The sequence below is a fragment of the Melospiza melodia genome, chromosome W (assembly GCF_035770615.1).
Source record: "Melospiza melodia melodia isolate bMelMel2 chromosome W, bMelMel2.pri, whole genome shotgun sequence".
Lineage (NCBI taxonomy): Eukaryota > Metazoa > Chordata > Aves > Passeriformes > Passerellidae > Melospiza > Melospiza melodia.
The window spans coordinates 1,934,476-2,006,564 of NC_086225.1; the positions used below are offsets into that span (position 1 = coordinate 1,934,476).

A 72,089-nucleotide genomic window follows, 5' to 3' on the forward strand; every position below is an offset into this window, starting at 1 on the left:
GGAATTTGAAATACAGAAGTTGAGTGCTTCAGTGTAGTGTGTTTGTATGTTGTTAGATTGTATGAAGTGTTTCCCACAGGAATAATATGTTGTAATCGTGTTTGGAGCTGTGGTGGTTTTTTGAGGCAACACTACCATCTCATGTCGAATTGTAGCACACGTTGAGTGTGAAGCAGTAAAAGTGGTTTGTTTGCAGGCTTTGCTAAGGGCTCACTTGTGGTTTTAGGTATGGGGATTGTGTTTGTAATTATAATAGGGGTAGTTTTGGTCTCAGAATCCAATCTGACCAGACAGATAGGAGGAACTCCTTTGCTACAGTGGTTTGGGCTCAACTCATGGGAGTTTGTGAACTCAGTAAACTGGTGGACAGACAGGGGAAATGAGAGAATATATTTAGAATGTTTATATCAAACGTCTGCTGGGAGACTAGTGGCTTTGGATTGGGAGCAACCAGCTGTGGAAAATTTAGAGAGTCAAGAAGGGGCGAATGGAATAGCTTGCATTTGTGGGAATTTTCTTGCAGCTTTTGGTGCATCTCGAGGTTAGCATTGTCCATGGGTGCTACTGCAGTATAAGTTTTGTGCAGGACGTTATTATTGGTTTTTTGCTAACTGGTACAGAGAGTGTGCCCAGTGTCAACAGCTCCCTGATCGAGCTGATTTAGAATCAAGGATTTTAAAACTGGTGTGCAGAAAGTCACATTTAGTACCCGAGCTGTGGGCTCTGCGAGAAGAAGACTGGGAAAGGACTGTGTGAATCTGTGGAGCCAGGTTTGGGTGGAAGCAAGACAAGAAGCAAAGGAGGAGGTAACAAGGATTGGAGTAGAGTGCTGGTTTTGTTAAGGAGAAGGGGAGCAATGGGAAGCAACCAGAGTAAAGAGATCCCCAAAAGTAGTCCTTTAGGGTGTATTTTAGCACACTGGAAGGAACTAGTAGGGTATGGAGGGATAGAAAATAAAAGGATCCTCTTGAAATTTTCCACAAAGTGCTGGCCACTCTATAGGCTTGAAGAGGGGGTCAGGTGGCCTCCAACTGGAACCCTACATGATGAGACTTTGTTACAGCTTATGTTGTTTTTGAGATGGGAAGGAAAATGGGGAAAAGTTACATGTTTTTCTCCCTCCAGATTCACCCTGAGTGGCAGAAGGATTAAGGACTCAGGGCTTCCTCTGACCCCTTTGTGTTGGCCCTGGAAAAAGATAATGAGGCTAGTGGGGGAAGGCTGAAATGGTGTTGCAGTGCATGCTCCATAAATTAACCCTGCACACACCCAGACAAGTATACCCAGCTGACTCACTGGAGCAAGAGTTGGAGGATTTGTTTGAACCACCCTCTAGAAGGCAAGGGGGGCAGAGAGGGGCAGCAAATTTGGGGACAACCTCAACTCCAACTCTTATTCTTGTAGGGGCCTGAGTTAACTTATGTATTGTAAATATATGTATGGCAGTGAAAGATCTTTGTATTGTATTAGTGACCCTGCCCTGATTCTAGTTATTGTAAATGGGCTGCAGCTGTGATGTCCTTGATTGGGCAGCAGCTGTAGCCCATGGAGGTAACTGAGATAAAAGGGGGCGGGGTGGTCAGGGAGAGCCTGGGAGAGGAGCCCTGACTGAGAAGCAACAACACCACTGCTATGAAGATCTGCCATGAGAAAACCACAAAGAAGGTATGAGACTCAGGAAATATAATTATACAACAATATGAATACAACATATTCTATCTCCTAAGACTTCACCCTCAGTTCCAACTCCAGCTCTTGCTCCACCCTCTAACACCTCTGTCCAAACTTCAGCTCATATTCCATCCCCCACTCCAATTAAAGCCACTATTATTTCAACTCCAGCTTTAAACAAAGCTATTTCTATTTCAACTCCAGCTCCGGTTTTAAGCTCAGCTGAATCCACTCCAGTTTCTATCTCAAGTTCAACTCCAGCTTCTATCCCCCACCTTGACTACTCCTAAATCTTTTCAACTACCCAGCAGTGACAGTGAACAAGAGGAGCCCCCTCCAGAGGGTCCTATAGCATCCTGGACTCAGAAACAAACTAAGAAAATTATACAACCACCTTTGAGGGAGGCAGTAGGTCCTGAAGGGAAGACAATGTTAGTTAAAATTCCTTTTTCTACAATGGATTTAGAGGTTTGGGAAAAGATTGCTAAACATTATCTGAGTGACCCGATAGGCATTGTAAAGAAATTAAAGTTTATGATTAAACAGCATCAACCTGATTGGCCAGATCTCCAGTTGTTATTGGGTGCCTTAACTGAAACAGAAAAACAATTGGTTTTAAAGGTAGCAGAGGGCTTAGCAGAAGATGCTTGTAGAATAACACAGAGTGATATAAGAGATGTCTTTCCTCTTCAGGATCCACATTGGAATGCTAACAATGGTAGTGATATGGAAAGACTAGAGGATTATCAAGACTTCTTAGTAAGGGGGTTAGAAAGGGCAATTCCTAAAACAGTAAACTGGTCAGCCTGAAATACAATTAAGCAAAGTCCCTCCGAAACACCTTCTGAATTTCTAGAACATTTGTGGGATGGAATGATTCATTATACAACTTTTGATCCCGAATCCGAGGAAGGGATACAACATGTAGTGGGTTTATTCTTAGGACAATCTACAGGAGACATTAGACACAAACTTCAGAAAATACAGGGTCTGACAGTGCGGTATGTAGAGACTTTGCTAGAAGAGGCATGAAGAGTATTTAGTAAGTGGAAATAAAAGTGCAAAGAAGGGATAAATAATTATTAGCAGTAGTAAGGGAAGAAGAAAAAGGGAAATGTGGACAAGGGCCACTAAGGCAGGGACCGCCTTGGCTAAGGAGAGATCAATGTGCATTCTGTAAGAGAGTTTGACACTGGAAAAACCAGTGCCCAGAAGGAAGAAAAGGTGATGAACAAAGAAGAGATCAAAAAGGGGGGGTGGTGGTTGCTCATGCTAAGGAAAATTGATGTGGACTGGAGGATCTTACCCTAGAAGACCCTCTGGTTATAATGAAACTAGGTGTCCTGTGTTGACTATATGATGCTTTTATCCCCAATCGTCTCATTCTATGTTGAATAATAAGTTTTGTACCTTTAAGAGTGTTCCAGAGAGTGAAGGGGGGGGGAGAGAAGAACCACGAAGTTTGTTTTCAGACACTGCACTCCTCCTCCACATTCCTGCTCCTGGGCTGTGTTGTCTGCGGATGCACAGACAGCGGGACAGAGCTCTTCTTTTGCTTTTTAGTTAGTTTTAGCTAGCTGAGGCAAAGAAGTTCCCTGGACTGTTTTATGTCCTTTTTCTTTGGACCTCTTGAAACTGCTCTGGACTGAACACCCAGGAGAGCACCGGCAGCTGCAGCTGTGGCCCACCGGGCCAGGCCTGGCCTGCGACAATTCCGGCACCGGAGGGACTGATCAGAGACTGAGTGAGCTGAGCTTCAACCCGGGGTTTTCTCAGTTTGTCATCTCTTTTAGAGTGGCAAGGGGTCTCGTTGTTTGATATTGTTTTGGTTTTATTGTTTAATAAACAGTTTTTTCCACTTTCTCCAAGGAGGTTTTTTTTTCCTCCTGGACCAGTTGGGGGGAGGGGCCGATTGGATCTGCTTTTCCCACTGGAGCTCCTTTGGGGGATTCTTCCTCAAATTTGCTCTAAACCTGGACACTAGGGAACAAAGAAAAGGAAATGGAATTTCTGATAGACACAGGGGCAACGTATTTGGTGTTAAATAAAGCTTTAATAACAATAACAGATGATTATGTAATGGTAAAAGGGGCAACTGGCCACTCTGAAAGAGCTTCTTTTTGTAGGCCATTGAAATATAAACTTGGGAAAAAATGGGGAATTCATAAATTCTTATATATGCCCAATGCTCCATCAGTACTTTTGGGTAGTGTCGCAGACATTTTTTCACAGAAATCCTTTCTTTCAGATTTCTGTGTCTTCTGGAGGGCAGAGGCCTCAGAAGATAATGTAAACAATTATTATCAGCTGCTGTGGAATGCAACAGGGGCACCTATTTTGATTGGTGATTGGTTCATGCTCCCATGTTTATAATTAAGGGCCAATCACAAGGAACAAGCTAGGGACAGAGTCCTTGGACACAACTTTGTTATAAGATTCTTTCTTTCTATTCTTGGCCTAGCAGCAGCTCTGCAAACCTCTCTTTTTATTCTATTTAGTATAGTAATAATGTATTATATAGCATATATCAATAAATCCAGCCTTCTGATCTAGAAACAAGATTCACCGTCTCTCTCTCACCAGCAGCGACCCACTCAGGGCGCTGTAATAGGGTAGAGATTTATTGGAACAATTAGAAGCAAAAATAATATTCAAAAATGGAGAGATTACTTTAGAGGTTAAGGACCAGCAATATGTGTAATTGTTAAGCCTGATGCTAATAACCAATGAGGCTACCGTTGGAAGTGAGGATGAGATTCACAGGAAAATACTGGAACAGGTATTTCCTGGGGTGTGGGCTTCTAACATACCAGGGAGAGCAAAGAATGCACCCCCAGTGCAAATTAGGCTTAAAGAAGGAAAACAACCAGTTAGGATCAAGCAGTACCCTTTGAGAAAGGAAGACAAAGAAGGGATTAGCCCAGTAATCGAACACTTTTTACAGATAGGGCTATTAAAAGAGTGTCAGTCTGAGTTCAATACTCCTATTTTACCTGTTAAAATGTCTGATGGATCATACTGAATAGTACAAGATTTAAGAGCTGTTAATAAGATAACTGAGGATTTATACCCAGTGGTTGCCAACCCCTATACTCTGTTAACTCGTTTACCATCTGAACTAACATGCTTTACTGTTTTAGATCTGAAAGATGCTTTCTTTTGCCTTCCTCTCCGTGAGGCCAGCCAGAAAATTTTTACATTTGAATGGGAAAACCCCAAAACTGGACACAAAACCCAGCTCACATGGTGAGTTCTGCCACAAGAGATCAAGAAGTCCCCTACAATATTTCGAGAACAACTAGCAAAAGATCTGGAATCCTGGGAAGCTCCATCAGAAGGACAGCTGTTACAGTATGTGGACAATTTCCTGGTAGCTACCAAAACTCAAGAGGCATGTATGGAGTGGACGGTAAGCCTCTTAAATTTTTTGGGCTGACAGGAGTATAGAGTATCCCAGAACAAAGCCCAAACGGTGAAACAAACAGTTGTTTATTTGAGCTACGAGGTTGGTGCTGGACAAAGAACTTTAAGATGAGATTGCAAGGAAGCAATATGCCAGACCCCAAAGCCTCAGACAGTAAAAGAACTAAAAACCTTTTAAAGCATGACTGGGTAGTGCAGGCTTTGGGTTTATAATTACGGACTGTTAGTCAAATCCCTATATGCCTTGATTACGGAAGGAAACAGAGACCTCCAATGGACAAAAAGAAACATGAGCCTTCGGCCAACTGAAGAAGGCCCTCGTGTCAGCTCCAGCCCTGGGACTTCCATGTGTGAGTAAACCATTCTTTTGGTTTTCTCACGAAAAGTAGGGAATTGCTTTGGGATGTTAGCACAAGATTTGGGCCCGTACCGCAGGTCAGTCACCTACCTCTCTAAGCAGCTGGATGCAGTGGCTAAGGGATGGCCAGGATCCCTCAGAGTGGTTGTGGCAGTGAACATCCAGGAAGCATGCAAGTTCACCCTGGGCCAGAGGATGACTGTGCTAGTGTCCCACACAGTGTCTGCAGTGCTGGAAGTAAAGGGGGGACATTGGCTCTCCCCACAGAGATTCTTGAAATACCAAGCCATAATGGTAGAACAAGATGATGCAGAAATTGTGGTAAATAACATTGTGAACCCAGCTTCTTTCCTCAGTGGCAGTATGGGAGAACTGGTGATCCATGATTGCCTGGAGACTATCGAAGTTACCTACTCCAGTCACCCAGATCTGAAGGACACCCCTCTCAAGGACACTGAGACCTGGTTTACTGATGGAAGCAGCTATGTCATCAGTGGAAAAAGGCATGCTGGATATGCAGTTACCACAAGCAGAGAGGTAATAGTCTGGATCATTACCAACCAACACCTTGGCACAGGAGGCTGAAATAATTGCCTTAACCTGGGCTTTAGAGCTGGCAAAAGGAAAGAAAATAAATATTTACACAGACTCAAGGTACGCATTTGGGGTAGTCCATGCACATGGAGCCATCTGGAAGGAAAGAGGACTGTTGAACTCACAAGGAAAAAGCATTAAACATGCACAAGAGGTAATAAAACTGTTGGAGGCAGTCCAGCTACCTGAAAAGGTAGCCATCATGCACATCAAGGTGCACCAAAAAGTGAGCTCTGAATTGGAGGAAGGGAATGAGCTGGTGGACAGAAAGGCTAAAGGTGAGGTTGTTGAGACAGTTGAGGTGGCCTTAATCCCAGATGGACAAATTTCTATTGAAGGTAAGCCAAGGTACAGTAAAAAAAGAAAAAAAGCTTATTGAGAAAGAAAATGTAAGTTATAATCAAGAGGGGTGGGCTGTTACAAATGAAGGGAAAGGAAGACTTGTCATCCCCTCTTATATGCTATGGTCATTAGTGAAAGATGAACATGAGAAAAAACATTGGGGAATAGATGCCTTGTATAATTACTGGAAAGACAGAATCCTAGCCAGAAATTTGACAGGTACAGTGATTCAGGTGACTCGTCAATGTAGCCTTTGACTCCAAACTAATCCCAAAAGTATTCCTAAACCAAAACTTGGGCAAATTGGAAAAGGATATGGACCTGGACAGCAATGGCAAATTGATTTTTCAGAACTACCCTGGAAAGGGGGTTACCGATACCTTTTGGTGTTAACAGATACCTCTTCAGAGTGGCCAGAAGCTTTCCCTACGAGAACTGCCAAAGCGTGGGAGGTAACCAAAGCATTGTTACAAGAAATAATACCACACTTTGGAGTCCCAGTATTACAGTGCTTGAGTGGGTCGCAGCTGGTGAGAGAGAGATGGTGAATCTTGTTTTTTGAATTAGAAGGTTTATTTATTATATATCATATAGAATACATTACTACTATACTAAATAGAATATAGAGAGAGGTTTGTAGAGTAGCTAGGCTAGCTAAGAATAGATAGAAAGAATCTAAAACAAAGTTGTGTCTAAGGACTGAGTCCTTGGCTTACACTTTGTGATTGGCCCTTAATTATAAACAAAGAAAATGAGCTAATTAAGGTGCATCTCATTACATTCCACAGCAGCTGATAACAATTGTTTACCTTGTCTTCCGAGGCCTCTGGCTTCCAGAAGACACAGAAATCCGAAAGAAAGGATTTCTGTGAAGAAATGTCTGCGACATCCCAGCCACAATGTCTTCAGAGAGAGGGCCACATTTTATTTCAAAAATTGTGCATCAAATTAACCACCATTTAGGCATAGACTGGGAACTTCATACTATCATCCTCAGTCAAGCAGTCAAGTGGAGAAAATGAATCACTTGATTAAGTGGCAAATAATAAGACTGGGACAAGAGGCAAAGTTACCTTGGCCTCAGGCTCTTCCATTAGCATTATTACAAATCCGGACCAAACCAAGAGTAAAAAAAAAATTGAGTCCCTTTGAAATACTGTATGGAAGGCCCTATGGAATTCAAGAAGGGACAACACCCACTCAAGTAGGGGAAGAAACCCTACACAAATATGTAGTGGCCCTAAACAAACAACTTCGAGAAATTGAGAAACATGTGACTGGGGCTCAAAGCCGAGAATTAGATGGACCAGTACATGATGTACAGCCTGGGAATTATGTATATGTTAAGTCTTTTGCAGAGAAGACTCTGGAACCGCAGTGGGGGGGACCATTCCAAGTGCTCCTCACCACCTTCACTGCAATCAAGATTAAGGAACAAAGCACCTGGATCCATCATTCCCAAGTGAAGAAGGCTCCCGAAGGACTCTGGAAAGCTATACCAGGTGACAATGAACTGAAATTAAAACTTTCTCAGGAAAATAAATAGGGCGTGGGTAAAATGATAAGCATAGTTTAAGAATAAAAGTTTGTAGTTATAATGGATAATCAAGTGGATGTAGCCTGGAGAGTTGTAGCATTTGTGATTATCACTATAGCCACAGCTAATGCAGTACCGCTTGCATACAATGTGACTGGTGCCAAGGGAAAGCTCATGACTCCGACTCCCATAAGTCTCTGTATCAGATGCTAAGAGTTACAAATGCAGCTGTGTGGGAAAGGAAAGCTATTTGGGGATGTGAATATGCGTTTGTCCAGGATGGGTTCCATGAATCTCATAAAAAACCCATGAAACTTATTCAAATTGACCCTGAATGCTGTGACAAATGCTTAATTAATTGCCCGGAGTTTAGACTCAAAATAGAAGGTTGTGCAATCAAAGATTTTAAGATTGATTATAACTCAATTTTGTACTGCTCCCTGAATGGATAGGGTTAAAATAACTCAACCAGTACCAACACTGAGAGAAACCATGACTACTCAAATCACTCTAGAACCCATGGTTCCCATAATTACCACAATTGGACCATATGCTGTTAAGAAGGCTGGAATTCAAAAATTGCTGATTAATCCAAAGTGGTCATTAAAACAGGTAGAGATGGCAATGCAAGTGAATGCCTCTGCCCTTCGGCCCGAGTGTGCTCCATTTTTAAGGACCTCTTTTATAGACTGGACTACCTCGCTGCAGAAGCATATGCCTTATATGACCAGACAGAATAAAGACCTTACTGGATTATTGGGAACGGGACTAGGGGTTCTAAAAACAATGGATTCAGAAGTATTAATGAACAAATTGATAGCACTTGGTAGTGATATGGTTAAATTGCAACAACCTTTACCATCTTCCTTGTTGGCATTAGGTACCAGCCAGTGGAAATTGTCCAAAATATTACCAGAATGAGAAAACATGGAAGAATGAGATCATCAGTTGACAATTGATGCTTTAGGCACAGCTAGTGTGAACATTTCTTTAGCTTTTGGGTGTACATAGGCACAGTTATGGATGCAATCAGTGGCAGCTTCAATTATTAGAGACAGAGAAGGCATATTCTCTGCTGAAATTCATAAAGTTATTTGTGATAATGCCTTGGATGTTGTAGTGTGTTCTGTTAGTTTATTTAATTACTCCCCTATTTTCTGTATCACTCCCCCATTTTCTGTAATGGTTCTGCCCTCACCAGTTCTTCCCGCCATGATATTGTCTGTCGTTTGGTTACCTTGGTTACTCCCGCCTCAGTTTATGTCAATCCTCTCTGTTACATAATTTCCCCTCCCCTGTGTTTCCTTATATGTGAATTTGTTCTCCTCCCTGGGCCCAGTCAATCACTCCCCACTCCTCCTAGTTTGCCAGAATCTTCTGTGCTTAGGGAGACTTGATTGGCTGTGGCTCCGGGGCCCCTCCTTTACAGTGTTTCTATTGGGTTTTCTCTCATGCCCGGTATCCTAAGTCCACTCCCTTGCCTTCCCCTATTGGTTCCTTGTAAACCCCTCCCATGAATTCCTCCCCCCTTTATAATCCTGTTGCACCCTTTGTTTGGGGTCACTCACTGGCAGACACGTTAGATTCAACATCTGGATGTCTGTCACTCCCTGGTTGACAATAAATCTGACAAGTCCCCAGTGAGTGTCCGGACTCTCTACCCTCGTCGGCCAGCAGCGATTCCGTCCGCTGTGAGCACAGCCCAAAGCCTTCTGACACCGAGGGGTGTTCACACATTTGCAGTTGGGTGTTGGCCGCCCTTCTGCCAGCCAGACACCTGACCTTAAGGCCACGCTCTCGCTGCACTTGGATTTAGAAAAAGGACTTCAGTTCTGGTGAGTTTTACTTAATTTTACTTATGATCCCACGACAAGTATAGTAACAGCTTTTGTTTTAACCATATATGATGCATCAGTAAGCTTAATGTAATGGGTTAAAACTTTAAAGTTTGTTCATCAAAGCTGACAAAGTAATTCCAGTAAGACTGTTGCAACACCTCTAGTTTGTTTAAGTAAATTTCCAGACTTTAAAGGATAAGGAAGATGAAACCAAAAGACAATAGGTTTCACAAACATTTGTTTATCTGTTTAGTAAACTGTTTATATGGGTGGGGGGTTTGCTATGATTGATAGCACAGTATCAGCTTATCCGCTCAGTAAACCTAGGATTCCAGGAACTCAGCAGATTGAGCCTAAGAATTCCAGAAATCAGACAAAGGAAAATTACCAACCTTCCTCTTCAGACCCCAGGAGGTGGACTATGACCACCTAAACACAAAAGAAGAATACACAGAGTACTACACATCAGCCCGGAAGCAGGACTGTATAAGAACTCCACGGAAAATCAGAAGAGTGCGGCAGTGTTAGAGCAGAGACTCTCCTGTCGGCCAGCGTGCCCGGGGCACTGACTTTGCCTATTATCTCTTGCTCTATCAATTAATAAATTTCATTTTATTTGGACTTATTAGTCAGTGATTCATTCCCCACCGCAACTAACCTATAACACTTAACACATCCAATTGTTCCTTTAGGACTAAATCACAAGGAGACCATACTACATCCTTTTGAACACAGAATGTGGGCACGAAAGGTCGAAGGAATGTGGCGAACTATTAACTTTGAACCCTGATCAATGAGGGAACAATTGGGGTTTATATGTGAAGGCAATGTAAGTAATGATAAAGATATTTGTTTAGATACAGAGCAAAGCATGTCACTTTGAAATGCATCCCATTAACCAGACAACCTTGCTTATGTACACAAGACAAGGTTGTGTCTGCCTCAGAACAGCATGTCCCACTATAATGGTGGATGATATCACTGTGAATGAAATTCAGTTTAACTTGTGCATTTGTAACTTTGTCAAAATTGAGGGATGTAATTTTTCCTATCAGTCACGTGTCGTATCATACCAACATGTAAAGGCAAATTTAATAATTTAATTACTGTCCAAGAAATATCACCTATGCCTATAGGGATGAACTTATCTTTGGTTACTATCGCCAAAGGGGTATCGGGGACAGACAAAGGTGATACAGAGACTCCTTCGGTGATAATTGGTGACCCTGATGTTGGGTGCAGCCTAGGCTGAAGAACCAGGACCCTAATGGATTCGACTGTGTTTGCAGCCGAGGCTGAACTCTCGCAGAAATCACGTCCGGCAACCCTTTGTGGAGTCGCAGGATGGGAGACGCCTCAGGACCTTGCTGGGACCCCATCGAGACTCCGTCTGACCCCGCTAGGACCTGCGATGCCCCGCGCAGCCTGCTGGTAACCGGACACCTTCTGCTTTTCCGGAAAGGTAACAGTAATCTTTCCCTCTGTCTTCCTAGAGAAGATTGGTCCCTTCGGACCATGTTTTGGCCCCGTAGCCTTAAATCTCCCAACAGTAGCACTGCTCGCAACCCGGGGTGCAGTTGAGAAAAGGTGCCTGCAAAATGGGTGGCCAAATTTCTATGCCAGAGCATGTAACCCTTACAGTGTGGGAACATATGATTCGTCATAAGAGACTTCCTGTGTTGGAAGATGCTCTCTACAGGCTTTTCAGTTGGGCAAAAGTTCATGGCTTCCCCGTGGATGTGGAAGCCTCCCTGGATCTGTGGTGTTAAGAACAAAAAAACCTGCCGATTTTTTGTTGAAGAAAAAGATTACAAAGATTAGGCAGACCACTGTTGGTGCTGAAGTGCTACCTGTTTGTTAGGATAATTACAAGTCGTTGTTGTTAAATGCACACAGAGCGTTTTCCAGCACAGGAGGGACTGATAAGAGACTGAGCGAGCTGAGCTACACCCCACGAAAAGGACTCTCTCTGAATTTGCCATCTCTTCAGACCAATGAGAGGTTCCATTGTTAAATATTATTCCTTTTTTTTTCCATGTTTGTGAGTACTTTGCTTATTAAATAAACAGTTTTTTTTCACTTTTCTGCAAGGAGATTTATGTCTCCCAAACTGGTGGGGGGAGAGGCCACTTGAATTTACTTTCTAGAGGGACCTCTTCAGAGGTTTCCTCCCAGATTTGCCCTAAACCAGGACAGGGTGTTTGATTGCTGTGAAAAACGCCAATCACTTGTTTTCAGAATTTTAAAAGTTTAATCACAATAAAATGGTTATAAAAATAGTAATATAATTAGAGTAATAAAAATTTGGACAATTAGGATTTAGGACAATACATGACAATAAAAACAAAGATCTACGGACAGTCCAGGTACCTCTTTCTGGGCAAAATAAGCTTGAAAAAGGACACCTGTTAGCAGAGGATTAACCCTTAAAAACAATAGCCTGTTGCATATTCATACACCTCATACACGATGCATAAATTCCATTCGAACAAAGGATTCTGTCTGGTCAGTGTCAGCTTCTTCCTCTTAATCCTAATGGTGTCTTCAGAGCTGAGCGAGGCGGGACGAAGTTAGTTTCTTGTGCTAAGAGAGCAATAAATTCTTTTTCTCTGAAAGATTTAGGTGTCCTGTGGCTGCTATTTCAGTGCGAGTCCTTTCTTAAGAAAAAAGTATCTTACATAGCATAGTTTCTATTTTAATATTATGTTATAACCTAAAACTATATTTAACATACTACTTAAAAAAATTAATACAGCATAACTTTCTAACACAACACATATAATATTCATTTTAAAGTTTGCGAAAAGCCAATCATAAAATACCCATTTTTCACAATTACCAAGGACAGTAAACAGTATTTTGCCTTTGAGTGGGAACAGGAAGAAGGAAGGAAGATGGTAAAACAACAATTGACATGGACAGTCCTCCTGCAGTGTGGTAGATAGGGACAGGCGATCGGAAGATCACACGATGTGACGGAAAGCAGCAGGACTCCTTTTTCCCCTAATCCCTTAAGATCAGAGATCTCTCTAGGAATGTAACTAGGAATGTAGCCCCCCTAACAGTAGTGCCAGTAACTTTCCACCCCACTCCTGGTAACTTTCCACTCCTTACTAACCATAGATGGTAAAGCAGACCCCCTCTGACGTAGAAAGACCACTTAGACTATAAAACCCCACGAGAAGAGATAATAAACGCCTTTGACTGTCCACCACATTGGTGTCTGCGTGCTTCTCTGGCCCGAGCGACCCTGGAGAGTTGGGTCGCCGTGCTGTTCCTCGAAACCAGGTCGCCTTGCCTTATATCAGAAGGCAACACTGCAGGGATATACAGTTACCAGTTTTGTTTGGGCAAGCCTTGCAGAAAATATTAAGAGAGTTTATGCCATCCTCAGGAGTTAGGTTGTTGCAGTATGTGAATGATTTGCTTTTATCAGGGGAACAGGAAAAGGTGGTTGAAGAGGCTACTGTGAAGCTGCTTAATCTTCTTGCTAAAAAGGAACTTAGAGGGTTTGAAAAGAAAGCGCAGTTGGTTAAAAGAAAAATCTATTTGGGATACATTTTGACTGGAGGGTTACGGTGTATTGATCTAGAAAGATTTCAAGGAATTTTACAAGTACCATTACCCCAGACTTTAAAAAAAAAAAATAAAATTAGTTATGTCAGTTTTTCAGGGTTGGTGGGGTACTGCAGAGCATGAATTGAAATTTTTTCTGGTTTAGCCAGACCTTTATATGACTTTTTAACCCAAAACAGTCCTAATGTTGTGGCATGGACACCAGAAGGAGAGCAAAACTTTAAAAGATAAATTGGTTAATGCCCCAGTCTTAGGTCTTCCAAACTCAGAAAAGGAATTTGAGTTATATGTGGATACTAAACAGGGCCATGCTAAAGGAATTTTGGTACAAGAGCACAGGGGAACACGGTGGCCTGTTGCTTATTTTTCTAAGCTGTTAGACCCAGTGGCCAGAGGCTGGCCTCACTGTCTGCAGAATTCTGCAGCCATAGCCTTGATGGTAACCAAGGCTAGGAGGCCCAAAAACTGACAATTAGAAGGTATCTGATTGCTAAAGTTTCACGTCAAGTTAAAGCTTTGTTAACTGAAAGAGCCTCTAAGTGAATGACCAGCACTCCGTTATTACAGTATGAATGTTGTTTAATGGAAGAGGAGGACTTAGAAATGAGAAATGGGGAAGGGTTTAACCCAGCCTCCTGTCTGAACAGCTCTGAAGAGGGGGGCCAGGAACAAAACCCATGACTGCATTCAAGCAATAGATCTCCAGACCCAGGCAAGGGAATATTTATGAAACATTCCCTGGCCTGAGGGAGAAAATGTGTTTATTTATGGGTCTTCAAGGGTGATAGAAAGGAAGCAAGTTACAGGGTCAGCTCAGACAGCAGAGCTGTATGTGCTTGTAAGATGCTGGGAATTATATCGGGACAAGATAGTGAATATTTTTACTGATTATAAATATGCATATGGGGTGATACATGCATTTGGGAAATTAAGGGAAGAAAAAAGATTTTTAACCTGCAGGGGAAAAATGTTAACTCATGAGAGTTTAATTTCTCACCTATTGGAGGTGGTGAATTACGTTAGGGGACACCAGGCAGGGTACTCAGATGAAGCAATAGGTAACCAATTGGCTGATGAAGAGGCTCAGAAAGCTGCACTGTTGCCAGAAATCTTTAAGATCCTTCCCTCACTCCCAGTAGCCCCACTGCTGCCAGAGAAACTCTTTTCCACCAGAGGAGCTTGAGATAATTAAAGAGTGGAGCAGAGGAAAGAGGGGATAATTAGTTTACAAGGGATGGTAAACAGCGGATACAAAAAGTTCTGGCCTTACAGATATTAAAACAACTCTATGAAGGGAGTCATTGGGGCTCTCAAAGATTAGCAGAAGCTTTCCTCAAAATGTATGTTACTGTGAGTCTTTTTATTCTGGCAAAGCGAGCTGTTGAGGGTTGTTTGATTTGTGCTAAACTAATAACAGAGTTACAAAGAAAATTGCCGGGGAGGGAGGCCTTGGGCTGTATGTCCTTTCCAGAGATGCCAGGTGGATTTCACTGAAATGCCCCGAGTGGCAAGATATAAATATCTTCTGGTAATAGTATGTCAGCTAACAGGGTGGCCAGAAGCATTTCCAACTGTTTCAGCAACTACAAGATCAGTTGTTAAAGTATTTTTGGAACAAATAATTCCAAGATATGGGATTGTGGAAGCAATAGACTCAGATAGGGGAATTAATTTTACAGGAAAAATTCTTCAAGGGGTTATGACTGCTTTAGGGATACAATGGAACCTCCATACCTATTGGCAACCCCAGAGTTTGGGCCAGGTTGAAAGAATGAATGGCGAAATAAAGAAACACCTTCTGGAGCTGGTGATAGAAACTAAGATGCCTTGGGTACAGCTCTTGCCACTAGGTTTAGTAAGAATAAGGGCCAGACCCAGGGAAGATATTCAATTATCTCCTTTTGAATTGATGTTTGGAATTCCTTACCCTTTTAATTCTCAACCTAGGGGGGATGTGGAAATAATTGATGTATATTTAAAACAATATGTGGCCAGGATACTGTGTCTTGTGAAATCTCTTCAACAGGAAGCTCAACTGGCACAGACCCTTCCTTTGGACTTTGTTGTTCATAACATTGAACCAAGACATGGGGTCCTACTTAAGGAGTGGAAAGAAGCACCACTGGCAGCAAAGTGGCATGGATCCTTTCCAAGTGTTACTGACCACAGAAACAGATGTCAAGACAGCTGAACACGGGTGGACTCATCACACTCAGGTCAAGGTCTCTGAGGCCCCAGAGATTTGGACATCTCAGCTGGAAGAAAAGGATGGGAGGCCATGACTGACAGTCTGTAGGAGTGGACCGAGCTGCAGCCAGTGCGTCAATATTGGGGGAGGCCTTGTATACCTACCCACAGACTTTCTGCTGAAATAGTCTATATGGGCATCCCTCCTTTAGAATCTCCAGTCACTGGGGGGCTAATCCTTGCTGTCATTGTTTTCTGTCACAGACAGCTTTTCATTAAAAATCCTTTCTTAGGATTTTTTCCTGCTGAGAAGCTGAGAGGCTTCAGGAACAAAATGTAAGCAATGGTTATCTGCTGCTGTGGATTGCAACAGGTGCATCTGTGATTGGCCCCTCTTGGATGTTTCTAATTAATGGCCAATCACAGCCCAGTTAGCTTGGACACTCTGTCTGAGACACAAACCTTTATTATTCATTCCTTTCTATTCTATTCTTAGCTAGCCTTCTGAGATGAAACTTTTCCTTCTATTCTTTGTAGTATAGTTTTAATGTAATGTATATCATAAAATAATAAATCAAGCCTTCTGAACATGGAGTCAACATTCTCATCTCTTCCCTCACCTGAAAACCCCTGTGAACACCATCACAGTTTTCTTTATGTTAAGATTTTTCTGTGCCTTCACTTGCCACAGGTGGTGCAGAAGACAGCGTGAGAATTAGATTAGGTGAATAGATTACACCATTAGAATGCTTTTCTTAATAATCCTATCTTTATATTGTCAGTTAGGTTTGGGCCAGAGGTGGGAGAATCATCTTCTAGTCCTAGGAGAAGAAGTAGCAAAAACATTTGACTTTAGCAATTGTTGGGTCTGTGGAGGGCCAGGAGGATCTGAAGACTGGCCATGGGTGGCCAGCTGAATCGAACCTAAATGGTGGGTGTCCTGGGTTAGGGCAAATTTGGGAGAAAACCTCCAGAAGGGGCCCCTCCAGAAAACAAACCCACACGGCCCCTCCTCCCAACTGGTTCGGGAAGGATTCCTTGGAGAGAAGTGGAAAGAACTTGTTTATTTAACAGGCAAAGCTCTCCCCAGCACACAAAATGAACAATACCAGATGACAAAATTCATTTGCTGCTCTGAAGAGATGACAAATTCAGAAACTCTCTCTGGTGGGTGGTTTCTCTGTTATCAGTCCCTCCGGCGCTGGGAAAGACTGCAAAGTAGGCTGCGGCAGGCTGCAAAGTACAATGTTTCCTCAGTGTTTCCCAGGGTCCTGGTCTGGAGCAGGTTTGAATGGTTCCAAGAAAAGGGAAAGAAAAACAGTCCAGGGAAAGCTCAGAATGCCTCAGCTAGCTAAACTAACTAACTAAAAAGCAAAAGGAGGGCAGTGTTCTCCCCGTCCGTGCCCAGACAACAACAGTGGAGTTCTGTGTTCCAGCAGACTGTGGGGGAGAAGGCAGCTGATAACGAAACTCCGTGCTTTTTCTTCTCCCCGTCTTCGCTCTCAGCCAGTCTTGTAGGCACATAAAATAATATCCAGCATAAACAGAACACACGATTGGGGATACAAGCATCATAACATCAACTCAGGACAGTGAGTCAGCACCCTGAGTGAGGTCCATAATAGAATGGGATTTTGGGATGAGGAAGCAAGTCCATGGTGACTTTATTCTTCTGAAAGAGGCATTTGTTGTCTAAATAGAACAAGAGGCACATACATGGGAAAAAGTGTTTGTAACTGCACTTTATCTTTGGGTTTACATTGCTGGACCCCCAGCTGCCCTCCTTATGATTGTTCCAAATATTGAGGCAGATGGAATCAAACACATGTTAAGCTCACTAATGGTAGCTGGGTAAGGTGTTCCTACCATAATTACCAAAGGGATTCTGAAGGCTGTAAAGCAGTGGGGAAGGACAGTTTTTTGGATCACTTATTTTTAAGTTGCCCCCAAGCTAATTCCACAAGTAGGACACATTGTCTGTGACTATCAGTGGAAGTGGCAACACCAGAATGGAACTTGAACCCTTTTTAATAAGTTCTGGTCCAGATCTAACAAAATAGATCTGGGATGTAACTGCAAGTGGAAACCTCATGTGGGAGCTTGGAAATGCAAATATTGTGATTCTTATGGTGAGACAACTATTGTTGGAGGACTGTTAGGCCCAGGAAGCAAACTGTATTTTGACCCACCAACTGATGATGAAAATTGAGAAGGCCCCTTTGCCAACAGGACCTGGGCTTTGAAAGAGCATTATTGGATTTGTGGCCAACATGCCTACTGCAGGTTACCTCCAAACTGGTCAGGGATACGTTATGTAGGGTATATTAGACTGTTGTTCTTTTTGCTACCACAAGTTCAGGGAAATCAGTTAGGAATCATGGTATATGATGATCTAATTAGAGAAAACCAGTCAATTGATGCAGTCCTGGCTGGAGGAAGCACCCAAAAGTGGGGAAAAGATGAATGGCCACCTGAGCAAATCATACAACACCATGGACCAGCCACTTGGAATCCAAATTAATTAATATCAGGTGCCAGAGAACCCATTTATAATTTAAATCAGATAATTAGGTTACAAGGTGTCTTTGAAATAATAATCAACCAGACAGCTACAGCTCTTGACCTTCTTGCTGACCAATCCACTCAGATGAGAAATGCAATATTTCAACATCGGATGGTATGAGAATATTAGCAGAAGAAAGGGAAGTGTGTGGAAAATTAAAAGACTCAAACTGCTGTTTGCAAATAGATGACAATGGAAAAGTGGTGAAAAAAACAACAAAGGGAATAAGAAAGTTAGCTAATGTACCAGTCCAAACATGGAAAGGATGGGAATGGGACGTTTTGCTGGTTATCTGATGGACTGTGGGTTAAATGAATGCTTTTTTTTCCTCTTATGTGCTATAGCAACTCTCATATTTTTACCATGCATGATCCCTTGCTTAGTACAACTTATTCAACATGTGATCAAGGGGATGCAGGTAGTAGCTGTGCCTACTGATCCAGAAATGGCTACTAAAGGACAGAAAATGATGTCGCTGCAAATAATTGCAAAACCAGAAAAGACCCAAAACCAGAAAATTAAGTCACTGATAAGTGAAATTTTTAAAGATAATTATTGAGAAAATAAGAAGAGGAGAGATTGAAAGAAATTAGAAGGAGGTGTCTTTACAAACAAACTGTGGGTCTGCTGGTAGATAAAGCCAGATATTGATAGGTGAAAGAAGCAATGGGGGGAACAATAAATTCCAGAGGAATCCCACTAATTGACACAGACTGTTACTTACCCAAGGCTGTGCTAAATCCCTGGATTTAGAGACAAAGAACAGACATGAAAAAAATGAAAAGGGGGGGGGGGGAGGGATGCACATTAGAAAAGGGGGTTCAAATTAGGAGATTAGGGAAGTCTGTACCTCTCAAGTACCTCAGCCAATGGGGAAAGAGAGGGAAATGTGACTGGGAAGTTAAGATAAAAAGGAGGCTGTGTCCTCTAACAATTTGAGAGACCGTATGGGAATTGCCCCATGACCTCACCTTTTATTAGAATAAGGTTACAGGACTCCTCTGTCTCCTTTTTGGACATAAACTTCTGGTCTTTGTGGATTTATTTTCCTGACAATTACAACTCTGAGTGCTGTAGTTTTTTTCAGAATTCTTGATACAACTTATACAACAGCCCTGTAACACACCTAATGACCTTCTGTGGTAGAGCTATGAGTTCACATTAATTTGTCAAAGTGGTCTGAATTATAAACAAGAACTTTCCTTTGATCTAAATCTGATAGAAATTTTAAAGTGTCAAATTACCAGCAAAAGATTTCTCTGTAAAATTGCACAGAACTAAAAGACTTAATCACATTAAATAGTTGAAAGACTGTGAAGTAAACTACTCCATAAGTTAGGAAATAGCTAATTGCATCCAAATCAGGGAGAATTCCTATTGAGAAAATGCATATAGTAGCAAATAGGTACTTCTCTGAATTGGAGATTCTTCCTGCTTGACCTTATGTGCTATTATGTCAATTACATGAACAGGTCTGTGTCTGTTACACATTCTGTGTTCATAGAAAGCTATTTTGCCTTGCCAGAGCTAAGGCTTCAAGGGAACAGGGATAGGAACTGGGTTTCCTCTGTCTGGAGGGAACAAAACTGAAAAGTGCTGAGGAACATTAGTGGGTTGTAATGGTATTCCAGATCAAAGGTGGAAAGTATTAAATCTTCCTTATTTTTCGAGCACGTGCAGTGCGCTCTGACATAGCCTGTCTGCTGCTGATAATTTTTACCTGATAACTCTCATCTGTGTATACAACTTGGGAAAAAGGCAGACAGATCAGAGATCAGAGAACAAGGTACTTCTGGAGCTGCTTGTGATTGCGAGAACTTTCCTAAAAAAATATGTTTCTGCAAAGTCTTGGGATTTTTATGTTGCAAACATCTTACCGCTAGGTATATCAAGAGCAGGTATGTCTACATCATAGGCTGCTGTGTTGTTTGGACAGTTGGAAGTAGACTAGACTCAGCAGTGCAGCCCGTGACACTAGTCAATTTCCTCTGTTTCTCAGAGCAACAAGAGAATAAATTAAATAGTATGGAGCTTCATTAATTAAGTACCTAAACTAGCTTGGAATTTCTGCACTGTCTGCAAACCCAGTTTACAAACTGGTCACTTCAGGATACAGCCTTTAGCCTCCCAAATTCTCAGGATGGGACACAGTCTGGGGCATTATTGCAACTGAGTGTCACTGTGATGTACACCATTCCTCCAGTAGATCAATATTCTATATAGCAAGTATGGCAGATGGCATTTTGGCCAAAGGCAGAAACATGTGATTCTAAAGTTAAAAGCATGAATCTTTATAGCCTGGGATCAAGTTGAAAACGGCCAAATTCCCACTTCTGTGTACTGGGACAAAAAATAAACACCAAAAATGGAATAGATATTCCATTGTACATAAAACATTTCAACTTTTAGATACAATATCCACTGCAAAGTAAATTTCACTTTCTCTGTTTAACCCACAGCAGGCAATCAACAACAGCAAGGTTTGTAGGCTTTGACATTTTGTTTTCTGCTTCAGACACTTAGGATGCAAGGTGTTAGCATAACTACTCCACACCAGCACTTAGGAAGAGGCTCAATACGGAGTGAAGAGTAGGTCACAAACCCAGGTATTAATTGGCCGCAAAGTAATGTTTCCGCACAGTATTCCCGGCCCCGGAACAGGACTGCAAGTCGCAGCAGTCACAGACAAGCTGATTCAGACAGGCGCGGCATGGCGCCCAAACCAGGGGACGTCCGAGGTACCTTGGCTCCAGCCGGCCTCAGGGCCCTAGGGACTCCCGCTCACCTCCCCCAGTGACGAGCAGCTTCTGCTGGCCGAGGCTTCCCCGGGCGGGCGGCGAGGCGAGGCAAGGACAGCAGCAGGGTCCGTGCCCCTCAAGCCTAAGCTCTGCGGCGGGCGTCCAGCGCCCTCTCCAGGCCGGGCAGGCAGAGCGCCTTCGCTAGCCGGGGCGGGAGGCCGCGGCGCCGCTGGAGGCGGGGTCCCGACACGACCTCCTCCGCCCCAGTTAAGTCCTGCTGATCTCTCCGTTTCTTCGTTCCCTGTCTATCTTCGGCTAGAACTCGGCTGCTGCCATTGGCTTAGCGGCCTCATCCGGGCACTCGGCGCAACGCTATTGCTCAGCTCGATCGTCCCAATATGGCGGAGGTGAGTGGGGAAAGCGGGTTGGGGGTGTCGGAATTCGGCTGGTTCCCTGTGGGGTCCCGCTGCTGGCGGGCCTTCTTCACCCGCCTCACCATCCCCTTAAGGCGCTTCTGGGACGGCTCGGTGACGCGGAGTGGCCAGCGAGGCGACCTGCAACGCCTGGGCACTGGGAGCCTGCGCGACTAGGCCGCACGGCGGGTGCCGCGCAGCGCGGGTCCCGAGTTCGCCGCCCGCGGGCGGCCGACAAGCCGTGGCCAGGCGCGCGGTCGCCGCACCGAGCCACGGAGGGCGCAGAACGGGCCAGTGGCGCTGCCGCCGCAGCGCGGACAGTGGAGAAACCCTTGGCGGGAGGAAGGAGAAGCGAGCCCTGGCCTGGCAGCGGGGAGGAGGCTGCTAGTCCGGCTCTCTCTGCCTGCCACTGTCATGTTCCGCCGGGGTCGGAAGGAGTGGGAGTGTCGGGTCAGGCGAGGCTCCTTGGGGGACTTTTGCCAGGGGAGGAGGAAAAAAAGAGAGAGACAGGCAGGGAACGAGCGAGAGAAGGAGGGATAGGAGAGGGTGAACACGATGGAGGGGCGAGTAGGGCGGGGGCTGGCGGGGGAAGGGAACAGGTCCGGGGGGGAAGGGATGGGAGGGGGCATGAAATGGAGACTCCCTACCTGCTGCTGGGTTGGATGGAGCCCGTGTCTCACCTCACTCTTTTCTCTCCCTGCAGGCTTCCTTTGGGAGTTCGAGCCCAGGTTCGTCTTTACCCACCTTCTGCCCCAGTATCTAGCCTGCTGCCTATATGCTGTTCTCTCCTTCCTCCTCCTTCCCTTACTTACCTTCTGTTGCCTCGTAGCTGTCCTAATACTTCATGTAACTAACTGCCTGCCTGATTTTTAAGAGAAGGTGTGCTCTGGGGAGTTCTTCCCTTGCCTCTGGTCACAGTTAGTAATTGGCTGCTCAGAACCCAAGATGAAAATAAAATTTTGTAGTATTTTTAAGACAGCATCTCAGTAAAGCCATGTAGCCTGGAGAGAGATCACTTCTGCTGCTGCTAATTGCAGGGTTGTATAAATTTTTGATTTCTTTATAATATCAGAAAACATTTTAAATTATAATGATATGTCATTGTTAAGGTTTTAACTACTGTTAAGGTTCTTTGGAATATTTACACAAGGAAGCCTATTTAACATCAGCAGGGCTACTCCTGAACAATATTTGGGAAATGCATTTGCTTCTGTGTACCTGCTCTTGGCACTGGCTGAGCTCTAGTATGTAAGAACTAGAAGGGGAAACCAGGGGTGAAAGAGAAATATCCTAGTCTGTTTTTTCCTCCATCATGACAGTCTTAAGAAAGTGAACACTGAAAAACAAAACAACCCTGCATTTCAGTAATTTTCATTGTAGAACACTGACATTGCTGTACAGAATATTTGCATCTTAAAAACTTGTTGAATATAGTGCTTTCTAACAAATGCATTCAAAATAGCAACAGTACTTTTTTATGACTTATGAGTATCCTCTTGGGTAATGAAAAAGTGTCTGTTGGACCACAGAGCTGTCATAATGACTTGTTACTGTGATCTATTAGAAATGTTTTGTTATTTCTGGTATATTTCCCTCTATATTTCTTGAAACTGCTATGTTTGTTCTCTTTTAGATCAATTACTAAGAATTAAATTAGTTTTAATAAAAGATCTCATCTGTGAGACTAATCTGAAGTGAGTCTTGCTGCTTATTTTGCTGTTGTTAGGAAACTGGTTTGCAACCTAAGTTAGCTGTTAATCAGTAAAAAGCTACGCTAGTTACCATAAAAATAATATAAATGGAATCTGAGTCTATAAATCAGTGTCTTGCAGCATCTGAAATCTTGTGACATGTGGATATTATACTTTAATGATGATTTCCAGGATCTTTAAAACAAACTTTTATTCAGTAAAATATTAATTTGTTATTGTACTTTCTGAAACTCTGTTTCAGTAGTTTAGATACTTTTCCCAAGTACTCTATACTGCAAGAGAGAAAACTGCACCTATTACAATACAAAAAGGGAAGGCCAGCTAAAATAGTTGAATTTGTCAGGTAGTTAACAATTTTTTCCATTTATTCCATTGAGAGTTCTAACTATGTATGTAAAGACTCATGCAACCTTATTTTTTTCTGTGTTGTAATTTCATATGTTGGTATAGAAAAAAAATTACTCAAATTAGGGTTTTTTGATAGTTGGCTCTTTATCCTCTGAGGATCATGACTTTGACCCTTCTGCTGAAATGCTGGTACATGATTATGATGATGAACAAACTCTTGATGAAGAGGAGGAAATGATGGAAGAAAACAAAAATTTCAGCTCTGAAATTGAAGATTTAGAAAAGGTAAGAGTGACTTGCTCTCTCCTAAATGTCCATATATGTTGTAGCTTTTTAGTGAAGACAACACTCCACCTGTTCTTTAGTATGTATAGCATAATACAATTTTCTGCAAAGTACCTTTGGAGTTGTTTTTTACTTTTAAAGAAAAAAAATATCAGGTTTGGTTAGGACGTAGCAGTGCTTCTTCACAAAAAGGCTGACATTAGCTTCTCAAAGTTATTAGTGTTAAGTTCAGATTGGTCTTTTTCATTTAATAACTTTTTCACTTCGGAAAAGAAATTACTGAAGCAGATTTTAAAGTCTTATTATCTAATATCACTTGTCACTTCTAAGTTTTATAAGTTGGAAATAAATTTCAATTGTACATTAAGTGACAGCTAGCTGTGTTTCATTCTGTTGGTCAGATTTTGGTTTTCCAATCTGGAAGCGCAGTCCCGTTTTACACATTTTTCACATTCATTTGCTACATAAATTGTAGTTCTGTATCTCAGTTTCATCAGTTTGGTATTTGCTGGGTGTACAAAATAACCAGTGTGCTCCTTGGCTTTTCCTATTCCTTTTTACATTCTTTAATTACATGTTTTTTCTGTTTCTACCTTTTGTTCATCTGTGTCAGTGCATCACCCATTTTAAATGCCTGCTGAATGCTAAATAGCCAGAAACTGATGCTGCTTGCATTACCATTCAGTGACCCACTTAGACCACTCAGCATAACTGCAGATTTTGATCAACAGACTTCCAGTGTAATTTTTAGCATTAAATAGGAGGCTGTGCTTTTGTAGTCCATTTAAAAACAAATTTTCTTAACTTCTGGGGGTTTTGTTTGTTTTGGTTTTGCCTTGCTACCTTTTACAGTTATATTTTTGCTGATTATGAACTTGCAATTATAATAGCAAAGCAGCTTGCAAGTCCGGTGGTTGAAATGGAGTTGGTACTCCACAAAATTATCTTATTGCTTCTATAAAATAAGGAAAAAGAACTGAGAGCCACTCATCTTAAATACTTTAGTACTTTATGTCCCAATCCTGGAAAGACTTGTACATGAATTTGCATTTACCCATTGTGAAAAATCTTTGCAGGACTAAGACCTTAGTTGATTAAAGAAAACAAGTAGCTTAATCATGTATAAGTTCAACAAGAAAATTTTTAAGGTAATATAACTTTTGAAGGTATAAATTATTGGAAAATATTCCTAATTATTTGTTAACTTGAATCAGGTAACTAAAGAAAATTTCCACAGTTTGTTTTATTAAATGTGTTAGGATGCAAGTATGATGATATTTAGTCAAATAGTTTGATCAAAAGCTGTTGGAAAAAAGAAGTTATAAACTAAGCCTTTCTCTTGATTTTTGCTTCTGTATCATTAGCTGGTTTTCTCCTATTACTTTCTGTACTGGTCTTGTCTGGGAGAGTTAATTTTCTTGCTAGTAATTAGTATGGGGCTATGCTTTGGATTTGTGCTTAAACAGTGTTGATAACACACTGATGTAGTTATTGCGGAACAAAGCTTACACAGAGCCAAGGCCTTTTCTGTTTCTCACACTGCCCTGCTGCTCAGGGACTGGCTGGGCATTGGTCAGTTCATGGTGAGCAATTGTTTTCATTTGGATAACTTGTGTTTCTTGGGTTTTATTTCCCCCCTCTTTTTATTTTTTCTTTTCCTTGCAATTAAAAAAAATATTATGTCTTATTAAACATTAAACTGTCTTTATTTTAACACACAAGTTTCTTTTTCACTTATCCAATTCTCTTCCCCCCCATCCCATGGGGGAGGGAGGGAGCGGCTCTGTAGTGTTTGGTTGCCATCCAGGGTTAAGACATAACAGGGCACAAATGGTTTGAGTTAACAGATTTGACCATAACATTAGGAAGAATTGACATCTGTTAACATTTGCTGGTCATTATATTGATTTTTCTGTTCTTGACATTAGCTTGTCTGGTCTATGCCATCCTCTCTTTTTTTGCTGTACGTGTTCAAGATTGGTGTTGGATTTTGCAGTTTGCTACTGCTCTGTAGTGCTTAGTGATGTTTTGCCTGCAAGATTTATTATTAAAATACTGGCCTTGAGCTTAATCTGGTATTTGGGCTCTGTACTAAAGATTAATGTACTTCAGGTACCATCTCATGGAGACAACAATTATACTTCTTCCTCTGAGAGATTTTTTTTTGTGTAGGTAATACAGAATGGCACCTTCACCACCACCTTTTGTCATGTTTTCTCCCTTGTTACAATAACTCTTTAGTATCTTGAACATCCTTGAGTAGTCTAAATGCTTCTATTTGTATTTCTTAGGAATATTACTTCAGCTTTTCATGAGGTTAACAAGCTATTTAGGAATATGACCCAGGACCTTTAGCAGTGTGGTTATGAGTGGCAAGGCATGTATATGGGAGAATATGAACAGGTGTCTAGAAAGGTTTACACCTCCAATGGTCTGAAACTTCACTCCTGAAGAAGTGCGGAATCCTGATGAAGTGATAGAATATATGGGGGGAAAGAAAAAGATGCCCTGGCTATTCCAAAGAGGCAGAAACAATGGAAGCAGAAGTCAACTTGTTTAGTAAGAGATGAAGCTTCTCCTAACAGGGAGCAGGAGAGCAAATCAGAAGAGGCAGCCTCAAAAAGAAATATTAGCAGTATATGAAGGAGTTCAAGCAGCTTCAGAAGTAGTTGGTACTGATGCACAGCTCCTTTTGGCACCTCAATTTCCTGTGTTGGGCTGGATGTTCAAAGGCAGGGTCCCCTTTACACATCATGCAACTGATGCTACGTGGAGTAAGTGGGTTGCACTGATCATACAGTGGGTTTGAATGAGAAACCCCAACTGCCCAGGAATTCTAAAAGTGATTGTGAACTGGTCAGAACTTCAGTGTTGCCAAAGGAGGTGACTCGGGCTCAAGAGTCTCCACTATATAATAAACTACCAGAAAATAAAAAGCAATATGCCCTGTTTACAGATGGATCCTGTCATGTTGTAGGAAAACATCAAAGTTGGAAAGCTGCCATGTGGAGTCCTACATGACAAGTTGTGGAAACTGCCGAAGGAGAAGGTGAATTGAGTCAGTTTGCAGAGGTGAAAGCCATCCAGCTGGCTACAAATATTGCTGAACAAGAAAAATGGCCAATACTTTTATCTCTGCACTGACTCAGGGATGGTGGTAAATGTCCTGTGGGGGTGGTTGCAACGATGGAAGCAGGATAACTGGCAGTGCAGAGGTAAACCCATCTGGGCTGCTGCATTGTGGCAAGATATTGCTGCTTGGGCAGAGAACCTGGTTGTGAAGGTATGTCACGTAGATGCTCATGTACTCAAGAGTCAGGCCACTGAAGAACATTGAAACAATAAGCAGGTGGATCAGGCTGCTGGGATTGAAGTGACTCAGGTGGATCTGGACTGGGAACAGAAGGGTGACCTATTTATAGCTTGATGGGCCCATGGCACATCAGGATATATAGGAAGGGATGTAGCATACAAATGGGCTCATGATTGAGAGGTCGACTTGACTTAATGCCACTGCAGAGGTTATCCATGAATGTTAAATGTATGCCATGATCAAACAAACCAAGTGGCTGAATGGTGGTGGGAAGCTACTGCTCGGGGATTAGCTGGGCATCGGTTGGTGGTAAGCAATTGTTTTCATTTGGATTATTTATCTTTCTTGGGTTTTATATACCTCTTTCTTTGTCTTGTTGTGGTTCTTTTTTCTTCTATTTTCCTTGCATTAAAAAAAAAAGTTTATTTTTAAAGATTAGACTGTCTATCTCAACTCATGAGTTTCTTTCTCACTTTTACCATTTCATTTCTCATCTCCACACTGGGGAGGAGTGAGTGAGTAGCTGTGTGGTACTTAGTTACTGCTTGGGGTTAAACTACACCACCTTCTCTACAGTAATTATAAAATGTATTGTGCAGAAGATGGAAAGGAGGGATAAAAGATTGCTACATTGGTTTATTTCTGTGGTGTTTTGGACACTTTGCAGCTGTAACTATGTAGGACTAAAGTTTTCAGGTTTTTCTGCATTTCTTGTAAGGACATTGTTAATGTTCCTAGTCTATCTTCTGTCTTGAAGAAATATAGGCAAATCATGTTCTACAGTGTGAATCAGATAAGGAGCAAATTTTTAATAATTGCTCTTTAGTTTCATCCACTAAATGGTTTTCTTCAATAGTTTAATGTGACTTCATTATATGCCAAGAGACACAGTTATGAATTATTTCAGTCTCATGCCTGAAAATATTTTAGATTTTTAATCAAGATTCCTGCTTTCAATTAAATTTTTCTTGTTTGTTTTTTACTTTTGTTTTTCAAAATATGTCTTATCCTTTTAGGCCTGAACTGTTTACAAGTATTTGGCAATATGTTGAAATGTTTGTAAATCTTGTATTAGGAAGGAAACATGCCGTTGGAAGATTTGCTGGCATTTTATGGCTATGAACCCACAATTCCAGTTATGGCTGGTTCCAGTGTGGATAGCTCTCCAAGTGAACTTGCAGATGAGCTTCCAGATATGACTCTAGATAAAGTAAGTAAGAACTGTTTTCCCCTGTATTACAGTTTAAAAGTAGAAATCCGTGTGACCTTAACTTATATTTCACTGTCTCTTGATGTTATGAAATACATATCTTTGTCAATTTCAACATGTAATTAAGAGTTACTGTACTAGTGGTGGACTTGACAGTGTTAGGTTTATGGTTGGACTCAATGACCTTAAAGGTCTTTTCCAACCTAAATGATTTTGTGATTGTACTTTTAATTCTTTTTCAAAGATATTTAGGATCTGGATTTAATTATAATTATCACACAAATGCATAGCAACTTTAGTGGCATTATATTATTACAATTGAGAAATGAATAAGGTAGTGGTTCTTCTAAAACACATTCAAATAACTTTAAATAGATTTTTTTTTATTTTATAGAAGTGGGATTTTTTTCTGACAATTTCTGTATTTTATTTTAATGTATGCAATGTCCAGAAATAATAATTGTGGCTTCAAACATACATGTCATGTATCAAACATTTGTGGATTACTTGAAAAGTGCACTACTGGGTGCTTTGGAATGTTTCAAATGCATATAATTTATAAAAAATCTCATATTTGGGGGGTGAGAGAGATTGTTTTCTGTGCAATTACTATATGTATCGCATTGTTGAATATAGAAACACAAAACTACAGTTTTTATGATTCACAGGCTAACTTTGAATTCTGAGATGAATCTGATTGTTGGCTATAAGGCATGCAACTAGTAGTTTGTATTATAAAATCTGTAGGTAGTAAGTACATGTCTTTTTTTTTTAATTTCCATATGTATGATGAAATTATGAACTCCACAGAAAGTATAGTATAATGATGGCTTTGCACATCTGATTCTCATTAGGAGTCACCATTGTGTTGAGGCTACAGAAATGTACTTGGCTTCTTGTCTAATACAGTTCTTTGCCTCCCTAATCACTATAGAGGGGCTCAAGCATGTCTGGTAGTGGAGGAGGCATGTTCTTGCCCCCCGCCCCCCCACTTTATTATCTTTTGTCAGTTATCTGTAATTCTTCTCAGAAAAAATCTATGAAAGTGCCTGGCTTTTGGTTTTTGTTTGTTCACCCATTAGACCCCCCCCCCCCCCCTCCCCCCGAATTTAAGGGTATCTGATGTAAAGAATGACAGAATTTAAAATGTTTCCACTCACTTTTTTATTTTAAAGCAGTTGGATGAGCATCTGAGATTTGATGCATGCAGGGGTTACTACTTGTGCATTTATTTTAATAGAAGACTAGGGGGAAATAAACCTCCGTGTTCAACTCTGAAATGAATGGTTATATTTGTTTTGAGAATTAGGAGTGGATTAGCTTTTTAATAGTTAACAGTCTACTAAAATTGCTTATGGTAAAATAATTCATTTTAATGAATGAGACTTACAATTTGCTGAATCTAAATGCTCACCAGTTTATATTTAATAGTCTGTCTGAAGTTTTGTTTTTTTTTTATTTTAATGATACAGGAGGAAATAGCTAAAGACCTCTTGTCAGGTGATGATGAAGAAACGCAGTCCTCTGCTGATGACTTGACGCCATCAGTTACTTCACATGAGGCTACTGACTTCTTTCCTCGGCCATTAAGATGTAGGAAACCTAATTTTATAATAGAACTCAAAAAGTCTTACCATATATTATAAACTATATAGCTTTCTAGTTTAAAATATCAGAATTGCAGAGTGAGATTGAGAAACAGTGCTTTGCAGGATGTTGTACATGAATATTGTCTTTGGTTGGTATTATTGATTACCTAAAAGACCTATATTTAATATGGTGCTCAAAGCACAAGCACAATTTTTCTAAAACTTCAGTAGCTTTTCATAAGTAATAGCTAATGTGTGTCAAGGAACACTCTTGGTAATTTTCTGTGCATTGGTGAATGGCAATAATATGTAACCTGTTCTTTTAAATTAGTGTTTCTCTACTAAAATTTTTGCTGCTACTTTTAAGCCAGTGACTCCTCTATTCAGCCTATGGATGTGAACTGGAATTTGGTTTCTTTGTGATTATTTCCCTTCACATATTCAATGATTTTCCATAGGAGTTCATGAGCCCGTGTTTTTATATGGGATGGGGCCTATGAACCCATGACCACCAAAATTTCCCTACCCATGGAACTATCATGGGAAAGATCCAAGAACCATTGCTTCAATTATCCAACCTTGACAAGATATTCCTCATTGCTCCAACTCGAGTACACCAGTGAACAAATGAACTGCAATAGACAGTGTGGAGGATTTTTATCACAATTTTAATTTGGCAAGTATTTTGACATTTTCCCAGGGAACTTCATCCCTCTAGAGAAAGGGGATGATAAAGGGCACGTGCTGTCTCAATCATCAGCAATTGTAGCCCTTTGCATGCTGCTGATTGTGTAATGTAAGGCATTTTTGAGAGAGATATAAAAAACTTTAAAAAAGGGCATTATAATTTTTTAAGCAAACCCCAATCTTGCTGGCACTTAAGCATTGCTTGTGAACTGTTAATGATTATGACACTGAAAGTGTGGCAACTTTATGGAAAGAATTATTAGCCTCTTCATTTTACTCAGGATTAAGAAACAGTCATCTTTGCTTTCAACTATTGTGGTTTTTCTATCAGAATGTTGCTGTTTCTCTATTAGAACTTTTGATTGGGCATTTTAGCATCAAATATCCACCATGTCAGCGAGGGGAATGTCAGTTTTCTGTGCTGTTGACAGTTCCCTCTTTTTTTTTTTCTCATCCCTGTCCATTTATCTTAAAATAACATTCAATTTTAAGATAAACATGTTTAACACAGGCCATTTTCTTAAATTTGGATTCATTGGAAAAAGTAATTGCATATTATTATCCAGGCATATTGCTGTTTCATGCATTCATGTTAGCTTCTTGCCTCTTTCTAACAGCAAAAAGAGAGAGACTGGTGATTCTAGTAACGACTACAGAAGAGGAGCCTCAGTCTATCATCTTGGATATTGTCTTTGATGTTGATGATTCTATTTAGTTGTGATGAAGCTAAAATTAAAACCCTATTTATGAATATGTTATTACTGAAAGTTGAGAATATGTAATAGCTCTTATCAGAACTATAGATTCCATTCTGCTGGGGATAAAATAAAAAAAAATATATAATTACTTCAGAACCCAGAACCACAGAGTTCCAAATTCTAAAATATGAGTTATTCTGTGGAGTACTGTATTTGAATTACTTGGAGTGCTCTGCTGTATTTCCTCCTAAGGAAAAAAATATTTCAGAGGAGTAAGCAGTCTTTTGTTCTCTTTTGCTTAATCTGCTTCCAGTATATGTACTATATCTTTAGTCCTTGCTGAGGTAGCCTTGTTTAAATGGAATGTTTTGAATGTCAATTAAAACTTCAGATGAAAGGCTTCAGTAGGTAATAGACTTACCTTCAACTTTCTTTGTGATTAACCCATGGTTAAGTTATAGCCCTGGAAGTTTACTGTTTTTCTCATACCTTTTCTATAAGGTGTAAGCATTTATTGAAGAAAATCAATGAAGAAAAATGATCTAATTTCCTTTTGACTGTTAGAAATATTGTCTTGGTTGCAATAATGGTAAAGGTTTCAGTTCTGCAATATGCAAGCACCAATGCTTTCTGACTTCATTCTAGTTTGATAGAAATGTAGAGCAACAGACTGGTGATGAGTGTCTTCCAGAATAAAAGCAGGGCTCCTTTAAAAAGTAAAGAATATCTGTGTTTGAACTGAAAATTCTTCCTAGCTAAAGCCAATTTATCTGTGTCTGAAGCAAACACTACATGTGATGGAGATAAGGAATCAGATGGTGAAGACATAGAGGCAGACAATGGTAATTCATCTGAAGATTTGAGAAAGGTAATAACTATATCTTAAGAAAAAGAAATAGTTAAGAAAACTTTAAAAAATGCATTAAAATTTATAGTACATATCTAACATAGTACCTTAATTCTGAAATTATCTGCAAAATCCCATGTTAATGGACTTTGTAATGCTTCCATGCACAGAATATTAATACCCTTATGATTTTTGTTGCATCTTCAGGAAATAAAGGTTGGTTTACAGTATCAGGCTGAAATTCCACCTTACCTCGGCAGATACAGTAATAATGAAAAGGGTAAGTTATTCTGTTTTAGTACTTATATTTATACATAGCAGCTGATGGGAAAATGTTATTGAAATTTATAAGATAAATTCAATGACTTAGTTAAAAAAACCAAACCAACCAACCAGAAAACCCCTAGTCAACTGAAGTAATACAACCACATAATTATATCTTAAAAGTGTGACTCTACAACTTTGAGAAGACATAGGAGGGTGGGTTACAGTGTTAATTCTGAAGTATCTAGCAATATTAGGAGGCAACAAACTGGGTCAAGAAGTAAATATTTTCATCAGGATATCATAACTGGGCTATGAACATGTAAGTTTCCATTGAAGATCTTCAATATTTTTCTTTGCTTCTTTTTTAGCAAGTACAGCACTGTGGGTTACAAAATGGTTATGAAAAACAAAACAATGAACTATTTGAATTTTCCATAGCATGAGTAGAAGATGTAGATCTCAATATACCTTGTCTTTAAAAAAAAATATGTTTTAAGTATGATGTTATTGCTGTGTAAATTTAGGTTAAAAACTGAAATTGTGCCAAAGTAGAAGAAATAACTTTATTTAGTAGAGTTTTATATGGTACCTTTAGAAACCTTCACTGGCTGGAAGCATTAGCAAATTAACATCTCTTGTGTTGCTTAAGAAATCTATGGAAGTTTTCTATTTTCTATGATTTGGGCATGATGCTTACTGGTTGTAAGAAACAGAAGAGTGAAAACCAGTTTTATCTGAGTAATCCTTTTACTATTTACACATCTTGACTTCTCCTTGGTCAAGAACTAGAGAAGGGCCAATACCAGAGAATGATCAGGAATGCATTAATCTGACAACTTTCTCTGGAACAAGCTGGTGCAAGAGAGAACCAGAGAGAGTATTGTTCAGTGGCATAGCCAGGAGCAAAGAGGTCTCCCAGATGGGAGAGCCTGAGGAGTTCCTCTTGAGAATATCAGGTATGGATTCCAGAGAAAAGTGTTGGGTTGTCTTGGTTGATAATAGAGATTGAAGCTGAGCTCAGCAATGCTTGGAGAGGGTGGAAGATTCTGTAGAAGCCTCTTTTGTACTTCCTGAAGAGCTTGTGATGGCAAACAGGGGCTTATATTTCTGCTGTGAAGTCCCAGGTACTGAAATTGTGCTAGAAAGCAATTCTGCTCTTCTATAAACCTTACACTTGTAATATGTCTGTTTGAAAACTTTCAGTGTTCTTAAGTCATAACAGAACTTTAGGAAGAGATGCAATTTTATTCTTCATCTTAGCTTAATATTCTTTCCTGCAGTTATATGAGACATTTGAGAATCTTCTTCATCTCTTCTAGTGGAACTGCCATTATACTTGGGTGTGTTAGAATTTAATAACTCTAATTTATATTGCCAAGAGAGTACATAAAGCATTATGTGTAAACACATCTATTGATCAGAGTAAAGGATTTAGTTTAATCTAGAGTTTAAATGTGTGTGTGCATAGACAAGGGTTCAGGCCAACTCTTGAATATTTCCAATATATTTCAAATAAGCTACTTAAGAGGTGCACATATGATTTCAGTATACTATGAAGGAGGACTATACATCCTGATTGCTTGTAAAATAGTTGATAACAACATTCAGTTGTTAGTGAATGCTAAAAGAAATTACCACATTTAGACCTAGATTTCCATTCTGCTAAGTAAGTTTTAGCAAATTTTAGTTGAAAATGACCAGTTAGCTGCCACCTCTTTTTTTATTTTATATGCAGTATTTGAAATTTTAAAGTACACCTTTTATTGTAAACTATAGCTTATTTGTTGTAAACATCTGAATAAAACAGAGTGGTTTTGCTAGGTTTTTTTTATATTAAGATTAATATATATGCATATTTTGACTTGAATCATCTACCTGTCAACAACGTGGTCCTCTGTAGAGATTCTTTCTCAAGAGCCAGTCCCTTATCTCATCCTCATGGAATCTGAATCTCTTCACCATACCACACTGCAGTCTCTCTCTAAACTAAGGCTTTTTGGGGAAAAAATGAGCTGCAATTTGAAAGTGGCATGACAGTGCTTGATTTTATTACTTCTGTATTCCTGTTCTTTGTGAAATAGCCTTTTATGTTCTAGCCTTAAAAGTGTCACACTTGCCATAAATTAATTCTGTTTTAACAGCCTATGAAAATGAAGACCATTTACTTTGGAAACCTGATGTGATCTCAGAAAATAAAGTTAAAGAATACCTTTTTGAAACCTCCTTAAGAGCAGGAAATGAAAATATGATTGGCAGAATTCCTGAAGGACTACATACACGTGACAATGAACAAGTATATTTTATATCCTGTTCCATTTGTGGCACATTGCTTTGTAAATAATGTGTTCTCTTTCTCTGCCTTGTATTATAAAGGCAGCAATATTTTTTTTAATTGGATGCTACTGGGGTCAGGATGTTATTTGTAGTTTTAAACATGTGCTTAAAATTGAGTATTTGAATGTTGACAGTGTGATCTATTATGTTTCAAATTGGCATGATGTTGACAAATCCTGCTTTTTTCTAATTATTGCATATAATAGTTTACATTTCCTTAATTAAACCTTGCCTTAATATTTGGATGGTGTTGCTTTTGATTATTTGAACATTTTCATCCTGTATAAAGATATAACCTCTTTTTACATTAGATATTTTCACTGAAAGGCTTGTTTCAGAAATTTATATAGGATATTTGGAAACTTTAACTCTTTCTAAAGACTACTTCTATTTTATAGGCACTATATGAACTACTCAAAAGTAGCCATAATGTTAAAGAGGCAACTGAGAGATACTGCTCAAATGGAAAGGCATCTCAGGGTAAGAGAGAGTATCTGCTTTTTAAGAAATATGTCTTTTGAGGGAGTAGAAAACACATGAGTAAGATTCAGATTAATAAGCACATCCCTTTCCATGATGTCTTTAGCACAGATTACTTATAGAATCATAAAATATGCTGAATTGGAAGAGACCCACACGGATCATCAAAGTCCAACTCCTGGCCCTACACAGGACACCCCAAAAATCCAACCAAATGCTCCTTGAGTTCTGGCAGCCTTGGGGCCATGAGCATTCCCTCGGGAGCCTGTTCCAGGGCCCGACCACCCTCTGGGTGAAGAACCTTTTCCTAATATCCAGCCCAGACCTCCCCTGATACAACTTCAGACCATTCCCTTGGGTTCTGTCACTGGTCACCAGAAAAGAGATCACTACCTCCCCCTCCTCTTCCCCTCACAAAGAAGTTGTAGACTGCAATGAGGTCTGACCTCAGTCTCCTCTTCTCCAGGCTGAACAAGCCAAGTGACCTCATCTGTTCCTCATACGGCTTCCCTCAAGGCCCTTCACCATCTTTGTTGATCTCCTTTGGACACTCTCTAATAGCTTTATATCTTTCTTATATTGTGGTGCCCATAACTGTCCCCAGGACTCGAGGTGAGGCCACCCCAGTGCAGAGCAGATTGGGACAATCACCTCACTTTGACTGGCTGGCAATGCTGTGCCTGATGCACTCCAGGACACAGTTGATCCTCCTGGCTGCCAGGGCACTGCTGACTCATATTCAACTTGCCATTGACCAGAACCTGCAGGTCCCTTTCCGCAGCACTGCTTTCCAGCATTTCATTCCCCAGTCTGTCCGTACATCCAGGGTTGCCCCATCCCAGATGCACATTCCAGGACTTGCCCTTGTTGAATTTGATACGGTTGGTGATTGCCCAGTTCTCTAATTGGTCAAGGTCTCTCTGCAGGGCCTTTCTGCCCTCAAAGGAGTCAACAGCTCCTTACAGTTTTGTATCATCTGCAAACTTACTTAGCATCCCTTCCAGTCCTGTGTCCAAGTCATTAATGAAGGTGTTGAAGAGCATAGGGCCTAAGATGGAGCCCTGTGGAACCCCATTAGTGGCAGGTGGCCAGTCTGATGACACCCCATTCACTATAACCCTTTGCGCCCAACCATGAGCCAGTTGCTCACCCATCGCATTACGTGTTTATCCAGCTGTGGGCTGGACATTTTGTTTAGAAAGATCTTGGGAGAGAGTATCAGAAGCTTGATGGAATAAAAAAAGATTATATCAAGTGGCTTCCTTTGATCAACTAGGTGGGTAACCTTGTCATAAAAGGAAATCAGATTTGATAAGCAGGTCTTTCCTCTCATGAAGCAGTGCTGGCCACGATGTCTGTGATCAATGACTGCGTTGTTTTTCAGATGTTTTTCAATAATTCCCACTAGGTATATAACTCAGATTAGGTATAATCTGACTGTTGATCAGATGGAGATGTCTGCTAGAGAAGTTTGCAATTTGTATAAAGGTTGCAGGATCAAATTTTACATCTTTCCTTCTTTTTTCCTTTTTTTTTTATTTTAAGAATGATACAGACGAAGGAGAAGGGGGGAGTTGCAATTTTGCTCCCATAAGGCAGTTCTCCCCCACATTACAGTACCTTTTTGAGATAATGGTCAATTATAAACTAATGACATTTATACGAGAATCAGAACATAGCTGATAATATGAGTGAGCCCCACTCTTCATCACTGTGCTAACATTGTGCTATGTCAACCCTATACTTTGTTCTACTGTATAATCATCTAGATTTATGGTAGAGTGTGGAGAGTTTTGCTTGAGTTTACAGTGGAAAACAATTTTGTTTGTCCCTAACTTTTTTATTCCCTTAAATAAAAATCAGTGTATAATTTAGCAAAGAGTTATTTGTCCTGTAGTTTGACACATGTTTCATAAAGCAGAAATGGCCTATGAGCCCTGGTATAAGTTTGTATTCTGGCAGACATTCCTTACTCAGACCTGAATCCAAGGGGAAATTAAATAATTCTGAGTTAGGTACTCTGAAAGCTTAAGTATCGAAGATCAAAGTGAAGGGAACAATAAGGACTATCAGAGCAGTGTTTCAGAAAGCTCTTTTATGAGAGATTTTGTGTCGGAGACCCAAATTCTGTCTTAAGGACTAGTGCTCATCTTCTCCCAGGCCCCAAGTCAGATGGGGTTTATATCCTCATTAAAAATGGTACAAGATCATAATACTGTTGATGCCTGTCTCTTAGAATAATCATTGTGCAATTATCTATACCCACTGAAGTTCACTGCTATTCTCAATATGCATTGAAAATCTACATCTCCCAAGATAATTTCATACCAGTGAGACTTTACATGTGGATCTCCTCTTTGAAGCTTGAGAATTCTGTAGTAAGGAGTACAAAATTAATGGACTTGTAGTGGAATGATTATCACTTTCATCTGAAAGGAGCAAGGTCTTTTTCCAGTGTCTGCTTCCAGAAATGCTTTGAGATGTGATTGTTGGTTGGTTTTTGTTCTCCACCCTCATTGGCTTTAAAGGACAACTAACCAGATCACTACTATGAATGTAAGATGCCTGAAATATCCCTCCTTTATTATATATAGACACAAAGCCATAATCAAGATAGGGAAGCAACAATACTTGAGACAAAACTGACCTACTCAAATAGTTTGAGCTACTTTGTTTTAAAGCTTTTATTCCTTTGTAGTGTGTTTTGTTTTGTTTGTGAAGCTAAAATTCACTTCTGCCTTTAAAAAGTCAGAGGTTGTTCCTTCACTCTTTTGTTCCAACCGTCACTGTTTGTATCTGATGCAAGAAGGAATATTCAGAAAAATAATGATGTTAACAAATCTTGGGGGTTTTTTTTATGACAAACTTCCTAAGAAATAACAAATAAAGTCTTTTGAATGTCCTTTGCCCTCCAGGGTGAAATACTTCAGTAATCAGATTAGACTCTTTTATGAGTCTTTATAAGCAGGAATACTAGATTTCAGGTAGGATATCTTTACATTAGAGGAAAGAACATGGGTCAAAATAATTAAACAGTTGCATTTTTTTTAGAGTGTGTTTGGATGTTCAGGCATTAGCAACACAAAGATTAGTGAGTGAAAATAAGTTTATCATGCTACTTTTGCAATTGTCTAGAAGAGATGACAGCATGGACAGAAGAAGAATGCAGAAGCTTTGAACATGCACTTCTGATTTATGGGAAAGACTTTCATCTCATACAGAAAAACAAGGTTAGTATTTTACAGTTAAATGGAAGAATTGGTAGATTATGTGATGCTGAATGTTTGTAAAAGCAATGCTTTTTCAGAAGCTATGCAAAAGAGTGAAATAAGAGCCAACATATTAAAACCGACTTGGTGATTCCATGCTGATTTTGCCTTTGATGCCATTAGAAAAGTAGGTGTTGCAACATGAGTCATATTATCTTTGAAATCAACTCATGTTGATATTGCTTCCATATATGCATTTATGTTAAAATTTAGATTAAATGTCTGCCTCTCCTAGAGGTGTATTATTTTCATACCATGTCTGTGAGAGGGGAAAATACATCTTTAATTATTTTTGTCACTCAGAAGATGTAATTCTACGGAAACGGGCTTAGCTCTTTGCGTTCTCAGAAAGTGTAGTCATCCATCAGTACTCTGGTTTCTGACCAACAAAGGAGTTCTAATCTTGATCTGAATTGCTTCTGATTAACTCCTCTGTGCCTGAAGATTAGGAATTGGGCTTTTTTTTTTTATTAAGTAAATGTACCATTTGGTGCAGTTACCAGTATGTGTGTTTCCAAATTTTCTGTACATGTCCTGTATGTTTTGATACCACCTTGAGGTTTCATACTGGTTGTGACTGGGATAGAGTTAATTTTTTTTATAGTCGCTAGTATGGGCTATGCTTTGGACTTGTGCTGGAAGCAGTGTTGATAAGACACTAATGTTTTAGTTATTGCTCAGCAGAGCTTATGTAGAGTCTATCCATTTCTCCTCAGACTATCCTGCCAGTGAGGAGGCTGGGTGTGCACAAGGAGTTGGGAGGGGACACAGCTGGGACAGCTGACCCCAACTAACAGGGGGGTGTTCCAGACCAAATGACATCCTGCTAGTAATCAAACTGGGGGGTGAAGATTGGTGGGTGGGGGCTGCTGTGGCTTGAGAACTGGCTGGGCATCAATTGGTTGATGGTGAGCAGTTGGGTTTTTATGCATTGCTTGTTTTTCTTGGGTTTTATTTTCCTCTTTTTTAGCAATTTTTTTTTTTTTAATTAGTAAACTGTCTTTATCTCAACCCATGAGTTTTCTCGCTTTTGCCCTTCTAATTCTTCCCCCCCCATCCCACTGGACGGGGGAAGTGAGCAAGCAGCTCTGCAGTGCTTAGTTGCTGGTGGGGGTTAAACCACAAGTCTTTTCTTTAGGAGACTGGTGCTTTTGTTGTATTTCAGGTAAACTTTATAGGGTTCTGGTTGCTGTTCAACAACAGTCAGTTAATCCTGTTCAACACTTAGCTTAACCTGTCCAATGCTAAATATTTGGGGGGTTCAATTTTTAAATGGACCTTACCCGTAAACAGTAATTCACCAGCGATACAAATAAATAATTTTAAAATATTTATTTCCAAAGTGCTACGAAGCAAATAAGTTGGTCTATCACTATGGACCAGAATTTTCCAAATACCCAATGTCTTTTCTGCTTCACTTTTGTTGGGTCATTCAGTTGCTTAGTGTTTTACTTCTTAACAGAGTCTGTCCCATAGTTTAAAAAATTGCTATGTAAGTTATGAATTTTAATGCTTCAGATGTAGATACAGTTTCAGTCTAGTTTAAAAAACCAAACCTAAACAACAATAATGCATACAATAGAACAGATGTAGTAATTATTTAGAATAGAATATACTGTTTCAGTTGGATGGGACCTACAACGATCATCTAGTCCAACTGCTTGACCGCTTCATGGCTTGCCAAAAGTTCCAGCATGTTTCTAAGGGAATTGTCCAAATGCCTCTTAAACAATGACATGCTGAGGCATTGACCACCTCTCTAGGAAGCCCATTCCAGTCTTTGACCACCCTCTCTATAAAGAAATTTAAAACTCTAGATCTCTTTTTCAGGTCATCTGATTGAATTTGTTTGTTACAGATACTAGAACAGTAAAAGGGACAATATTGCAGGAATATAGGGACTGGGGAGATGACAAAACATAATGCTTTGCATTTATCTTGTCAATTCTTCTTGCCTTCTTTTAGGTAAGAACCAGAACAGTTGCTGAGTGTGTGGCTTTCTATTACATGTGGAAAAAGTCAGAACGTTATGATTACTTTGCTCAGCAGACAAGATTTGGAAAGAAGAGGTATAACCATCATCCTGGAGTTACGTAAGTAAAATGTCCCTGGAATATGTTTTCTGTTGCAAATTGTAAATGTAAAAGATAAGTTTTTCTTCCCATCATTGCAGTGTAAAGCTGCAGTGGCTATGACAACTGAGAATAAATCCATCTTCATTTTTAGGCCTTGTTTTCCTGTTAAATAACCTATTATGAATGCCATATTCTTAAAGGGACTACATGGATCATTTGGTAGATGAAGCAGAAGCTCTTGGTGGAGCAGTGCATTCTTCAGCCTTAACATCTAATACTCGAACAGAAAGTATTCCTGATCAACAGCTAAGCATTCTGAACTCTGTCACTGCCAATGAGTTGACAGGTAAATCAAGGGAAAAAAACCAAAGGAAACCCACAAACATTTTGTTGTAACTATATAAACAACTGTTTCATTTACATTTTATGTTCATCTGTTTTCCAGCACTGACAAACACTGTAGCTACTGTCTGTCACACTTCGGCTGTGAACTGCCTGGATGATGCCTTCCCTCCTATGGACAGCTTACCCCGAGCACCGGTAGTTAATCATGTGCCTGTTGGAACAGAAGAATTGCTTAACTTGCCTAGCAGTGGTGAAAATGATTGTTTTAATTTATTTGAGACTGGCTTTTATCACTCGGAGTTAAACCCAGGGAACATGTGCAGTGAGGAGACAGAAAGACCTGCAAAGAGACTGAAAATGGGAATTGCTGTCCCAGAATCTTTCATGAATGATGTCTCTGTAAATAACCTTGGTGTGGACTTTGAGAACCACACACACCATATTGCCAGTGCCAAAATGGCTGTTTCAGTGGCTGACTTCAGCAGTCTATCTGCAAATGAGACAAATGGTTTTATAAATACCCATACTCTTCACCAACATACTGCCCTTCACTCAGAATGACTGTGGAAAACTAAAGAATGGGTACTTTATGCAGTAGTAGTAAACTTGATGGGAACTATCAGGTTTGCTTAATCTTTCACTGGAAGTTTGAACTTTGACATCAGTGATGTCTTTTTATGTATAGAACTATATCTTGATTTACCAAGAGTAATTTCTTTTTTCAGTCCATAATTGTGTAAATGTTTGGCAGAGTTTGGAACTAAGAACTCTGTGGTTCAGCTTTAGGCTCTGCTTCAAATGTATTTTAAAGCCTGTAGAGAGAGGCCACCATTTCAAAACCAGCACAGAAATTCTGAACTGATCAGAGTGGCTTTTTAGTCAAAGTTACTTTTGCCATAATGGATGCAGTGTAATAACAGTGTTTACAGGTACCGTTCCTGATCCCTGCTCAATGTAGCATTTTATTTTAATTTTTTTTTTTTCTTATAAAGGCAGGGATGGATTTCTTTAACATAAACTGCACAAACATACAAGCATGTTTTTTAAATGGAACCTTCTCTCATGTGATACTAAACTAGAGCACTTCAGTTTAAAAAAAACCAGCAATTTCATCTTGGTGGAAGCTAGCACAAGGGACATAGCATGAATAAATTATGAAGACCTACACTTGGAGGCTATTGCAAAATTATAGGCTGTGGCTACCTTACACAGAAGTAATTATGCTGCCAGAGGTATCTGTGTACTTTAAACTTACTGGCTTAAACAGATATATTTTAGGCTATTGTATTCAAATTAGTTTTGTCCACAACTTTAATGCATCTGTGTAACTTAACTTTCCTAAGACAGCTGATGTATAAAGCTACAGTCTGCACACCTTAGGATTTACCACTAAACAGTCTGTATTTTAGAAGACAAATTGTTTGGAGCACTGCGGTTCAATGTGTTACAGTTTTGAGGGTCTATCTAGTTTATATAGAAGTAGTAGAACCTTGAAGTATGTATTTGAAAGTTTTTCTTCAGTGTGGATTGCATTTATTTGTTTAGCAAGTCATTAGCTCAAAAATAGCACTTCACTACTTTTGATCAAATAGAAAAGGATGAGTAAAAATGTCTCCCATAAAAGCAACTATTTAAACTCAATAGATTTTTATTTTGACCATTGAGTGCAATTTAGCCATTCATTAAGTTTTCATTAAAATGTTAGCTCTAATTCTTGTGGGAGAACATCAGTAGGATTGCCCCTTTCCCTCCATACTTTTTCTTTGCATTGATCATATTACAAATTTAATTGCCACAAACTTGTTTTGATTATTGAAGTGATTAGACTTGAATTGTTGATATTTGTACTAGTTGCTTCAAGGTTATGCTGAGTAATTAGAAAGTAGTGACCTTAATATTTGAAAGGGAAGAGGATATTTTTATTATGCTTACTGTGAATTGCATTGACATCCCGAGTTATGGATGCAGTGTATGGAGTTTTCTTTACAGCACTGCAATGAAGAGTAAAGCATTTATGCAATAGCACATTTATCATATTAAAACAAATTAGTTTATCACAGTGGCCAAAAGTAAAGATAATTTTGTAATCAGTTCTTATCTTATGCATCTGAAATATGGAATTCTAGTAAGTACACAATAAATAATGGATAGACTTGGCCCTGTGTTGTATTCTGACATTTTTGGCCAAGTTGTCAGCTTCTTGCTGCTGTGTTTTTTGCTGAACTGTGTACCTTGTTTTTCTTTATGAATCAACATATTTTATGTAATTTTGTAAAATACTGATCATAATCCTTCATTGTTATACATTCAGGTCTATGGGTTTACAGTGAGTGGCTGGTCTGTATAAAAATCATTACACAAAGATGACTGAATGTTTATAACAGTTGTGTTTAAATGAACCTGCCCATTCTCATTAGCTGATGCTGTAATATATTAAATTTATCTATGCATTGCTGGGCTCTTAATGTAGACAAATACTTGTCTAAGACTTGGGTTGTCAGCAAGTTGAATGGACACTTTAGTTATTTAATAAAGACTTTTGACCAAAATTCAGAAAATTATGGGAGAAAAATTAATTTCAGCTAGTCTAATAGATTTTTAAATGTTGATCTTATTTAGCTTGTTGGCTAGCTAGCTGTTATTGTTTACTTTTAATTCCTTGTTAAAATGAGGCAATAATTTGCAAGAATTTGTAAATATGTAATTGTTCATATCTTTTTAGATATCTATTTCAATATTTTCTGACTACTTGTGTGTATAGTAACATTTTTGTGCATGCTTGATGTGACATTCATAAATTTGTACCACGATAACTTTATCCATGTAAGAGAGCTATTTATTGAATTTTTCATTTAGAAGCTGGACTTAATTATTTTTCTCTCAGTTGAAACATTTAAAATGGAGAACTTGTTACTTTTTATTAAAAGAATTGTCTTTTGAAAGTCAGCATGAAAACAACTGAATTGCAACCATATGAAGAAATTATATTGCCTTGGTTGTTTGATGGTGAAGCACAATTCTTATAACAAACTGTGATGAATTCTTTGTCTTCTGCTATACTTGTTTTTCATGCAAACAAACCAAAAATCCATAACGGGAAATTGCAGTGTTGGTAAATGTATCCTTTTAATGTACAGGGAATCCGAAGGGGATAGCTGATTCATTTAGAAGTGTAACTTGGTGCTGTGATTCTAGCAATACTTTGGTTACTCATATGTCATCTTCTCATGTTAGGTTTCTAAAGGTTTAGTTTTCCTCTTGCCATGGTCAAAGTACTAAATTGTGTACTATTAGGTCAATGAATTGTGTAATTGTTTCCTGTTTTTAACTTTTAAAATTGAGGATCAAAAATGTACGAAAACTTCAGATCAAGTAGAACATAATGATAGTACTTAATTTAACCAAAGTCTTTAGGTAAGTATTTCAACTTTGAATGTAAACTAATGTATAAACTGACCAACAGGGACACTATTTGCCCAGCACTTACAAGCACATTGTCTACAGATGGGAAACTAAATACAGTAATTTATAAAATAATGACAAGGTTACTATTTTTTTATTCCTATTTTTCGTTGGAAGAAAGAAAATACTATCAATTGTAAAATACAGAAGGTATGGTTATAGTCCTCTGAATAAAGCAGATTCCAGTTATTCAAAGTACCTTGTGCATAACAACAAATTTCGTGACAATCGGGACATGAATTTCATATCAGATGTTCAAGAGGAATTCGCTATTGTTGCATTGGTTTTAATATTTGTACATAAACACTGATTTTTATTTTTTTTAGCATTATTTTCTATTTGTTGTACTTTAATACCTGGTGTACAATTCCAGAAATAAATGTCTGGAAACTTTTCTTTATTTGTGATAAAGATATATGAAAAGCTTGGTTAGCGACTTTCTTTCCAGAAATACACAGCAATAGCTCTGAACACATTTTAAGATACTCTGGGTCCTCCTGAAGTGCACACTACCACTCTATAAGCAGTTGGGAGAAGTCTCACATACGTTAATTACCCTTTGTTCTTGCAGGGGACTTCAACTTACCAGATGTCTGCTGAAAATACAATGCAGGGGAGAGGAAACAGTGTAGGAGGTGGTGTGGTTTAACCCCAGACGACAGCTACGTACATGCAGGAATAACCCAGACTGTTTTCCCCAGCTTGTTTTTTAATGTGCACTACAGGAACTATCCCCTTCTACAGTACATAAAAGTTTTGATTGGGCAGGGACAGCCTGCTTGGCAGATCCTCTGGTGTTGACTATCCAGATGCCTTTTGTTAAATGTGTATTCCAGTGTTTGAAGGTCCCACCAGCCATTGCTCTCAGTGTCATCTTTAACAGTCCATTATGTTGTTCAATGTTTTTAGAGGTTGGTGCATGATAGGGAATGTGATATGCCCACTCAGTGCTATGTTCTTTGGCCCAAATGTCTATGAGGTTGTTTCAGAAATTAGTCTTGTTATCTGACTCAGTTTTCTGATGTGGCATTTGGCCATAAGACTTGCTTTTCAAGGCCCAAGACAGTATTCTGGGCAGTGCCATGGGGCACAAGGTATATTTCCAGCCATCTTGTGGTTGCCTCCAGCATTGTAAACACACAGTGCTTGCTGTCATGGCTTTGGGGGAGTGTGATATAGTCAATCTGCCAGGCCTCTCCATACTTATATTTCAGCCATTGTCCTCCATATCACAGAGGCTTTAACCACTTGGCCCTGCTTGATTGCAGTGCATGTTTCGCATTCATGGATAACCTGCGTGACAGTGTCCATGGGCAAGTTGACTCCTGCAACTAAAAGTTGCATCTCTTCCCCTTATGTTGCCAATCCAAATTGACCTGAGCCACTTCAATCCCAGCACCCTGATCCACCTGCTGGTTGTTCCAATGTTCTTTGGTGGCCTGACTTTTAAGTACATGAACATCTATGTGATGTACTTCCACAACCAGATTTTCTGCCCAGGCAGCACTATCATACAATGATAGAATGGCCTGGGTTGGAAGGGACCTTAAAGATCATCTAGTTCCATTCCCCCTGCCAGGGGCAGGGGCACCTTCCACTACACCAGGTTGCTCAGAGCCCTGTCCAACCTGGCCTCGAACACTTCCAGGGATGGGGCAGCCACAGCTTCTCTGGGCAACCTGTTCCAGTGCCTCATCACCCTCTCAGGGAAGAATTTCTTCCTAATATGTAATTGTCATGATTTGATATTGGTTAAAATATCAGGTACTCATGGAAATCATAACAAAGGCTTCATGACTTGAGATAAGGATTAGGAGAAAACACTTTAAGAGCAAAACAGGCTCAAACTTGAAGGTATTAAGTAAATTTATTATTAACAGAGTCAGAGGAAGATAATGAGAAGTAAGATAAGCCTTTAAGCACCTTTTTTCCCCCAGCCCCTTCCTCCTTCCCACTGAGAGCACAGGGAGACAGGGCATGGGGGTTTTGGTCAGTTCTTCACTCAAAATCTTTCTTCAGTTTGCTTAGGGAAAGGAGTCTTTTTTCTGTTATCTGTGGGGTCCTTCCCATGGGAGAGTTTTCTGTGAATTCCTCTAGCATGGTTTTAATTTCATGAGCAGCAGTCCCACCTGACCCGCTGTAACGTGAGTCCCTCCCATGGGCAAAACAGTCTTCCCAAAACTGCATGGCATGGGTCATTTAGTCCATGGGGTGTAGCTTTTTAAGGATGAGCTGCTCTAGTTTGAAAACAAGGATCTCTTTTCTCTATCTCTGGAAGCAAAGGCCCTCTCTCTCTGTTCGGGTCTCTCACTGGATTACAGTTTTTTAGCATGCACCCACTCTGGCATAAGCACCTTTTCCCACGGGTTGTGAGTGGATCTCTGCATCCCCCCATGAACTTCATGGATTACAGGGAGACTGTTTTATTATAGTCTTCACCATGGCTTGCAAAAGAATCTCAGCTCTGATGCTTGGACCACCTCCTCCCACTCTTTCTTTTCATCGACCTTGGTGTCACCATGTTGGTTTTCTCCACATGTCCTCACTTCCTCCTCTTTTCTCCGACTAGGAAGAAAAAACTAGTGCTCGGAAGTACCACTGCCAACAAATTTGGTCAGTTCAATGATTCCTGCAGGGTCTCACAGCGCTGACAAGTTGATTTTGTCTAGGTTCAGCATCAGGGAATTGGTTACCATGTTTCTACTGCTAGCCACATGGTCCCTGCTGTGACTGTGTGGGTGGTGCCAGCTGCCATGCCACCGGTGCCATTCAGCGCTTCTTTTCATGCAGGGTGCCAGGAAGGAGAAGCTGCTGCCACTGCCCCTGCCCTTCTGCTCATGGCACAGCTGGCTAAGGGCAGACAGGCAGGCAAAGTTCACTGCAGGCCATGCCGAGATGGTGGCAGCCACATGGCTGTTTCAGCCACGTGGCCACACCTGGCATCCAAGATTGATGTCCTTCCTGTGCTGGGGACCCAGAGCTGGAGGCAGCTCTGTAGGTGGGGTCTCACTAAAGCAGAGCAGAGAGGCAGAATCTCCTCCCTCACCCTGCTGCCCATGCTGCTTTGGATGCAGCCCAGGACACAGGGGGTTCCTGGGCTGCAAGTGGACATTGCTGGCTCATAGGAATACTGATCACAAAATATGCTGAGTTGGATGGGACCCACAAGGATCATCAAGTCCACCTCCTGGCCTTGCACAGCATCATCCCCAAGAGTCACACCATGTGCCCAAGAGTATTGTCCAAATGCTTCTTGAACTCTGTCAGGCTTGGTGCTGTGACCACTTCCCTGGGGAGTCCATTCCAGTGCCCAACCACCCTCTGGGGGAAGAATCTTTTTCTAATATCTAACCTAAACCTCCCCTGACACAACTTCAGGCCAGGTCTCCACAGAGAGATCAGTACCTGCCCCTCTTCCCCCCCTCATGAGAAAGTTGTAGACTGCAATGAGGTCTGACCTCAGGTCTCCTCCAGGCTGAACAAGCCAAGTAACCTCAGCTGCTCCTCATACAGCTTCCCTCAAGGCCCTTCACTACCTTTGTTGCCCTCCCTTGGACACTCTCTATTAGCTTTATATCTTATATTGTTGTGCCCAAAACTGCCCCCAGGACTCAAGGTGAGGCCACCCCAGTGCAGAGCAGATTGAGACAATGTGTCGGTTTGAGACAAATTAGGAGGAAACGTCCTGAGATGAATATGTTCTCTAATGGAAGGCCAGTTTCAGCAGTCTCTCCTCCACAGGTTCGAAAGGAATTTCTTGGAGGAAAGTGAAAAAAACCCAACCTGTTTATTTGATAAGCAGGGTGCACACAGGCACGAAAAAGAAAATTAATAATATTAGATAATAAACCTCATTGTGAAGAAAACTGGTGGATTTTTTAGAGCCCTTCTCTTGCTCTTCCAAGATCTGGAGCCGGGGTGCGGCATCCCAGGGCCTCCCCTCTGGGCCGCATCGTGGGGCTCCTGGAGATGTTCTGGTGTTTCAGACCAGAGCAGAGCTGAACAGTTCCAGAAGAAGAAGCCACAGCCCCAGGAAAAAACTTCTTGCCTCAGCTAACAAAAAAGAAACTAGCTAAAAAGCAAAGATGTCCTCTATCTGTGCTAGACAACACAGCTGAGAGAGAACCCAGGGGAGGATGTGTGAAAACCTCGCTGAAAGAATTCCACTGGTCCTACCCCTTTCCCCAGGCCTAGCTTAAAGCTACAGGACCCATGGCTGGGCATAAAGCAGATGATAGGGGATACAGTATCATAAAGTCACCCCAAGACAGAAAATCACCTCACTTTAACTGGCTGGCAATGCTGTGCCTCATGCACCCCAAGGCATGGTTGGTCCTCCTGGCTGCCAGGGCACTGCTGACTCATATTCAACTTGCCATTGACCAGCATCTCATTCCCCAGTCTGTCCATACATCCAGGGTTGCCCTGTCCCACGTGCAGAATCTGGCACTTGCCCCTGTTGAACTTGATATGGTTGGTGATTGCCCAGTTCTCTAATTTGTTGAGGTCTCTCTTCATGTCCAACCTCTCATCCACCAGCACCCTGACATCCTTCTCAGTAGGGCTGCTCTCAATCTGTTCATCCGGCAGCCTGGACTGATACTGGGTGTTGCCCCAACCCAGGAGCAGCACTTTGCACTTAATGAGATTGCCATGGGTTATTACAGCAACCTGAGTGGGTGCTGCTGGTGATAGAGAGACGATGAATCTTGTTTCTTGATCAGAAGGCTTGATTTATTAAGATATGATATATAATACATTATGACTATACTAAATAGAATATAGAGAGAGGTTTGCAGAGCTGCTAGCTAAGCTAAGAATAGATAGAAAAAAATCCCAAACAAAGCTGTGTCCAGGGACTCAGTCCCCTAGCTTGTACTGGTGATTGGCCCTTAATTATAAACATAGGAAATGAACCAATCAAGGTGTCCCTGTTGCATTCCACAGCAGCTGATAATAATTGTTTACCTTCTCTTCGGGGGCCTCTGGCCTCCCGAAGACGCAGAAATCCAAAAGAAAGGATTTCTGTGGAGAAATGTCTGCGACAATGGGTGAACTTTTCAAGCTTGTCCAGGTCCTTCTCGATGGCCCCATCCTTCCCGTGTTTCATCTGCACCTCTGAGCTTGGTGTCATCTGCAAATTTTCTGAGGGTGCCCTTGATCCCTTCATCTGTGTCATTAATGAAGATATAAGACTGGTCCCAATACAGACCCCTGAGGGACACCACTGGTCACTGATTTCCATTGGGACTGAGCTGTTGACCACTACCCTCTGGATGTGACCATCCAACCATTGAATATACTTCTCTCCAATTTTGAGAGAAGGATGTTGTGGGGGGCTGTGTCAACAGCTTTACAGAAGTCCAGATAAATGACATCTGTAGCCTTTCCCTTCTCCACTGATGTAGTCACACCATCAGAGAAGGTCACTGGGTTGGTCAGGCAGGACTTGCCCTTAGTGAAGCTGTGCTGGCTGTCCTGAATCACCTCCCTGTCCTCCATGTGCCTCAGCAGAGCTTCCAGGAGGGTCTGTTCCATGATCTTCCCAGGCAAAAAGGTGAGGCTGACAGGGTGGTAGTTCCCAGGGTCCACCTTTCTAGTCTATTTAAAGATGGGGGCAATGTTTCCCCTTTTCTGGTCACCTGGGACTTCACCTGACTGTCATAACTTTTCAAATATCATGAAGAGTGGCTTGACAACTACATCAGCCCAATCCCTCAGGAGTCTGGGATGCCTCTCACTGGCTCCCATAGACTGATGTACATTCATGTTCCTCAGATGGTCAGGAACCCTGTCTTGTCTTACAGTGGGAGGGACTTTTCTCTCCTAATTACCATCCTGCTGTCCAGCCACTCAAAAGGTGTGGGAAGAGAGATTGCCTTTGAAGATTGAGGCAAAAAAGAGGAGCTATGCTTCAGTATTAAAACAAATACTTCTGTTAGATTCCATTTTACCTTGTGTATATGGGATGGGAGCATGAGTACTATGAAAAATCTTTTGATAAATTTTAATGAGAGCTAAATATACAGTTATCACAAACATTTTGTAATATCTACCTTATAAACAAAGCTAAAATCCCTTACAGTTTTAAGATGGGTTTTTAAAATGTAGGATATGATGACTGTTGTGGTTTAACCCCAGCCAGCAACCAAGCACCACCTGCCTCCCCTGCCCATGAACAGTGGGAAAAAAAAGTAAAACTTATGGTTTGAGACAAGAACAGTCCAACAACTGAAACAAAGTAAATTTAATAGCAAAACCAATAGCAATAAAAAGGAGAGAGAGCTAAAACCAGCCCAGCATGGATCACTGGGATGCCAGGAGAATCTGTACTTCAGTACCAATCCCCTCCAAAGCAGCTCAGACCCCTTCATAAGCTGCCAGTATATCCATTTCACTTGGAGTATAGTGGGCCTCAGATCCTTTGTATTCCAGACTCCAAAAACCTAGACATCCACCTCGAGTCACCTCTGGTGCTTTCTGCCAAAGGCTCCAGGTAGGGCCATTCTCCCCAGCTGCAGTATAAAGACCATTTTTTACATCTTGTCCTGTTCAAACTGGTGCAAGGGCTACAGCATGAACTGTCTCTTGCTTGATTTGTTCAAAGGCTTGTCACTGCTCAGGGACCCATTTGAAATCATTCTTCTTCAGGTCACTTGACAGAGGGTTTACAATCAGACTGCAATTTGGAATGTGCGTTATCAAAAATCTCACAACACCTAAAAAAGCTTGTGTTTCTGAGACACGGGGGGTTAGACATTAACTTAGAGTATAAATTAATTTTGGATTTGGATGAAGTGTACTGTTTTAACTTGTTTAGTCTGTAACTTGCTGTGCTGCAAAGGCCTGCAGAGACGGACAAAAGAATGCAAGCCTCTGATAAAGACTTCTACCCCAAAGAAGGTGAAAGGAATGTGAGCTTTCAAGCTGAAGGGAGATAAGAGGGGCCCCATCGACCTTGAAACTAGAGCAGACTAAAACCGAGGTTGGACTTAGAAGCCCGGGGAAGACTAAAGGACGACTACAGAGAGAGCTCTGTGCAGGCTCAGAAGGACTGATAAGCTAATTTTAATGTGAAGCGGGGCTGAGAAATGAATATGCATGGACCTATTGCGAAACTCAATGCATATGCAACAAGTTAGGGGACAAAAGAGGGTCTGAATTCTCAGGAAGTACGCATGCCTTTGTGGAGCAATCCCGCATGCTGATGCTGAATGAAATACATACCTACTTTACAACTTTTACGAGTTGTGGAGTTTTTTTGTGAACCAGTTTGTTTATTAGTTGGTGGGGACATGGCTGTTATTTTGATGATCACATGCATTGCAATCTGACAACATCCATTGTACTATTTTATTTCTGAAAGATGGATCTCCTGTGCAGGTCCCTTGACCTTATTTTGTTTCATGACAAAACCAGTTTTCAGAAGGATTTGTACTATTTTCTTCTCTTCCTTAAAAACTTCTTCTGCTGTATTTCCATGCAATGATATCATCAATGTATTACAGGAGTTATGGAGCTTTACCCTGTTCCAGTACAGTCTGGACCAGTCCATGGCAGATGATGGGGCTGCATTTCCACCCCTGGGGCAGTTGATTGCAGGTATGCTGGACATAGCTCCAAGTGAAAGCAAACTGTGGCCTGCACTCTGTTGCCAGAGGGATTGAGAAAAATGCATTAGTGATATCAGTTGTGGTACTACTGGGCTGCCTTTGACTCCAGTTTATACTGAAGTTCCAGCATTCCTAGTACAACAGTGTTGGAACCCTGGATGCTGAGAATTTTAAACTTTCTGTGCTGAAAGGCACAGACCCACAAGAGAACACTGCACTTGACCTGAGGCTGTGGAGAAGGCTTCCAAAATTGATTAATAGCACTGAGATTATGGGTATGTAGTTGAAGTGTGTAATATCACAGGGTGGAAAACTTAGAGTTTGGGGTTTTAGAACATAGTAATAAATATGAAGCAAGATGGAGGTTTTAGGGTGGAGACAGGTTGTTCTATACCTTCTTTTTCCTTCTTCTTCATGGGTTTGGGTGATATTTTGTACTTGGACAGAAAAGTCTGCATTGCGGACTTCGAGTGATCAGTTATTGAGTTAAAAGGGAAAATAATGTAGGTGTCATTTCTTAATTGGATAGTCTTAAAAGACCTTGTAACAAGAGATAGTTAGCCTTTTTGTGCCTTGCTAATGAAAGACTGCAGAACTCACTGCTCTGAGGCTGTAACATTGATAAGAAACAATAAACACCTGAGTCTGAATGCGAACTATTGTCTCAAGTGCCTTCAGTCCTGACCCCCGATAGAGGTAGAAAAAGGAAGCAGGGAACCCACAAGCAGTGCTTAGTGGTGTGACTTCATTCAGGCCATTATAATCTAGTGTTAGTCTCCATTCAACTTTCTCAAGGGCCTTATGTAGCTTTAAAGTGAGTGGGTCCTGTTGATCACTCCTTTGCTCTCCAGCTGATGAATCATCCCATGGATCTCAGGGAGTCTGGGTTGGTGTGATATTGCTGTGATCAGTACCTGTTGTTCTTTGACCTTAAGCAGCCCCACAACAGAAGGGTCCTCTGAGACACTGTCTTGGTTTCAAAAGACAGGTGTTTGCTAAGGAAGGTGGGAGCCTCCCCAGAAATTGAAAGTGTAAACTCCTCCTCCCCTTTCTGAATTGCTATAAATTTTAAATTAAGGGTCTCTCAGGCAAAAAATATGGGAGCAGGGAATAACAGTTCTTTAATAGGGAAGAAAATAAAAAGATAAAATAAACAATGCAGTAAACTAAAACAACACTGACAGAGTCAGAACATAATCTGACACCCTGTTGGTCCGGGTGTTGGTAGCAGTCCAATTGGAGATGTGGCTGCAGTCCTCCTGGAGTGTCAGGTGTCGTTCTGTTGGAGCACGGATCCTGTAGAAAAGGTGTAGTCTTCCTCTGATGATCCAGGGGAAGAGAGCAGCTGTTCCTCTGGGAAATCCAGTGGAGAAAAAGCCATCCTGGTGTTCCAGAATCTCCACATTATATCGGGGTAGAATGCTTGGCTCTCCCCTCTGGGTGGAGCATCTCACAATAGGATGCTAAGTTCTTATCAGTCATGCAGTGGCATTCAATAGCCTATTATCAGCAGATGTCTCCCTGGTTGTGGAAGAGATAAGGAAAACTGCCCTGCTTAACAGAGGACAACTGCCATACAGATGGTAAATAGAATACAATTTGCTTGGCAATCCAGGACATTACCCACCCCTTATTCTATTTTCATCTGCATCACAATGAAACCTTACACACAGTTCTTACTTAAGACTAGGTTTGCCTGTGGTACACAACGGCTTTCTCCATCTTTCTGCATTATCCACCAAGTGTAACCAGGTCCTTGAGCAAAAACAGTTCCACAGATGGATTTGTCTTTGCCTGAGGTGGGATTAATCCAAACAGTCTTTGCTAAAATACCTTTCATGTGTTCAACAGGGACTTCATCTACTGTGTGCAGGGGCTCAGATTGGGCAGGACCAGCTCAACTGATGGACCCTCGGGTGCTGACCATCCAGGTGGCTTTTGCTAAAGTCATTTCCCAATTTCTAAAAGTCTAGCCCACACCAAGTGCCTTCAGGGTAGTCTTAAGTAGTCCGTTGCACCGTTTAACTTTCCTGACAGCTGGTGCATGATAGGGGATATGATATATCCATTCAATGCTATGTTCCGTAGCCCAGGTGTTAATAAGGCTGTTCTTGAAATGGGTTCCATTGTCCGACTCAATTCTCTCATGGGTACCATGTCTCCACAAGACTTGCTTTTCAAGGCCCAGGATGGTGTTACGGGCAGTAGCATGAGGCACAGGGTAGGTTTCCAACCATCCTGTGGTGGCTTCCACCATGGTCAGGACATAGTGCTTGCCTTGGTGTGTCTGGGGCAGTGTGATGTAGTCACTATGCCAGGCCTCCTCATACTTGTACTTGGACCACTGCCCACCATACCATAGGGGCTTCACTCGTTTGACCTGCTTGATGGCAGCACACGTCTCCCAGTCATGGATAACCTGAGATATACTGTCCATGGCTAAATCCACCCCTCGGTCCTGTGCCCACTTATAGGTGGCATCTCTGCCTTGATGACCTGAGGCATCATGGGCCCATCGAGCTGAGAATAACTCTCCCTTATGTTGCCAATCTAAGTCTATCTTTGACACCTCTATTTTGCTGCCTGATCTACCTGCTCGTTGTTTTGTTGTTTCGGTGTTCCTCATTAGCCCGACTCTTGGGGATATGGGCATCTACATGATGGACTTTCACAGGTAGCTTCTCCATCTGTGTGGCAATGTCTTTCCATTCATCAGCAGCCCAGATTGGCTTTCCTCTATGCTGCCAGTTGGCCCTTTTCCACCTCTCCAGCCATCCGCACAGAGCATTGGCTACCAGCCATGAATCAGTATAAAGGTAGACCTTTGGCCACTGCTCTCTCTCAGCAATGTCCAGGGCCAGCTGAACAGCTTTGAGTTCAGCGAGTTGACGTGATCCAACTTCTCCTTTGGTAGCTTGTGCAACCTGTTTTGTGGGGCTCCATACAGCTGCTTTCCACTCGTTCATCCCTACGATGCGACAGGAACTGTCAGTGAAAAGAGCGTTGCATGTTTCCTCTGCTGGTAGGTGGTTGTATGGTGAAGCTTGTTCAGCACTTGCTCTTGTTCCTCCTCATCAGTGAGACCAAAGTTTTCACCTTCTGGCCAGTTTGTAATTATCTCCAAAATCCCAGGGCTATTCAGGTTTCCAATATGGGCACGCTGTGTGATGAGAGCAATCCACTTGCTCCATGTAGCATCAGTGGCATAATGGGTAGAGGGAACCTTTGCTTTAAACATCCACCCCAGCACCGGTAGTTGGGGTGCCAGGAGAAGTGCTTCCATGCCAATCTCCTCAGAGGCGACTTGAACTCCTTCATAGGTGGCCAAGATTTCCTTCCCTGTGGGACTGTAGTTGGCTTCGGAGTCTCTCTAGCTTCGACTCCAAAATCTTACTGGTCAGCCTCGAGTCTCCCCAGGCACCTTCTGCCAAAGGCTCCAGGAAAAGCCATTGTTCCTGGCTGCAAAGCAGAGCATATTCTTCACCTCCAGTCCCATCCTGACTCGGCCAAGGAGTACCGCATGAGCAATTTCCTGATTAATCTGGGCAAAAGCTTGTTGCTGCTCAGGGCCCCAGTGGAACTCGTTCTTCTTGCGGGTGTAAATGAGCCTTGATTGGTCTTACCTTAGGGCAAGCTATTACAGCTCCAGAGCTCAGCCCCCAAGGGGACTGAGTGCCAGAAGCCAGCTCGCTCAGATCAAGGCTGTGGGTCAGCCCCTAGCAAGCAGGGAATATTCAGCTCTTAGTGATTAGGCAGCTCTTATGATTTCAGCTTTGCTTGCTAGGTAGCTTCCCTTGGCTTAAGGCTCCAGCAGACGGTAGAGAGAGGAGAAGGAGAAGACACCAGCTGTTCCACGTGTATGGCTTTATTGGAGGGGTCCATGAAGGGTCTCAGCACTTCTTCTTCCAAGTTAGTAGGGGTACAGTATGCTACTTTTATACCCTTGGCCCGGTTCCAATCCTGACCAATGGCAAGGTGTTAGAGTGACCATAAGTGACCAATAGTAGGGTTAACAACATATTGCCTTACATGACTATAGGGATAGGTTATAGGGTGGATATCCCTAGAGTCAGGAAGCTTCTTTGCTTCTGTGTCAGCATTCAGATTCTCCACGGGGCCCTGGCTAAAGCTGATTGTTTCACTACATGGGTGACCAGGTAAAGAGGGCTCATGACCTGACTGTACTCAGGAATGTGCATTCTCCAAAAACCTATGGCACCTAGGAAAGCTTGTGTTTCCTTCTTGCTAGTTGGTGGAGACATTGCGATGTTCTTGTTGATGACCTGAGTTGGAATCTGGGGCCATCCATCTTGCCACTTTACTCCCAGGAACTGGATCTCTTGGGCAGGTCCCTTGACTTTGCTCTTCTTGATGGTGAAGCCAGCTTCCAGCAGAATCTGGATGATCCTCTCTGCTTTCTCAAATACTTCCATTGCCATGTTCCCCCACACAATGATGTCATCGATGTACTGCAGGTGTTCTGGAGCTTCACCCTTTTCCAGTGCAGTCTGGATCATTCCATGGCAGATAGTGGGGCTGTGCTTCCACCCCTGGGGCAGTCAGTTCCAGGTGTACTGCACGCCCCTCCAGGTGAAAGCAAACTGAGGCCTGTATTCTGCTGCCAGAGGAATGAAGAAAAACGTGTTGGCAACATCAATAGTGGCGTACCACTTTGCTGCCTTGGACTCCAGCTCGCACTGGAGTTCCAGCATGTCTGGCACAGCAGCACTCAGCTCTGGAGTCACTTCATTCAAGCCACGATAGTCCACAGTCAATCTCCATTCTTGGTCAGACTTGCGCACAGGCCAGATGGGACTGTTGAAGGGTGAGTGGAGTTTGCTGACCACTCCTTGGCTTTTCAGCTCACGGATCATTTTGTGGATGGGGATCACAGCCTCTCGATTTGTCCGATACTGTGATACTGCCAGCGGTGCACCATCGAGGTGGCAATTGGCACTCATTCTTCTTCTACCTTCAGGAGACCTACTGCAGATGGGTTTTCTGATAGTCCAGGCAAGGTGCTTAACGGCTTAATGTCCTCTGCCTCTACAGCAGCTATGCCAAAAGCCCATCTGAGTCCCTTTGGCCAGCAGGACCGGGGCAGTGATCATCTCCCTGCAGTTGGCACTGGTGAGGCCACACCTCAAGTACAATGTCCAGTTTTGGGCTTATCACTACAAGAAGAACATTGAGGTGTGTTCTGGGGTGACTGTGTGGCCTGGTATCCCCATCGTCTGTCTTTTTGTCCAGATATATGCCTTGTGCCTTTAAGAGCGAAAAAGTGGTATGCTTTTTCAGTGTGCAGTTTCTGTGTGCAGAAGCTTCACTTCCTCCCCTGGGATTCCTTTCTCTTGGCTGTTGTCTGCGGCGCGGACAGGCGGAGAGTTGGGGATTTTTTCCCCTTGCTTCTAAGCTGGCTTCTAGTTCATCAGGCAAGACAAAAAGTTTTCCTGGACTGTGGCTTCTTCATCTGGAACTGTTCAGCTCTGCTCAGGTCCAGAGGACCAGCAGTGGGAGCCTACGCTGGCGGGGAGGCCCCCCGGGACACTGCCCTGACACCTCCTAACCTGGAGGAAGCCATACATATAGGAAGGACTTTTGGGCTCTGGATCTCTGAACCTACCATCTCTTCAGAGCAATGAGAGGTTTTATTGTGTAATATTAATAATTTTTTCATGTTTGTGAACACTATGCTTGTTGAATAAACAGTTTTTTCCACTTTTCTCGAAGGGAATTTTCTCCCAAACCGGTTGGGGAATGGACTGCTGGAATCTGCCTTTTAGAGGAGACATCCTTTTGGGAAGTTTCTTCCCAAATCTGTCTCAAACTGGGACAAGGTGTTAGAGTGTATTCAGAGAAGGGCAACAAAGCTGGTGAAGGGTCTGGAGCACAAGTCTTATGAGGAGCAGCTGAGGGAGCTGGGGTTGTTTAGCTTGGAGAAAACGAGGCTCAGGGGGGATCTTATCACTCTCTGCAACTACCTGAAAGAAGGTTGCAATGAGGTGGATGTCAGTCTCTTTTTCCAAGTAATAAATGATAGGATGGGAGGAAGCAGCCTCAAGGTACACCGGGGGAGGTTTAGATTGGATATTAGGAAAAAATTCTTCGCTGAAAGGGTTGTCAAGCAATGGAACAGGCTGCCCAGGGAAGTGGTGAAGTCACCATCCCTAGAGGTATTAAAAAGATGTCTAGATGTGGCACTCGGGGATGTGGTTTACTGGTAGACTTGGCAGTGTTAGTTTGGGTTGGACTCTATGCTCTTAAAGGTCTTTTCCAACCTAAATTATTCTATTAAGTAATATGCAGAGATGCCTGTAAAGTAGTAAGTAGTAATTTCCCTCAAACACTAAAACATTATAGCTTTAGCATAGCAAAATCTTAGATGGGATTTAAGTGTAGCTTTAGAGTAATGTAACACAGCGGTGTTATAGATGAGTAATATAATAATTGGCTCTCACAAGGCATAGATATTATGTGGATGTTAAAATGTATAGTAATGTTATGGAAATATGTCCTCCTATAGTCCTCTTTCCCCTTCCCCTTGTAACAGCCTTAGTAGTCAGGGCATTTGGGGAGGGCCGGCTTGTTACCAGGAGGCATGGCATAACAACACCTGACCTCCAATTAAGATGTAAGAAAGTAATCTCCACCAATGGACAGCAGAGAAGGAGTTGACTGACAAAACTTTGGGAGGGGCTAAGGGTATAAAAGGCAGAGCATCCATTTTGTAGGGGAGCACCTGGCTGATAGTCATGGGCACTCTCAGCGCTGTAATTTTTCCTTATTTAGTCCTTTTATTGTATTTTTATGTTAAGGTTTAATAAATCTTTAAAATTTTAAAAGTGAGCAGTCATTTCTCACAGCAGTACAATCCAGTGTTCAAACTACATGGTAAGCTTTAGGGAATACATTCCCTCTCTTTTGTGTAAGAAAACCTGCCCAAATTCTTCAATCCATGTCAGGTTAAATTACACTATTTGAAATGTTTTTTATCTTTTGTTTTCTTCCTTTCTTTCAAGAAAATGAACAATAATCATGGACCTTGAAAAGCTCTGTATTATTTCTAAGGTCTTACATATCACTTCTGTCAAAGGTCAGTTTTATGAACAAAAAAAGCTGCCAATTTTTTTTTTGAAGAAAAAGGTTACAAAGACTAGGCAGACCACTGTTGGTGCTGAAGTGCTACCTGTTTGTTATGATAATTACAAGTCGTTGTCGTTAAATGATTCTTTTTTGTATTGGTGAGGGCCCTAGCCGGGGCTGGGTTGATGGCTCTTCTCTGGAGACAGTGAAGGGCGTGGTCCCCCCCCAGACAGTGAGGAAACGTGGGAGGGGGGACATGCAGATTAACTCCAGGACCAGCATGCCATGAGAAGCTACTACTCCAAACTTACTGAAAAGACCCCCAAAAAAACGAGCCAAGATAGAGTTAGGAAATTAGAGTGATGTCTAGACGTGAGGAGTGGAGTGCTGGGCCTACAGAGATGCTGAAAACCTTTGTTGCCCCTCACCCTGAGTGAGAGATGTTATGAACAAAAACTCGGTTAATATTTTTTATGAGAAAAAGTTTCAAAAAGGCAGCCAGACCACTGGCCCTGCCCAAGTTCTGTGTGTTTTGTTATTGTAATCACGGGTCGTTGTCGTTAATGGTTGTTTTTGTATTAGTAAAAGCCCTGGCCGGGGCGAGGTAATGGCCCTTCTCCTGGGTGGGGACCTTGCCCGAAGCTAAGTTGTACCTTTCCCAGAATAGTGAAGACACCTGAGAAGGTGGGGGGGGGTTATGCAAAGTGACTCGCAAGACCAGAATGCTTTGTGAGACCCCCATCTCCAAACTCATGGAGAAACCCCAAAAACAACGAGCCACCTAAGAGTTGAGAGACTAGAGTGATGTCTGGACGTGAGGAACCGAGTGCCGAGCCTGCAGAGATGCGGAACACCTTCGGACCCTCTCGCCCTGACCATGGGAGTTGACCCCGGAGCTGAGACCAGGCCGACTGAGTGGGAGGGGCAACATCTGACACCATCTTATGGGATCAGGAGACCCAAAAAGGCTCCCAAGAGGATCTGATCCCCAGCTCTGCCCCTGGTGGACAGAGCTGCGCATATCCTCCTCCTCTGAGTCGCCCTGGGAGACGACGGACGCTGCAGACCCGTCGAGCCGCCCAATCCTGAGCTGATCACTTTTTAATAAAGGCATTACACAGGAGAAGAAGTCTCCTGGCCCTGTTTATTTCAGCTGGGGGCTCTCGTCCGGAATAGCCACGCCGCAAGAGGACTCAGGACTGGCCATCTTGGATCTTCAGAGGACAGCTGGCTACCAGGACCAGAGGGACCGGCTCAGGACAGCGACGCAGAGGAGCACCGGAGCACCGGACTGGTGAGAAACTCGGTGGCGGGAGCGGGAGACGTGCGCATGTGTGTGTGAGTGAGACGAGGGCCGGCAGCCGGACCTTCGAAGCGAGAGTGGACCCCTCATTACTGCGGTTCCGTCTTTTCGCGAGAAAAGCGGCCAGGAACAGGGGGACGCGAGTGGAATTAGTGTGAGTGAGTCGTCTCCCAAGGGGGAATAAAGGGCCCCCCCACTCCGGGCGTGCGGAGTGAATTACTGTGTATGAGTGGCACGCACCCCAAAGTCCTGACAAAGGGAGGTCAGGCACTTTTGTAAGTCTCGAGAAGGATTCGAGTAAGATTTGTCAGTCCCGAGAAGGATTCGGGTGGTTCACAAGCCCTGCAGGCAAAGTAAGTCCTGACAAAGGGAGGTCAGGCACTTTTGTAAGTCTCGAGAAGGATTCGAGTAAGATTTGTCAGTCCCGAGAAGGATTCGGGTGGTTCACAAGCCCTGCAGGCAAAGTAAGTCCTGACGAAGGGAGGTCAGGCACTTTTGTAAGTCTCGAGAAGGATTCGAGTAAGATTTGTCAGTCCCGAGAAGGATTCGGGTGTTTCACAAGCCCTGCAGGCAAAGTAAGTCCTGACAAAGGAGTCAGGCACAAACCCCAGCGAAGGAGGCTGCGGTTTGCTTTTAAGTCCTGATACGGTGAAGCCTAAAAATTGGCAGGTTAGGCAAACTAAAAATCAGGCAGTTGTTTCTCCTGACTGAGGGTGTCAGGCACGACCCGGATTCTTGGCCGTGGCTTCGTGTGTTTAAGTCCCGATAGATGTAAGACCTGACGCTGGGAAGTTGGGCAATCAAGAGATTGGGCAGTTGTTTCAGTATAAAGTCCTGAGCATCAGGCAGTAAATTTGAAGTTCAGTGGAGGAGGCTGGAGCTCCTCAAGGAAGGTTTTTTTGAAATTCCCGGTCAGTAGAGGCACCTTCGGGATATTTTTTATTGAGACTTGAAAAATGGGATGTTGTAGTAGTAAAAAGACTGGCAAGAGACTGAGGGATATACCTCCTAGTAGTCCCTTAGGAGAACTGTTAGTAAAATGGGATTCTATAGAGGCCACGAAGGGATTAGATAAAGTGAAAATGATCCATTATTGTATGGAAGCGTGGCCAGAATTAGAGTTGCAAGGAGGATGGCCTTGGTGTGGGACAAAGGATAAGTGGATGTGCCAACAATTAAATAATTATCTGACAGCTCGAGGGGATACTGATCCTGAGCAATTATTGTATGTAGCTTGCTGGGTAAAGAGCGCTGTTGGGGATGAAGGGGTGCGAATTTGTAAGGTACAGAGGAATGAAGGAGGGGATGATAGAACTAGTAAAAGATGGGACCCCCTGGATTATTTGCCTCCTTCTGCCCCTCCACCTTATAATCCTCTCCTTCAAGCACCTCAAATGGCAGGTCCGGTTCCTCCCCCGGCTGCCATCTCATTACCACCTGCTCAAACTCCTCCTTCTACCTCTTCAGCTTCTGCTATGATGAACCCAGTATCTCCTCCAGTTCCTTCTGCACCACCACAAGTGCCTACTCCACCTGCTGCATTCTCCACCCCTTCTCCAGCTCCGATTAATATCTACTCAGGTCCCTCTCCCCCTCCTATTGCTGTCCCTTTACCTCCTTCTACCTGGGACACAAATGCCTCCTCGCCCAGTAGACAGCTATCAGCAAATACACCTGCTGATGGGCAGAAAGTTCAGGGTAACCCAGAGAACCCTCAAAGTAGTTTGGCATCTGAAGATGGGCCATACTGTAGCACCAGATCCAAGACCTCCAAGGCAGAGAGACTCTTTCCCCTCAGAGAGGTTCCTATGGGAGGAGTGGCGGGAGGTGTTGGCTTTGTGAATGCTCCCCTAACTGCTTCTGAGGTGAGGGGATTCAAGAAAGAGTTGGGGCATTTAGTTGAGGACCCAGTGGGCATAGCCAAACAAGTGGATCAATTTCTAGGTCCAAATATCTACACTTGGGGGGAAATGAATTCCATCCTGAGTATATTATTTTCCCCAGAAGAGGTCCAGATGATAAGGGCGGCTGGCATAAAAATTTGGGAGAAAGATAACAGTCCAGGACCCCAGGTGCCAACAGGTGAACAGAAATTGCCACTAACGGAGCCCAACTGGAACCCTAACCAGGAGGAGGGGAGGAAGGCCATGAGGGAATATAGGTCTTTGATAATACGGGGGATCAAAGAGTCAGTTCCCAAAGGAACTAATACCCAATTGGCATTTGAGGGTGCACAGGAGAAAGATGAAGCTCCTGCTGCCTGGCTTAATCGCCTAAGGCGGAACTTTCAGTTGTACTCCAGAATAGACCCAGACACCCCGGAAGGTCAAATGCTACTAAAAGTCCAATTTGTTACCAAATCTTGGCCTGATATACGGAGAAAATTGGAAAAGATGGAAGATTGGCAAGAGAAGGACATTAATGAGTTATTAAAAGAGGCACTGAAGGTGTATTTAAGGAGGGAGGAAGATAAAGCAAAGGCCAAGGCTAAGATCATGGTTGCTGTAGCTAGAGAAAGTGTAGGGTGGGCGGGTCCACCACCAGGAGGAGGCAAGGATAAGTCAGTACTGTCAGGTACAAGAGGGATGGAGACACCTCAAGGCCCTTTGAGAGAGCGACATTGCTCTTACTGTGGAAAGGCAGGACACGTCAGGAGGTTTTGTAGAAAACTCAGTCTTGATGAGGCAATAGCCAGGGAACAAGATAATTTAGGGAAGATCCTTAAAGGTGACGATTAGAGGGTCAGGAGCTTTACACTATAGGGGACCTGATGTAACATCTAGAAGAGCCCTTGGTAAACTTTGAAGTGGGACCCTTAAATGAAGAATTAGAATTTTTGAGTAGATACAGGAGCAGATAAGTCCTGTCTCAACAAAGTACTAAGAAGTATAGTATAGTATAGTATAGTATAGTATAGTATAGTATAGTATAGTATAGTGAAAAACATCTGGATTTAGACAAAAAACAACTAGGTAGAAAGGATATCCAATAGCACCAAAACTGGCCAGTAATACTTAACTTGTAATAAGTGATGTGAAAGTAAAAGGTACCTTATTGTTGTCTTGTTGTGTGCGTGAGAGTGAGTCACAAAGTCAGCCTCAACTTCCTGGGCAGGTGGGAAGGGGGCAGTGGAAGTGTGTGTATGTGTGACCTGCAAACCAGGCTTGTGTCCCCCAGGCGGGTGGGGGCTGTGGCCAAAGTGTGTGTGTGACCTACAAACTAGACTAGTGCTCCTCAGGTGTGTGAGGGAGCCGTAGCTGCGAGAGTGTGAGTGACACGCAGACAGCCTCACAGGTGAATGTGCACGAGAGGCAGCCAGAGCCAGGGCCCTTCCAAGAGGCCCAGGGATACTGAGACCTGTGGGCCAACCCCAAGGTGAGGGGAGCCACAGTGATTTTCTAGCAATAATGATCCAGTTTGTGTCTTGAGGGTGTGAAGGAATGTGTGAGAATAAATATAGACAAATTAGAATAGAGGTAATGTAGATTGTGCATTATAAGTTTTACCACATCTCCTTAGAGGGAAGTGTATTGTGTAGAAGAATGGCGTAAGAAAAAAAAAAAGAGAAAAAAATTCAAGTGTAAGGGGTTGAAAGAAGTATTTAAGCTGTAAGTGAAAGTGAGAAACAGAAGCAAGAGATAAATAGATAAGATCTTGAAAAATAGAACAGAAAAACCAGTGAATTAAATACACAGAAAAATAGGGGAATAAAAATACTTTGGGAGTTAAGTTAGCTGAGAAATACAACTCCTTGCAAAATACAGAGTATGTAGAAGTTGATGAGAGAAACATGCAAGCTATGGAAAAAGAGAAATTAACCAATAACATTAAACAGAGAAACTGAGTTTTGATAAACTCATTAAATTGCAGACCACTAATGCCTGTGTTTGAAAGCCCGTTTCAGGTACTCTTCATTACTAACTTGTGGTAGCTAGGGAAGAGGCGCTGCGGAAGATTTCGCGATGTCACGGAAAGCTAGGACCCTCGGTTCCCCATAGATAAGACCCTCAGGTACTCATAGATAAGAAATTAACATAGGAATGTGGTCCCACTAACAATAGGAATGTTGCCCCACTGAAGCCAGTAACTTTCCATCCCTTACCCAGTACTTTTCCATCCCTTACCCAGTACTTTTCCATTCCCTACTAACCATAGGTAAGAAGGACAAACCCCTTTTTGACGTAGAGACCCCTAAGACTATAAGACCCCATGAGAAGAAGTAATAAAGGCCTTTTGACCGTCCACCACATTGGTGTCTGCGTATGTCATTGGCCCAAACGGCCCTAGAGAGAGGGCTGTCGAGCTGTACCTCAGAACCAGGTCGCCTGCCTTGATCCAGAAGGCAACATTTGGTGCCGGAAACCCGGGACAGCGGCTTGCGCCCGGGGAACGGGGAACACTCCTGGAACGAGGACGGCGGCTGCGGCAGCAGGACTGACCGCAGCGGGGGGGGACGCCCCCCGGACCAGCTTGGACAATGGAATCCACAGCGAAGGTCGTAAGTCAGGCTCATGAGCAATGGGGAATTAAAGGTGAGCTCAGGAACTCTAATCTTGCTATTGCAAGGCTCCTAGAGCTGGGGACGATCGAACGTCCGGTAAATATATTATATTGGGAAGCGCGGGAGAAGTGCACTGCCGCCTCAGCAGAGGACTCAAAGTCCGCAGGCAGTGGTAAAAACCTCAAAGCGTGGGGGAAAGTAGAAGAGGCCCTACGCAAGACGTTAGAAGAACAGGAGACGCGGGAAGCCGCGCGTATACGTTTATTAGCTACACCAAAGCCGGGGGTGGGGGCCGCGACGCAGACCGCCTCTGAGAGCGATCGGATTGAAGGCGGGAATACTCGGGGGCCGGGCGCGTTCCACCCCTTCCCGAGCCCGAGCCCAGACCCCCCAGAGCCCCCAGGGGACCCCCCGGAACCCCCAGGGGACCCCCCGACCTTCCCGCGGAGCCCGCCGGGTCCTAGCCCCCCCGCGGAACCGTCCGAAAAAGCCGCGGTTTCTCTATCCGTCTCTTCCCCGCCGGCCGCCGGTCCGGCGCAAGAAGCAGAGCAGCGCGCGCGATGCTTCTGGCAGGGACTCGCGGAGGAGGCGCGGAACAAGGCCGGATTGTCGGACCCCGCCGGGATCGGTAAAAACTCGTCCCCGCCATGTGCGTTTAAAAATGGCGCCGAACCACATGGCGAGGGCGGAAGGGAGGAGGCGGGGGGCGGAAACGGAGTCAGCCTGCTTAACATCGCATGCGCGGGCGAGCGGGGAGACGGGGCGGCCCCCGCGGAGGAGCGTAAGAACAACCAGAGCGCTCTATTCAAATTAGGTCCTTATGGGGCAAGGACCTCCCCCGGCAGGAGGCGGGGGGAGCCCAGGGGGAGGGAGCAGCACCACCCCCGAAGGGAGGAGCGAGGTCGAAGCCGAACAAAACGGCACGGAGCGCCGGAAGTGTACCGGCAGTCAGCTTCCGGCTCAGAGTCAAGTTACAGCTGCTCAGACAGCTCAGAAGAGCCGACCGAGTCCGGCTGGGACTCGGAAACCGAGAGAGCAAAATTAATGCGGTTTCGAGCGAAACCGAATAAAGCTTTAAACAATATCGAGAAACAATCGCAACACAAACTCAGCGATTGGGGAAAAATAAAAGCAGCCTGTGGGGACCGGGCACCGGCAGCCTCCATGCACACTTTCCCGGGGGGGGTTGCCGGAGCGCGGGGGAACCAACAAAGGGCATATACTCCGGTTAACCCAAAAGAAGCCAAAGCGATTTCAGAAATAGGGATCAACTCAGCTGTAGTACACACTCTTGAGGATGACCTTTCTAGCAATAACGATCTGCTCACTTTTGATATTAAGCAAATAAGCCGCATGCTTTTTGATGGGTCGGGGCGGACTGTATTTAAGCAGGAATGGCAGGACGACCGCGTTAGTCCAGGCTTCCGGGGAAGGGCAGCAACTCAGCGAGCTGTCCCCAGCCGGCACAGCTTTCCCTGGCAGCACCCTCACTCCAAGCATCCCGGCCCCGGGGAAACGGGACGTCCTTTCCATGCTCGGATTTCGGATTACAAACCTATCCTGAAGGCCACTGCCGTGCACCCCCTGCTGCCAATCAAATTGACTTGGAAATCATCAGACCCTGTATGGATTGAGCAGTGGCCCCTGACAGAGCCTCGAATGGCAGCCTTGCTGGAACTGGTCGACCGCGAACTGCAAAAGGGTCACATAGAACCCTCCACCAGCCCATGGAACACCCCTGTATTTGTGATCCCCAAGAGGTCCGGACAAGGCTATCGTCTCGTCCACGACCTGAGAGAGGTGAACAAGACGATCCGACCCCTGGGTCCAGTCCAGACACTGCTACCCGCGAACTCAGCCATCCCCGAAGGGCAGCCGTGCGCAGTACTGGACATCAAGGACTGTTTCTTTTCAATACCCCTGCACCCTGAGGACAGAGAACGATTCGCCTTTTCCGTGGCGTTTCGGAACGGCGAGCGGCCCAACCTTCGCTTCCAATGGAGAGTGCTTCCACAAGGCCCAGTCGACAGCCCGACCATATGCCAGATCACCGTGGATAAAGCACTGACGCCGGTCCGACACTCCAATCCCACCGCAACCATCATCCAGTACATGGACGACATCCTGGTTGCAGCACCATCAACAAGCCAAGTAGATGACCTGGTGACCACAATCACAGAGACCCTTCAGGCCAACGGCTTCGAGATCGCGAGCGCAAAGATCAAGAGAGGACCCTGCGTGACCTTCCTGGGAGTAGGAATCACAAGCTCCTACGTGACACCCCCCGAGATGAAGATCAACCGAGAAGTCGAGACGCTCCACGACATGCAACGCCTGGTGGGATCGCTGCAGTGGCTTCGCAACATCGTTCTGATTCCTCCCGAGGTCATGGACCCTCTGTACGACCTCCTGAAAGGGAAGAACCCCTGGGATCCCAAGGAGCTGACGCCGCAAGCAACGAGCTCCCTCGACTTCATCGAAAACCAGATGTCCACTGGCACGCTTGCCAGGTGGAACCCAGCCATGCCACTGGACCTGTATGTCCACTTCACACCGAAGGGGGGAGTGGGAGCACTGGCCCAAGGACCTTCCGAAAAGGCCCGACCGATCCAATGGGTGGTCCTCGGAAGACCCGCTCGTGCATTTTCCCCGGGAATCGAATGCATCGCCAGCCTCATCATGAAAGGTAGGAGACTCGCCTTGAAACACCTAGGGACAGAGCCGACAAGCATCCACCTTCCGTTTCGCAAGCAGCCGACCTCGGAGTCAGCCACAATATCGGAGTACCTGGCCCTTGCTCTCTCCGGCTTCGGAGGAGAAATCTCCTACTCCTCCAAGCCACCCTGGACGAAGCTGCTGACCGTGGTCGACATGGACATGCCACCGAAGGTCAAGGACAGACCGCAGCCGGGACCAACGGTCTTCACAGACGCTTCCTCCACGACTTCAACCGCAGCAGCAGTGTGGCAGGCAGGAGAACAATGGCATTGCATCAAAGCGTGCGACCCCACACTGTCAGTGCAACAACTGGATGCAGCAGCAGTGGTCTTGGCGTGCGGACTCTTCCAAGACGAACACCTCAACATCGTAACGGACTCTATATTCGTGGCAAGGCTCTGCCTGTCCATGGCAGGACCAGGAGTGTCGACATCAGCAGCAGCCCTAATGCTGGAAGAAGCACTTTCCTCGCGACAGGGCACCGTGTCAGTCATCCACATCAACAGCCATGACCCAGTCAAAGGCTACTTCCAGACCGGCAACGATAAAGCGGACGCCGCAGCGAAAGGCGTTTGGACCCTGCAAAGAGCTCGTCAGCTGCACGAGTCGCTCCACATCGGAGTCAAAGCACTGGCGAAGAGATGCGGAATCCCGACAGCGGACGCGAAACATGTGGTAGCCACTTGCCCTTACTGCCAGAAGTCACCCCTTTGGACCTACGGAGTCAACCCGAGAGGTCTCAAGCCCTCAGAAATCTGGCAGTCGGACTTCACCTGGTGCGAGCTGATGAAGCCCCGAGCATGGCTTGCAGTGACAGTAGACAGTTATAGCGGGACGATCATAGCCACACAGCACTCCAAAGCAAACTCCAAAGCCACAATTCAGCACTGGCTGACAGCCATGGCTTGGCTTAGTATCCCCAAGCAGATCAAAACTGACAACGGTTCCAATTTCACCTCCAAACAAGTACAGGAATTCGCTGCGAAATGGGGCATCACGTTAGTGCAAGGCATCCCACACAACAGTACCGGGCAGGCCATAGTTGAGAGAGCAAACCAGACCCTGAAAACCAAGATAGAAGTATTGGCAAAAGCAGAGGGCTTTGCCAATGCCATTCCCCCAGGAGATCAGGCACGCATGCTGGCAACCGCTTTGCTGGCACTGAATCAATTCCCTAGGGGAGACGAAACACACAGTCCCGTCCAAAAACACTGGGCCACTCGAACGCTAGAAGAGGGCCCACAGGTGGTAATCAGAAACGAGTTAGGCGAGTGGGAACGGGGCTGGAGGTTGATGCTCACGGGGCGAGGGTACGCAGCTGTCAAAAAGGACGGCAAAATCAGGTGGTGTCCACTTAAGTCAATTAAACCGGACCTTCATAGCGAGCAGAATGAGACTGACGAGAATTGCGAGTCTTTGTTTACAGGACCTGCTCGTGGGACGTCCTCGGGACGCGTACATCCCGGTTCCAGACGAAAGCGACAGACCACCAAGCCGTCAGGCAGCACCCGAGAGACCCGCACGGGTGAGACCCAACCGCCAAAGGTGTTTCTGTGTGATTTTGCTGTTGGGGCTTGTCGCCAGAGGGAAAGCCAGCCCAGATCACTACCCCCATCGGCCATTCAGGTGGGTCATGCGACACCTTAGTAGTGGCAAAGTACTCAGAGAAATCACCACACCAAACACCCCATCCTTCGTGCTCCGCATCACCGACCTGTTTCCAGGACAGCCAAGGGTAAACCCCTATTCCCCACACCTCACACATTCGTACCTATCCTACTGGTGCCCAGCTTCAAACCCTGGGAAAAGCTACTGCAGTCACCCAGGGTGGGGATATTGTGGGCACTGGGGCTGCGAAACCATAGTTACAGATGCCAGACCGTCGGGGCCTGGGTGGGATCCACAAGAGCCAGACAAATTCTTACAGTTCACCTGGGCACCCATCGGCTGCAAAATACCCTTCTTCTTTCGCGAAAACCCCCATCGAAACCAAATTAAAATCCCTAACTTTCGGGCATGCACTGATTACAACATGACGGTCTTGCAGCCAGACCACTCTAGCTGGGCCACAGGCAGAACGTGGACAGTGGTCCTTCAAGGGTCAAAAGAGAGGGTGAACGTGCAAATTATCAGGCTCCAGCTGTCAGCACCCCGAGCAGTCGGACCCAACAAAGTGATTAAAAGCGTGCCGAAAGGGAGAAACATAACCTACCCCAAAACCTTACCCACAGGGGTCAGCAATGTCCCGACCAGTCAAGCGGAAACCTTTCAGATGAGTCGCTTAACCGAGTCAGACGCAGACCCAATCCTTCGTATGTTAGAGGCTACCTTTCTATCCCTGAACGAATCCAACCCTAACCTAACCGAATCCTGCTGGCTTTGTTACGATGTCAAACCTCCCTTTTACGAAGGAGTCGCTTTAGACACTCCCTTCAGTTATTCCACAGCCGACGCCCCTCACCAGTGCAGATGGGACACCCCTCGCAAAGGAATCACCCTGAGTCAAGTCACAGGCCGAGGCAGATGCTTTGGCAATTCAACCCTAGCTAAGCGGGGAGGTAACATCTGCACCAAAATTGGCAGGCTGAACAGGAAAAACAATAAGTGGGCAGTCCCATCCGCATCGGGGATGTGGGTTTGCCAGCGATCCGGAGTGAGTCCTTGTGTGTTCCTTCCCAAATTCAATGACTCTAACGACTTCTGTGTCCAAGTTCTGATTGTTCCTAGGGTCTTGTACCACTCAGACGAAGAGATGTACCATCTTGAGGGACCCAGCCGGATCCACAAAAGAGAAATAATAACAGGTCCATTGGCGATGCTGTTTCTAACAGTCACCCTCGGACCATGCCTGCTGAACAAGCTGGTCTCATTCGTTCAGAGCCGCCTGGAACGGACCAACATCCTGTTCATAGGGCGACGACAGTTGCTGTGAATTCAACCAGAGAATTCAACCAAAGAACACTGCCAGTCACAAGATTTTCGAAACTTGTCTGGCAAAAGCTTACTCAGGTTTCCCAAAATCCCTTTCCCTTGTCAAGTTACAACCTTATACCTCAATTCAGTATCTATGTACACGACTACCTCATTCATTTGTGAAAAGGGAGGGGGAGATGTGGTAGCTAGGGAAGAGGCGCTGCGGAAGATTTCGCGATGTCACGGAAAGCTAGGACCCTCGGTTCCCCATAGATAAGACCCTCAGGTACTCATAGATAAGAAATTAACATAGGAATGTGGTCCCACTAACAATAGGAATGTTGCCCCACTGAAGCCAGTAACTTTCCATCCCTTACCCAGTACTTTTCCATCCCTTACCCAGTACTTTTCCATTCCCTACTAACCATAGGTAAGAAGGACAAACCCCTTTTTGACGTAGAGACCCCTAAGACTATAAGACCCCATGAGAAGAAGTAATAAAGGCCTTTTGACCGTCCACCACATTGGTGTCTGCGTATGTCATTGGCCCAAACGGCCCTAGAGAGAGGGCTGTCGAGCTGTACCTCAGAACCAGGTCGCCTGCCTTGATCCAGAAGGCAACACTAACTCGACTGTGCAGACCAAAAGGAAAAGGTTGGACTCACATCACTCTCACCCCCTGGCATTGGACCAGGATTCAACACCAGTTTTTTTTTCCCTCTGGCATTCTGGCATCGGACCGGACTCCACCCCTTTGTCCTTCTGGCATTGGGCCAGAGTCCCAGTTTTTCCCTCTGGCATTGGACCAGAGTCCACATCACTCTCACCCCCCGGCGCTGGACAAGATTCATCTGCTTCACAAGTTAATTCACCTGAGTATACTGTGATTTAAAGATGACTCTCAGAAGGAAGAGTCAAAAAGACTGAACTGTGTGGGAAAAAAATTGGTATCAGAGTTCTAATATTGCTTAAAATATTTTAAGACTGTTCTGTGTAAATTATGTTAGTAATTCTGGTTAAGTTCCCCAATTTATTTCTAAAGACTCCAGGTTAATCCTCTACAGAACACTCCCCTGGGAGGGGAAACCAAAATTGGTAGGGAACAGACCAAGAGAGGTTTAACCAGAGAAACGGGTAGAAGGGACTCTAAAGAGCTTGGAAGCTTTTCCTCAGTAAAGTTCCCCAAGAGGCAAGGCCGGGTGGGCAGGCTGTGTGAGATGACCCATACCGGACTCTTGGGAAGGGTAGTGCTGATGGCTCTGATTGCTGGTGGTGCTCTGGGGAGCCCAGCTGAGCCGTGCAATGAATGCTACCAAGCCCGCTGTGAGGAGGAAGTGAGCTCCTTGTCGAGAGTCCACATCAGTTCTAACCCTGATTGTGTTAACCTCTCCCAATTGGTCTTTTATCAAAAAAAATAAGAGAGTGTATTGGATAATATACAATACTGCCACTTTTAGGCAGCCACTCCTAGGAGAGTGCCCTATAGGGGAAGCCTGGTTGTGCTTTAAATGGGATGCTGCTGAAACAAGCTCAGCAGATATAGTAAAAAGCAAAGAAATGGTGAAAATGGTAAGAAAAATTGTTTGTTACAAGTATTTATATGAGTGTACTGGAAAAGAGATAAACCCCTTTAGGAACACATTTCAGGGGAGCCTTAAACCCCTAGATTTGATCTCGTCTGGCAGCTGCACCGCTAGAGTGATAAAACCAATTTTCTTGTTGCCCAAAGAAACTGGATCAAGTTTGGGAGTTCCTATATATAATAATTTGGGAGAAATTAAACAGAACAGGCACAGT

General features: G+C 43.2%; 1 protein-coding gene across 2 annotated transcripts; it reads left to right on the forward strand.

Moving 5' to 3' along the window:
- The first annotated feature begins 23,468 nt into the window (after positions 1–23,468).
- Positions 23,469–41,269, forward strand: LOC134431485 (mesoderm induction early response protein 3-like). 2 transcript variants are annotated; one of them, XM_063179498.1, is made up of 11 exons: positions 23,469–23,585; positions 27,974–28,108; positions 29,581–29,701; positions 31,865–31,950; positions 32,137–32,209; positions 34,338–34,489; positions 34,929–35,010; positions 38,146–38,240; positions 40,245–40,372; positions 40,555–40,700; positions 40,800–41,269. In XM_063179498.1, the coding sequence occupies exons 1-11, from the start codon at positions 23,484–23,486 to the stop codon at positions 41,258–41,260; spliced, it is 1,581 nt and encodes a 526-aa protein (XP_063035568.1). In that variant the 5' UTR covers positions 23,469–23,483; the 3' UTR covers positions 41,261–41,269. The 2 variants fall into 2 exon arrangements, with proteins under 2 accessions (XP_063035568.1, XP_063035569.1); XM_063179499.1 differs by having other exon boundaries at positions 38,149–38,240.
- Positions 41,270–72,089: the final 30,820 nt, after the last annotated feature.

Excerpts from the sequence above, each read along its gene's own strand:
- LOC134431485 (XM_063179498.1), top strand. The coding sequence starts at position 23,484 with ATGCTGGTACATGATTATGATGATGAACAAACTCTTGATGAAGAGGAG. Across the intron at positions 29,702-31,864 it reads CTTTCCTCGGCCATTAAGAT|CAAACACTACATGTGATGGA; the intron begins GTAGGAAACCTA and ends CTGTGTCTGAAG. Across the intron at positions 38,241-40,244 it reads ATCTCATACAGAAAAACAAG|GTAAGAACCAGAACAGTTGC; the intron begins GTTAGTATTTTA and ends GCCTTCTTTTAG.